The 60948-nt window shown below is 47.3% G+C and overlaps 3 protein-coding genes and 1 long non-coding RNA gene across 5 annotated transcripts; 2 read left to right on the top strand and 2 right to left on the bottom strand.

The window, feature by feature from the left end:
* Positions 1-728: 728 nt before the first annotated feature.
* On the bottom strand, positions 729-8494 carry NMD3 (NMD3 ribosome export adaptor). The gene is made up of 15 exons (XM_048314881.1): positions 8392-8494; positions 8154-8288; positions 7532-7628; positions 6951-7031; positions 6590-6718; positions 6002-6092; positions 5792-5870; positions 5397-5493; positions 5055-5172; positions 4385-4530; positions 3717-3829; positions 3004-3076; positions 2429-2535; positions 2060-2130; positions 729-1629 (listed from the first exon to the last, which is right to left on the bottom strand). Exons 1-15 carry the CDS (start codon positions 8433-8435, stop codon positions 1496-1498), a joined length of 1515 nt encoding a protein of 504 aa, XP_048170838.1. The 5' UTR covers positions 8436-8494; the 3' UTR covers positions 729-1495.
* Positions 8495-8516: 22 nt separating this feature from the next.
* On the top strand, positions 8517-9481 carry LOC125331032. Its single transcript, XR_007205822.1, has 2 exons — positions 8517-8629; positions 9252-9481. It is a non-coding gene; the product is annotated as an uncharacterized LOC125331032 (long non-coding RNA).
* A 9299-nt stretch (positions 9482-18780) lies between these two features.
* SPTSSB (serine palmitoyltransferase small subunit B) lies at positions 18781-28361 on the bottom strand. 2 transcript variants are annotated; one of them, XM_048314916.1, is made up of 2 exons: positions 28166-28361; positions 18781-20142 (listed from the first exon to the last, which is right to left on the bottom strand). In XM_048314916.1, the coding sequence occupies exon 2, from the start codon at positions 20112-20114 to the stop codon at positions 19878-19880; it is 237 nt and encodes a 78-aa protein (XP_048170873.1). In that variant the 5' UTR covers positions 20115-20142; positions 28166-28361; the 3' UTR covers positions 18781-19877. The 2 variants fall into 2 exon arrangements, with proteins under 2 accessions (XP_048170873.1, XP_048170874.1); XM_048314917.1 differs by lacking the exon at positions 28166-28361 and adding an exon at positions 27763-28074.
* An 8504-nt stretch (positions 28362-36865) lies between these two features.
* On the top strand, positions 36866-44531 carry OTOL1 (otolin 1). The gene is made up of 5 exons (XM_048314588.1): positions 36866-37029; positions 38287-38598; positions 40725-40814; positions 41617-41688; positions 41833-44531. The coding sequence occupies exons 2-5, from the start codon at positions 38295-38297 to the stop codon at positions 42726-42728; spliced, it is 1362 nt and encodes a 453-aa protein (XP_048170545.1). The 5' UTR covers positions 36866-37029; positions 38287-38294; the 3' UTR covers positions 42729-44531.
* The last annotated feature ends 16417 nt before the right edge of the window (positions 44532-60948 follow it).

Raw genomic sequence — 60948 nt, 5'->3', positions numbered from 1 at the left:
TCCTCCTCCTTTTCTGTGTATTTTCCCCCTCAGGTATCCAGTGTATCCAGCTTTTGTGCTGCATGGTCTGACCTACACAGCACATTTTCTTTCACCATTTTCCCCTGAGCAAAACTCAATTCCAAAGTTCTGCACAGCTTTTCCCATGACTTTTCCAACTTAAAATTCATCAGGATCTGGGTGGAAATGCATCATTAAGCAGCTCTGACTTAAAATCCTGAACAATTTCTGTTGTATAAAAGGATCTTTTTTTGGGTCAAGTCAGAGATTTTCAGGAAGAGCTGCAGGGCATGTAGCAGCTGTTATCCATGAGAATTAATGCCTTTTGTTAAATCCCTTATCCAGTGCCAGTGAGAATATTGGCAAATAATAAATTTGCTGGATACTCCCTAAACCTCTTTGAGCTCCCAAAGGGACACTGGGAACTTGAGCAGCTACAAAGAGACCCAGCTTTGGTTCTGGAGAGCTGCTCCAGCCAAACAAATCCCACAAAACCAAGCAACCCTTGGATTCATGGCTTGTTTGCCCAGCAGCACAAGATCTTCCCAGACTAAACTGCTGCTGAAAGATCCATGAAAGCTTTTCCAGGCTGGCAGCAGAGCATGGAAAGGGGGAAAGGAAGAGGGAGCTCTCCACAGACAAAGTGGATGAGACAACACAGCAAATATCCAACATTCCTGGGAGACTCCATGAAGGAAAACAGGGAGGAAAAGGATTGATCAAAACAGCACAGTTTAAACCCAGCCTTTATTACTGCCCCTTCACCTACCACCAACAGGGAGTTTATTATTCTGTCCTCTTTGGGCTTGCAGACTGAAATTTCATTTTAAAGTCAACTAAAAAATGATGGATCAAAATATCTGAACAGGTTTTTCATCGTTTATAGCTGATTTATTAATTAATTGCTGTGCATGGTGCTTTTAATCCACTGATACAGGCATGGGATATAGTACAATATTGATCACACTCCACAGCATTTTCCAATCTTTCTGATCAAGAGCTTTCCAGGGAAGTTTTTTTGTGTATAAGGGAACAGAAATTACAGTGTTGAGCTTCCCCAAAATATGAATGTATGGAATAATCCACCAATATCATAAAAGGCTTCAAACCATTGTGCCAAAAAAATGGGGAAAACCTTCCCCATGTAAGAGATTAAAGCTGTAACAGTAGGTAGGGACTCTACCTAAAATCCAGCAAACTGGAATAAAATCTTTCCCTCTGGACATCCTTCCTTATTTTCTCCAGTGCAGAAATTGCATGGAAAGATCCCTCAGGGATGGGAGGAACTTGTGGAATTCCTATTGCAATGCTTCCACCAGAAACTGAACTTTAATTGCTGATTCTCTGCGCTATCATCCATAAAATATGAATTCCAGGCCATTATTTTGGGGTGCAGTGGGACTTAAGTCACTTTTCCTGGCCTTGTGGTGGTTAATGATGGTTTGGGGAGTTTGTCCTCCCCAAGGGAATATTTATTGCATTGAAGGCACTGTCCTTACTCTGTCAGCATTTCTGCTCCCTCCCCTCCAGTGGCGTCCTGGGAAATGTGGAGATCCTCCAGCATTTCAGCCAGGCTGATCCGTGGAGCTCCATCATCATCTGTGTCACTCTCCACTGGAATATCTGCATCTAAAAACACACAGAAAAACCAGCTGAGCACAGAAAACAAACCCCAAAGCACCTGAGGAACCCCAAGGGAAAAATGGGGAAAAAATTCAAACCAACAACGCCAAAACAACCAACAAACCACAAAACCAACAAGCAAAAAATTCCTCCTAAAAACCCAACAGTCCCCTCATGGAAAAAAGTGAATTCTGTATCAAATCCTTCATCCAGCAGAGATCTGGGTGAAGGAGGAAAGTTCTTTTTCTCTCTCCTGTTAAAGGCAAGGAAACAAAACCCCTCAGGTGAAACACACCTGTGAAATACTTCACAGCTTTTCTCCAGGCATGGGTAGTTTGGAGAATGCAAATACAGAATTTCAGTGAAAATATCTTCCCTCACACATGATTTAAACACGATTTAATTACACCCAACAAAGGAGTTAAAAAGGCCTTACTTCTGTAAATGTTGACATTCTTCCTGATGGTCTCATCCTCTTCCAGATCTTCCAGGAAGTCCTGGTATTGTCTGTGAAAGATGTGGGATGTATTTACTCACTTTTCCTTTGGATTCATGGAAATTTATGGAACAAAGTAAAATCACAGAAACAAAGCCCATCAGACCTGAGAGCACTCCCCCACTTCCAACTCATTCTTGCTGCTGTTTTGTCCACACCTATGAATTCCCAACTCATTTAATTTCCCTGTGCTCATTTCTCTCTAATTTTCTCCTTTTTTCCACTCAGTTGGAGGTTATTTAGAAGCTGCTGCTGCTGGAGCAGCTTTGTCATTGAACAAACCCCTGCAAAGGGCAGCAGATACTGAACCTTTCATCATCTGTGTCCGTGGCTTCCCTGTCCCTTTCCAGCTCCTTCAGCTTCCAGTTCCTGCGGCGCTGCCGCTTGCTGCGGTCGTAGCTCTTCTTGATCAGCACCTGCAGGAAAAAGCAGCCCCTTTTTCCACCTCCCAGAATCCCAAATCAGCACCCAAATCCACACTTGGGCATCTCAAATCAGCTGGACTGGCACTCAGCAGTGTTATATTGAATTTGTAGGGAATTTGTCAGTTAAAATGTTTCCAAACACTTGGAAAATGTTCCTGAAGAGACAAGCACACGCCGGGGTTATAAAACAGTTTTTAACCACGCAGTGATTGGTAATTGGAACAAAACCAACAACAAATGTGTTATTTCACCATGGTAATTGGAAAACAACCCCAACAATAAATGTATTATGTAATCATCACTCAAATATTTAAGAAAATAATCCTTAAAAATCAGATGATCCTCAAATGTCACTGTTGATATCCTCTCTTCCTTCAGACACTGCTCATTATAAAATCATATTCCCTCCTAGCCCTGGGTAATGGAGAGAACTCTGTACAGAGAAAGGGATTTTCTTACCACATCAGGAATATGTTGGGGATTCATCTTGTTGGCAAATTCATCATTTAAGTTGCAGTTGGCCAAGTCAAACCTAAAATAAAAACAGGGGTTTTATTCTGCTTTATGAATAAAATTTCCTCAGTGTATCATGTTTGTATTAAAGGGCAGCACAGAGCAAGGTGCAGCTCCTAAGGAAGATAAATATTTCCAGATGAAGGCAAACAAATAAAAATCCACATGAATGTGCAGCTTTCATAAGTCTGAGCAGCTGTTGTTCCCAAATCCTGTTCTGTTGGCACTTCCCACCCTCTGGAATCCAAATTGCAACATCCACTGAGGTTCTGCTGGGCTCACAGCGTTCACGTTTAAGCCTTTTTAGGCATCACCTAATTTACCTAATCTTACAAAAACTTCACTTTTGTTTTCACTGTGTATGATATTCATTAGCAAACAAATAATTAATTGGTATTTTAAAAATCCTTCCCATCTATTTGTCCCTAAATTGTGATTCCAAGCTGCACTCTGAAGGCAATGCCTTGGCTCTCTTATTTCTCACAATTTTCACATGAAAACTCCTGCTAGAAAAGAGATTTCCTGGATTAGGCCCAGGATGATTCCACCCCTTTTGCTGCTTTCATTTTGAAATCACAACAGTTCAACACTTTCTTGATAACACATGAATTCAGTCATTAAATAATCATTTAACAGAGTTTCAGAAAAGAAGAACAGACCCCAAGACCAGGTCCCCAGGATTCAGGATGTGCCCCAGGTGAGTACAGCAGAAGTATTGGTGATCCGTGTCCAGCTCCGAGGTTTTCCTGACCCAGGCTTCAGCCAGAGTGTGCTTTGGGAATGGAAAAGAAAACATTCCTTAACCAAACCCAGCTTAACCTCAACACCTGCACTGATTTAAACTCCACTTGTCATTACACTTCTGTTGCTGCATCAAATATCCAATGTATTCCTTGCTACTCCTCATTTCTCATCTTTACAGAAGGAAGGAAAGGAAAATGCCAACTCCCAGGAATTTCCAAAGGCTGTTTCTGTGACTAGATGCCTGTTGTAGCTTTTAACTGAGAAGATTCATTAATTCTGATTAAAAAGCAATGCTTCTATACTTCAACAAAACCAATTCAGCAACTAGAGCTGCAAAGTTAACATCAAATATTTCAATAACCAGTAACAAGCAGAGTTTAAACTCTTCAAGAAGAATTTCTGGAAGTGGAATTCACATCCTGCCTGTGCCATTTCCAAACCAAATGGTCCACAGGGTCCCAAGAAAAGCTTTTTCCAGTGGCAAGATCCAGAACAGCCCAGTCTGACTGTGCCAGGCAGATCCAGATCATGAATTCGGCTGAGCAGAAGGCCCAAAATATGAATTAAACAGAGAAATTCTCACCTTGTTTGATCGAGCCCCTGCCCCAGCACCTTTTTTCTTCTCGTGGACCCTGTTGATATCCATGATGATGAATTCCTCCAGCTGCTTGGGGTGGAACAGGCTGTTGAAGGGGTGACGCCAGTAGGTGCTTCCATCAATTTCAGCAACTGGAAAGTGATCAGGGAGAGAATTTCTTAGGAAAAAAACCCCATTAACCAAAATAAAGGCAACTGCCAGACACATTTTGTTCATCACTGTATCACAGTTTTTTAGGACATGACCCATAAGAGCAGCAGATTTGTGACAGCCTTTACTCAAAGGAATTATTCCCTGGGTCCATCCTTTTAGAGGGATTCTGCTGGCCGAGCTCACCAGCGCACACACACCAGCACAGAACTTCTGGAAGTGGATAAAAACTTAATCCAGAAGCCATCTAATTTTAGAGGAATAAACCTGACACATGTAAATGCTTAGCAGAGACAGGAAACATCCAGGGACTCAGCACTGAGCCTGCCTGCTTTGCCCGGGATCCTATGGAAATCAAGCTTGGAGAATTATGTCTTAGTTCACCATTAAACTGTACAGTACATTAAACAACATTAAGGTCGAAAAATCCAAGATTTTGTGGAAACAAACAAACAATAATTGTGCCAGCAGAACGATCAGGTGCTGAGAAAAAGCCCAGACTTACTCTGCAGAGTTCTGGGGTCGATGAGGTGGATGGTGCTGGTCACTCTGATGCACACACAGATCTGGCTCATGTTCCCCAGACTCTGTGCCAGCTTTGGTGACAGACACACAACGTTGTCCTGCAAACCAACACAAAATAATTTGCATTCCTATTTCAAGAATTTTTAACCAAGTCTTTAGTAAAGTTTAGAAAATGTTAAACTTTGTATTTTTATTTTTGTAGCCCCAGTAACTCCTGCATTTCCCTCCCCACCCCCCAAACTCCACAATCTGGCCTCCATCTCCAAATCTCAACTCTTCCCACTTCCCACAACACCCTGAAGATGAAGCACAGGGAAGCTACCTTGCATATGGGAACAATTTCCACAGAGAAAGTGCTTTTGTAATTGTAGACATTACTGTGAATATCGTGGGAGATCAAACGTTGGGATGATTTGGATCTGTAAAACAAGAAAATAAGAGTTCTCAGGAAACAAGAGGGACATCAGTTGAAACAGGAGATCCTTGGAACAAAGTGCGTCTGTTACAAATGCAAATATTAAGGAAATTGTGGTAATAGAGGTAAATTTTACCATGGCTACAAGGAAAACATGGGATTTTTGTAGAAGGGATTTTGTCTGTTTTGACTAAAACACAGGTTCCTTACATTTTCACTTACAAAATTAGTTAAAAATGAAGGATAAAAGACATTTCCCCAAGTCTTCTGAGTACTCAAGGCAATAAACAGGAGTGCTGTACCTGGATGGAACTGTACACTGAAGGAAGTCCACCATCTTCTGGGCATGTTGCTTGGAAGAGTAATAAAAATCCAGGCCATCTGAAAAGAAAGGAAACAAATCCATTTCCAGCACTGTGGGTTTTTATCAAACATAATTCACAAGCTTTTCTCTACACAGCTAAATAAATCCAGGTTATTCTGCCTCCAGACCAACAAAGGCACCCACTCACCATGGATTTCTTTGATCCTTAGTGTGTTTTGATGGAGCCTGTGCTTTAAAATCAGCTGCTCCAAATAGTAAAAAGTCTTCTTGTGCACAGTCTAAAGCCAAACAAACACAAAAGCATCAAGGTTATTTAAGAACCATCAAGTGCAAAGCAGGATCTCTGAAGAATAACCATTTAGATGAAGAGATCATCTGGAGAAGGAGCACCCAAGTAAACAAAAAGATTTCAGAGTGCTCTACTTATACCAACTTATTTAAAGCTTCCATTTCTCATTTTTGTGTAACTGGTTGCTAGAGAGATCTGTTTCCTTTAAAGAAGATTTAAATATTTGTCTCACTGTTTCCAAACTACCTTAAAATAGAGGAGGGTATTTAGTTATCCACACAAGATCCTCCTGCCAGAACCATTTTAAAGAATGTTAATACTGGACAGCAGAAAGTTTTTCTAAACTGAGTAAGAAAAAAATCCCAACACTCTTGAACACAAACATATCCCTGTGGCAAAGTGTGAGTACATTTTTGTCTGAGAAATCCAGAAAAATCACCCAATTCTTTGCCTGCTTGTTCAAATAAAAATTCAGTTTGCCTCTACCTTTTGCCTGACTTGCACCACAGCTTTCCAGAAATCCTTGGCTTCAATCCTGTGACAGTCTTCACACATCTGAGACTGAACAACGTATTCCACCACAAACACCTGCTGCAGAACTGCCCCATTTATCACCTGCAAAACAAAGTGATGAAGGTTTCAGCTAGATTTGGGTCACAAATAACAGCAGGCTCTTCCCAGCTTTACTAGAACAGACAATAATTTTCTTCATTCTGATGAACAGCACTTTCATGACACAACTGAGGCAGGATGAAATCTAATAATAATAAGAATAATTTTAAAATCCTGTTGTTGTTTGCCATGAAAGATTTTTAAAAGCCACAGGGAGAATGTTGGGCTCCAGTACCTCTTTCTGAACAGTCAATTTGAGCTTGAGCCTCTTGGAATGTGGTTCTGTCCAAATGAATCCTGCATCAATCAGCCGGACCTGCCCGTGGGAAAAGACAAGAGCTCAGCAAACCCAGCTCTAACTCCACAAACAGAAACTTATGATTCAGTCCACAAACTTATGGTTCAGTAAACAAGTGAAGAAGGGAATAATCCTAATTAAAAATACATGTATTAATATCCCAAATCCAATTAATAATGCTTAGTTAGAACATGGAGGTTAATTGGTGCAAAATGAAGGTGATCAATCTCAGGTCTTTTCCTCTAATAACATTCTGAACCTAAGCAATGCTTTATTCAACTTCAACATGTGAATTTGATTTAGTCTGTATATAGACCTCTGCAACCCTTTTCCATATCATCATAAATCAGTGAGAACAAATACTGCATAAATAATTCCTAAAACGTGCAAAAAGAAAATTCTAACATTAAAGTACATTAAAAACACATCAGCTTCCCTCAGTTCATTCTGCTCAGCTCCCATCTCTACAGTAACAATTGTGAGCATGCTGTGAAATCCTGACAGGATGAGCTTCTCACCTTGCTCAGGGAAGCTTTGATTTTCTTCAGACACAAAGCCAGGAGCTCTCTCGATTCCAAAGCACACTGGATCCAGGTTCCTGGAGGCTGGAGATACCTGGGATACAGGGAGCATTTTACAGCACGTGGAAGACGCTTCAGCATCTTAAATTACTCGGAAGATGAGCAGCTATTTCCCAAGATTTCAGTTTAATAACAGCAATGCAGCTACAACTTTTAGAATTATAGAAAATCATGGAAAAGTGTCTAAGATGACTGAGTTCATTCCCTCAGCACTGCCAAGGCCACCACTAAACCACATCCCCAAATGCCATATCCCCAGGACTTTTAAATCCCTCCAGGGATGGGGACTTCACCAGTGCCCTGAGCAGCTGTGCCAGGGCTGGACAACCCTTTCCATGAAGAAGTTTTCCCAATATCCAAACTAACCCTTCCCCGGCTTCCCCCTTCTGTCAGGGACTTGTGCAGAGCCACAAGGCTCCCCCCGAGCCTCCTTTTCTCCAGGCTGAGCCCCTTTCCCAGCTCTTCACCAGACTTGTGCGCTTTTGCCCCACTAAACCCTGAGCCTGCTGCATTCCAAGAGCATTTTGCTGCCACCCCAAGCAATTTCGCGGCCCCTCACCTCTCGCACTGCTTGCAGAAGTGCACCGTGCCCTGCTTGGGGATGCCCTCAGTGATGTCCACCTGGGCCCGCAGGCAGCCCACGCACATGTTGGCCGGGTTGGGCGGGATGGGGACGCCGCACTGGCAGCACAAGCTGGGGCACAGGGACAGAGGGAAGCACAGTGAGTCACGGTCACGGTCACAGCCACCCCCAGCCCGCCGCCCTCGGGGACCCCCGTCCCGCCGCCACCGCTCACATGTGTCCCTGCGCCGGGGCCGCCGGGGCCGGCAGGTACTCCATGGCTGCGGAACACGCCGCGCTTTCCGGCCGCCAGAGGAAGGGGAGGAGACGGCGGGGCTGAGCCCGGTCCGGCCCGTGGGAGGGCGGAGCGAGGGGGACGCGGAGAGGCAGGCGCGGAGCGGGAAGGGCTTGTGGGGGGATTGTGAGCGAGCCCCGAAAGCGTCGTGAGGGGCCGTGGAGAGGCGGGGGAAGCGGTGAGGGAGCCCTGAGGGGATCGTGGGGGAACTGTGAGGGAACGTGGAAAGGGCTGTTAGGGGGCCATGGAGAGGCGGGCGGGAGCTGTGAGGGAGCCATGGAGGAACCGTGAGGGGGTCGTGGTGGAGCCGCCATGGAGAAGCGGGCGGGAACCGTGAGGGAGCCATGGGGGAACCGTGAGGGGGTCGTGGTGGAGCCGCCGTGGAGAAGCGGGCGGGAACCGTGAGGGAGCCATGGGGGAACCGTGAGGGGGTCGTGGTGGAGCCGCCATGGAGAAGCGGGCGGGAACCGTGAGGGAGCCATGGGGGAACCGTGAGGGGGTCGTGGTGGAGCCGGCATGGAGAAGCGGGCGGGAACCGTGAGGGAGCCATGGGGGAACCGTGAGGGGGTCGTGGTGGAGCCGCCGTGGAGAAGCGGGCGGGAACCGTGAGGGAGCCATGGGGGAACCGTGAGGGGGTCGTGGTGGAGCCGGCATGGAGAAGCGGGCGGGAACCGTGAGGGAGCCGTGAGGGAGCCCGGAAAGGGCCGTGAGGGAGCTGTGGAGAGGCGGGCGGAAATCGTGAGGGACCTACGCTGTTACAATTCATTAATTAAGAATTAAATGATACTTTGATTTGCAAGGAGGAGCTGGTACAACCCGTTCGGTTTATATTCCATTTGTGATGTATCACAACCGCCCTTTGGAAGAGAGGAACCGCCGTGGCAGGGGTCAGAATTAAATGACCTTTAACGTCGTTTCCAACCCAAACCATTGTGTGATTCGGTGATTCTGTGATAGCAAGGTTTGTTTGTGGATCAGCATTTGCTTCCTGCAGGTTATGCTGGAGAAAAATAAAGCTGAATTGCATCAACACGCTGTGTGGCCCTTTTTAATGTGGTAACATCCCGATGGAAAGGAAAAGTTCTTTCACTCAGGGACTGAAAATCACAGCCTGTCAAGCTGTCTGCCGTGTTTTTAATTCTTTGGCACATTTTTCTTTGGTGGGCTGCTTGTGTTCACACACTGTTCCTCACTTCTGCTCCTTTGAAATTAAGTTTCTTTGCAGACCTCTCTGGAGACTCACTGTGGACCACATTATTAAAAACAATGAAAGGAAAAAGCAAAATTTAAAAAATTGAGTTTCCCTGCACTGTAGTTTTGTTTCAGAACCTCTGCTACACAGTGGATGTTATATATTTTTTACTTCAAGCCCTGATGAATCACTCTATCTTTGATTTCTTTGATTTAGGAAATAAAACACTTCCAGGCTGGCATTTGGAGAGTCTAGCATTGGGAGAGGGGTAGGACAAAGCCTGTCCTTTATGGAAGCCACATCTTTGAAGTCACTGGGAGGAGAATTCCTGATAATGCTTGAAAAGTTTCCATTGCAGATTTATTTTCAACCGCAGGTGTTTCCACCTAATTTTGGTGCAAATATATCAAACCCCACCTCAGCTCAAGGCACAGCCTCAGTTAATATCAGAACTGGGTTCTTTGTAGTCACCAAGGTACTCTGTATTTCCTCTGCAGGCTCTGGTTGTCCTCTGGCTTCGTGGAAAATTTGTGTGTTTTAAATTGTGCAAAGATATAAAGAAATTTATATCTTTGCACAAAATAAACAAGGTAAAAAGCAAAGCAGCCTGAATCTCACCCCTAGTGAGACAATATCAGTTTGCACTGATTTCTTACGTGTTTTTCAGTGAATATTACATGGATTTTATATAGGAGTTTTCTGCCTCTACTGCCATATTCTTTCACAGCATTTAAAGGATCTGAGTGATAGGAAAGGACAGCAAGCACACCATTTAAATATAGGTTAAATTAAAAAAAGTTAACACTATTTAAAACCAGGTTTCAATATTGATTTGCTCTCAGGCTTGTTTGCAGGTGGCTGGGCCTTCAAGAAAGTACCTGTCGGTGTTTTTGGGAAAGCTCAAGTGCCAAGGCTAGAAATACCAGGAGAGTGTTTACCAGTGGTGACAGCTCCCAGTAGTTTCATTTCCAGTAGGAATGTCCATTAGAACAATAAAATGGGAAAGATTCCTGTGATTAATTTAACAGACACCTGAGGTCACTATTCCCTCACATAAACTGGATCCAGGAAAGGAGGTGCTGCAGCTGCTCGAGGAGCTCCTGGGACTTTTCCTCCAGTTGGAGCTGCTGTGACCTTCCCAAAGAGGGTTTGTTCTGGGCTGCTGTTTTCATTACCTGTGCTCATTTCAGTATAAAACTCCCAGGAATTTAAGAACAGGACCAAACACAGTGTTCTACACTTTTTTTTTACTATTCCCTCTCAAATAAATTTGGGATTCAGAGCAGTGTGCACAGCAGCTCCAAGGCACAAACAGTAAAAATACCCTTGTTTAACTGTAGGATTTTAGCAACAGCATCTGGATGGAAGCAGGGGAAGGGCTGTGCAATAACAATAAAACACCTTTATGATCTTTACTGGTGCCCAGTTTATAGGAGGATCCTGGTGACACCCAGTCTGTATTTTTAGCCGCTGAGGTCCTCAGCATTCACACATTCCTGACAATTTTGCTCCTCTTCCTATTGCACCAAGTCATGGTTTGGAGGAACGGAGCAGTTTCCATTCAGACAACAGAAGAGTCACCGGGATTCAGAGAGGGGAATTAAAAGCAGGGCTTTTAAAGGGAGCTGTTGTAGGCTCCAAGGTGGAGGCAGCAGCTCCCAGTGCCACCAGAGACATTCTTGGGCAGAACAGATTGTGCCTGGCCTGTGTGTGGGGTGGCAACTGCCAGATTCATTTCAGTTTTATTCCAGTATTCTAGCTCCCAGTTTGGTTGTAACCAGACATTCCCAAGTGGTCTATTCCTTTGAGAAAGCAGGGCTCTCCTTGCTTTTCATGCATGGCAGCTGGGAAGTTGCAAACTGATAATTTCAGCAAGGCAGCACACACAGAGCCGTGCCTCGGCTGCTGCTTCAGCTTGTCCTCTGTGTCTGAATGGGAGGAACACATGCCCTGATTCCACTGGGACATGGTACTTCCAGGGGCTGCTCGCCATGAGTTCACCTGCACTAAATTTACTGGGATAATGTTCCAATTATTTTCCAGTTCTTGCCTATTTCTTCAGTTCTAGTGAGGAATCCAATTAGCAATCCAATTTGTAGTGTGAGCCACGAGCATTATCACTGCTGAGCTTCAGAGGCAGGAACAAGGGAAGCTGGAACAACTCCTTTAAAATAGCTTTGTGATGGGGATCGGGATATTGTGACATTCCACTTTCAGCTGATGGAGATGAAACTGTGTTGCATCAGCAGCTTTAATGAGCGTTGTCACAGCACAAATACCTGTGGGTTGGCTTCCTTTTCATGTGTGTGTGAAACTTGCACGTAAAACATGTTGGATGCAGTGCAGGGATACCTCTGGAAGTGCTGCCCTGTGTCAGCAGAGGGGGATAATTCCCAGCCCTGCTGAAGCAGCTGGGAATAGCTGGATGCTCAGTGTGCCAGGGGCAGAGCTGCTGGGTTTGTGCACTCAGGGGAACAGTGGATGCACGCGGCAGTTTGGCACTGAAGGGCATCCTCTGCTTCCTAAATCCCTGGAACCTTTTAAAAACCACTGCTGTCACGGGCTTACAAACCGCGGAATTGTTCTTAGTAGCCTTTATAAACCAAAATAACCCAAACCATATTGAGCTGCTCAAACAAGGAGACATCCCAGATTAACGACATTAGATTTAGATTAGATGTGAGGGAGAAATTGTTCCCTGTGAGGCCCTGGCACAGGGTGCCCAGAGAAGTTGTGGCTGCCCCTGGATCCCTGGAAGTGTCCAAGGCCAGGCTGGGTGGGGCTTGGAGCAGCCTGGGATAGTGGGAGGTGTCCCTGCCCATGGCAGGGGTAGGATGGGATGGGACTTAATTTCCCTTCCAACCCAAACCATTCTGGGATTCTATGAAATTGGACCTTGTGGGTATTGCAAGGGAAAATCCTCCTGTGATAACTCAAACATCACAGCCTAATCTTCCTTGATAACCACGGACAGCCATGGCAAAGGTTTCACTTTAAGGAAAAGCATGGACAGGAGCCAGGAGGTGTTGTTTTAGTCCTGGTGTGTTTGTTACCAGGCTGCACTAGGCCTGAACCTCAGACTAAGAAATAATTGTTTTAAAAAGGTAAATATTTGCTCATCAGAACACGAGAAGGATCTGAGGATAATTGTACAGGAGCTGTTTGCTTTCCTCTTGCCTTTGGTAATCTTCGTGTCCCAGATAAAACATCTCGTCCCATTAAAGGAATCCTGGTGAGAGGGTGGGGTGAGCTGGGAGCTGCTGGGAGAGGGTCCACACCAGCGTTGAGTGTGGACATCAGGAGAGGTTCAGGTGGATATTGGGAAGAATTCCTTCACTGAAGGAGTGGTTGAGCTTTGGAATGGACTGCCCAGGGTAGTGGTGGGGTCACATCCCTGGAGTGTTCAAACAACACTGGATGTGGCACTTCGGGATATGGTTTAGTGGGTTGAACGTTGGACTTGATGATCTTGGAGATCTTTTCCAACCTCAGTGATTCTGTAATTCTGAGATCAGGAAAATGAGTGTATTTTTCACAGAATTTACATTTTCACTTTGAGTTCTCTGATGAGAGAGTGTGAGAAGAGCAAAATGCAGGTAAAAATATTGCACATCATGCCTGTTCAAAAGCTGTACATAGAAATTATGGGTAGAGTTGACATTTCCTAGACTTCACTTTCCTGACTTCCCTTGCCTCACTCTGGCTGGCTGGAGACAAAACCAGGGAAAATGCCAAAAATGCAGTTCAGCGAATGAAGATTGCTTAAACAGTCAGGGAAGGAAAACATGGAAAAAGGAGGAGTGGGAGGAGGATGAGGAGGACAGGGATACTCTGTCCACCCAGGGAGTCACCAGACCACTGGGACATTGCAGCATTAAGCATCTTCCCAGTGGTAACCTAGGATGTGCTGAAATAAATGGAATTTACTAAATGAAATGACAATTAACTCCTTCTTCTTAATTATTCACTGTTTTATTTTGCTTGCTCCAGTCCTCTCTGATGGCACTTGCATTTTACAATTATTCAGCGAGATAAGTTCCCAGGAGGAGATGTCACAATTGTCGTGGGATGGATCTCTCTTCCCACTGTTCCCACCTTGTTGGCACAGGCACACGGAGTGCTGACACATCCCTGGGAAAAGGTGCCTGTGCAGGTCTTGCTCAGCCAGAGCATTGCAAAACCAGGACTCACTGTATGGCCAAGGGAGTGGAAGCTTCCCAAGCTGATCCCAGTGCTGCAGCTCATTATTTATTTAGGAGTATCTGTGTTTGTAGGAAAGATGATCCCAGTGTTGCTCCTTTGGCAATGGAAGATTTCTTGGGGAAAAGAGGCCATGGAGCCAGGGCTGCTGCAAGGGGCTGTTTCAGTGCCCGAGTCCTGTATGGATGGATGGAGGGGATTGGAGAGGAATGGTTTGGGTTGGAACGGACCTTGAAAATCACCCAGTGCCGCCCCCTGCCATGGGGACACCTTCCATTATCCCAGAGTGCTCCAAGCCTCATCCAACCTGGCCTTGGACACTTGCAGGGATGGATCAACCACCGTTTCTCTGGGCAACCTGTGCCAGGGCCTCCCACCCTCCCAGGGAAGGATTTCTTCTAATATCCAATCCCAAATTAAAAAATGATACTGCACTGGGTGTGGGGCTCTGAGGTATTTTGGTGCCACTAAACTGCATCAGTGATAAGGAAGAGCTTTTGGATACCAAAATTAGCCAAAATTTGGATTCCAGTTAGCTCAGATTATTGGATAGCATAGGGAGGCACCTGTAGCCAGCTGTGGAAGGTTTGGGCACAGGCAGCAAACTGGATTTTTTTGATGCATCTCCACAGCAAGCCTGAGGCAGCACAGACAGCTGGGTGGAGGTACCCACACCTCAGTACCAGTCTGATTCCACTTGAGTTCACCTTCAACTCTCACGTGGGGAGAAATATTGGAAAGGGAAACCAAAAGTGTGTGGAGAAAACTTCTTGGGATGTATTATTTACCTGGAGTGAAATACCAGATGTGTCCCAAACTTTCCCTGAGCAAGGCATCATCGTGTCCAGAGCTGGATGTGTTGAGTTAGTTTGCAGCATCTTTTTTTGAGCTGTTCCTTCATAAATCACTCAATCTCTGTGCGTTTGGCAGATAATTAGTGCCTCAGTGAGGCTTCGCTCTTGTGCAACTGGTGGCTGTGGAAAACGCAAGGAACTGCTGGAAGCCCTTTCCTCTGCCAGCCTGATGGGCGAGGCTGCTGCTCCCCATCTTTAATTACAGTGCTGCAATCCCATCCCAACCCTTTCCATGTCGGGCTGCTTTATCCTGAGCCTGGCCTCACTTGTTCCGTGTCACATTCTCCATGATGAACATTTTACCTGCGCTTTCTCCTCCTGTTCATTTTTTTAGTACCTGCAGCTCCTAAAAATTCACAGAGTGTAACTCATCCGTGAGTATGACCTTGAAATAAAGAGGTATTTCTGATCCACTCCATGATTACAAAGCAAAGATAGGAGCTGCCAGGAAAAGTAACGGGACCAGCACCCTGGCTGACAATGGATCTGTTCCTGACCCTGCCACAATTTACCTTCATTTCCTCCCTCTTTGCTCAGTCATTGTAAGAAAAGCAAAATCTGGCTTTTTTTTGTATGGATTTGTCAAATTTACCCTATTTTCCATCGTGTGGATATTTCCCCTCTCCTCTTTGTCCTGGTTCCTGACTTTTTCCTCTTACCTGAGCACATTCCAGCACTGAGATCCTTATTTTGATGCAAAGGGTTTGTGTGCATGGTTTTAATTCCACTTTTAAACCCAGACTAATGCGTGCTGGCAATTGAGGGGGGCTATAATTTATATTAGGCCACAGAAAGCAATTTCCATAGCCTGTTTTGAGCTTGGAGCTCCTTAATCCAACAAAAAGGAGGCCTTGGTTATCCTGGCTGTACTGAAACCCCAGGATCAGCAGAGTTTATCAGCTCTTACCTGTCCTGATGGAGCAACTGCTGAAATAAGGGTGGGGCAGGCAGGGATGATGACAAGTGGGAATTCTTGGAGTTAATTCTTACCTCCACCCGTGAATCAGAGCCTTCCAGCCAGGGAGTTTCCATGGAAGTTGCCTGGAGATATTCTCAGGATTTGGGCTCCTCCAATTCAGGCAAAAGATTGCTTATTGGAAGGACTGTGAAGGACAAAGTCGATCATGCGTTGAACCAAGGGGCTTTGTTTAGTGCAGGCTGCGTTTTCCTTGCTGTGTGTAAGGACAGAGTGAAGAGGAGCCCATTTCCTCTTGTCTTTTCCTGGTGGTGTAGTGGGACAAGCTCAGATCCAGCCTCTGGAGCACCTCAGGAGGCATCAGACCTCCTCTGTCAGCTCACAAACACTGAATTTTCAGTTTCCTGGGTTTATTTTCCCAGAACATTTCACTAATTTCAGCTCCCTTGATTCCCTTGACTGCAACAAGTTTGCAGCAGGGCTGCTTTGGGTGGTTTGATGTGGCTGTAGGAGATGAGCATCTGCACTTTAGGAGGAGTCCAGCTTTGCTCCTGACTTCCCAGTTTTTCAGTTTGTGGTAGGATTTCAGGATACAGCTGTTGTTTGGTGTTTGAGGAAAAAATAATTGAAATTATTTGGGTAGGGGTGAGAGGACAGCGCTGCTTTTGTGGCAGTGCTGAATATTGATGATTCTGTATGATTAAGAGGAAGTTATTCCACGTTCAGTAATATTTCATTTGCAAATCAGCCTTTTCTGCTTTAATTTCAGTGCTCAGCCTGGCACGTGGCCACTTGTCCACGTCTGTGCCCTGGGGTGCAGCAATTCATCTGTGAGAATTGTCCCAATTTTGGCTCTCATTGGTGCTCCACAAGTGTAATTTGCTGTTCATGTGGTTCTGCTGACTCTTCTACACCTGCTGGGCTTCTTTTACCACGGCTTAAGTAGTTGTGTGGATTTTTTCCCCAACGTCCAAATAATTAGGGAATTAAATTTAGAAGTGGAGCATTCAAATGAAGAATTCTAAATTATGGCTGAATCACAACAATGAGAAAACCTTAAAAAGAAAAATGGACTTGTTTTAAGGTTCCAAACTTTCATAAGCACAGGAATTTTTCCTGGAACTCTGTGTAAATGGAACACTCAGACATGCAGGGGCACTGCTGGTGATCCTGATCCCTGTGTTCCCTGGGCAACAGCACAGAGGGAAAGGTCCTTGGGAAAGTGTTTTTAATAGTTTTGGGTAAAAGCTGCTGCAGGGGCCTCGGGAGGAAAGTTCTGGAGGTTCATGGTCTGGGCATGTGGATGTGTTGTGGCCCTCAGTAATGGATTTGGGAGGTGATCCATGAAATTGGCCAGGAAACCTTTATGGCAGGATAAATGCGAGCTCTGATTAGATGAAATTAAGAAAATGAGTTTTAAACAAGAGGTGTATGGTGCTGGCCAGCTGAGCCCCAACATTTCCTATCCCTTAAATTAATGGGGCATTTGTACTTTCAGGGTCAATGCAGCTGGAATTGGATCATCTCCTGTTCTGCTTTTGTTCCAGTTTTCACTGCTGGATTATTGGTTCTGTTTGCTCTGTTCATTTGGCTTCTTTTTGGTATGAAAACTTCCAGCTGCTGTGCTCAGCCTGCGCCACAATTAGCACAGTGGAGCAATTAACTACAATTAACATGGAGCAATAATGAAGCAGGAGAAAAGAGTGTTTTATAAAGAGCCTGACATCATATCCTTCACAACAGAGCTGTCACCCACATGCTGGGCATACTGGTGTTACTGGGAGCTCCAAAATTCCACCCTCGCACCTTAGTGTGCAGCTGTGACCCCATGGAAACCTCTTCCCTTTGTCCAGGAATGGTTTTGTCCCCAGGGAAAAGGAATTCAGAGCTGGAAGTTTCCTAAGCTGTGCTGTGGTCTCAAGCTGTCGAAAGTGTTATCTCACCTCCTCTCTCTTTTAGTTGGGGAAAAAAATGCTTCTGTTCCCTGCTGAGTGCCAAAAATCCTCTGAAGTCTCCTGCTGGAACCCACTGATTTGGAATATCAAGTAGGGAGAGTTATTCCAGTTTTTCTGGTAGCAAGGAGAAGTGAAAAGGGCTGGGAAAATCTCAAAAGGTTTTTAGCAGAGATTGTTTGCAGCTGTTTCTTTCCTTCCTAGTAAACACCTCTTGCCTAAAACCTTTAAAATTTAGTCAAGAAGCTGAAGAATTCACACAAAAAATTAGTTTCCACCCAATTAAGGCTGCAGGGACCCCCCCAAAAAGCACCTGCTGCTGTTTCTGCCCCTTCCTGCACCTCCCAAAGCCTAACACAGTGAACAGGCGCAATAAGGAAGAGAAGTGCTTTGCATGGATCCCACCATGGGAGGGCAATGGAAATCCTGAACAAAGCCCTCCCCGTGCTCTGTTTGCCAAATGAAATGTTTAAAGAGCAATATTCCATCGGGTGTGTGCTCCTGGAGATAGGAGCTCCAACCTTTGCATTCCTGTAAAAGCCTGCTTCTCCTTGAACTCCAAAAGTTGTGTTTGATGTCATGGGGAAGAAACCAACTTTTTAAGGAATTTAAAAATAATGGAAACAGGACTGATGAGGAAGTGCCCTGGCATTCACACCATCATACTGTCTAGATGAGCAGAATCTTTGGAGATAGAATTTATACCAGCTGGCCGAGTAAATAGTTTTTCACCTCCAGCATTGGGATTGTACCTTTTGGTCTATTTTACGGACCCTTTTCAGAGGATTTGTCACAGGTTTAGCCATTTTTCATCTCCTGCGATGCCCTGTTTGTGACTCGAAGTGTGATTACAGCTTGGCACCTCATATTTTCAGGTTCCCCACTCTGATAAACTGTCAGGACAGCTCCTGTTGGAGCCTAAACCTCTCAGCTGAGCCCCCAGCACACTCAGGTATTTATTTGTTAATGCCTTAATTTGAAGCAGATCAGAGGCTTTTTTCTCCCTCCAGAAATGGGAGAGGCCTTGGGCTGGAGCACCAGTGAGGATGAACGGCTCTGTTCACCCCTGGGTCCATTTAAAGGATGCTTAAACCTCACCCTGAAACATTCACCACAATATAATCCATCTGCCACAGTGCCAGCGTGGCCCACACACATCCAGAATATTTATGAATGACTGGAAAGCACAAGAGAGCTGAGTCATGGAGCCAGAGGTCATTTCTGAAGAATAAAACTTTATTTTTTTGCTGAAAAAACTGCATACACATGTTCAGATCTGTGCAACCTTCATCACATGTCTTCGTTTCCAAACAAACTTGTGCTTTGAAGCATGCAGGAGCCCACTGCAGCTTGAGAAAGAAGTTAAGAGGTTTTTATTTTTTGTAAATCTAGAACTGTGCAAACATCATTTGAAAGCTATTTACATTTTGCACCTCTCACTTCTACTAACAGGAGCATCAGCTGGTAAAGACGTGCAGTGTGCAGCTGTAATTTATGATTTGGCATCCACGTTTGATTTAGGTGTAAAGTGAAAACCAAACAAACCTCCCATTGTTCCAAAACCTCCCCACAGGCAATGGTAATAAATCTAATTTCTTCTTTGTAAAGGAGATCTCTTGAAGCACTCAGCCTTCCCTCCAGGTATTAAAATATTATTTCCACTCTGGATCTTCTTCCCCCGGTGCTGACTTTGCTGCCGTGGTGAGTGGGAGCAGCAAGAAAAGAACTTGATTTTCAGCAGAGCAGGCAGGAGGGCACTGAGACAAAGCAGGGCTGCTTCTTCCTGTCATCTTCACTGAACTGCAAGATGAGGTGGAGCATTTTTTTCAAAAAGAAAATATTTTAGACCATCTGAACTCAGATGCAGAAACTTAGGCATGAAAAAAGCTGGACTGAAGTTCATCCTCCTGTTGCTTTCTGTTCCAGTTTCCTCTCCCATCCATTAAAGCCTGGAAGTCAGTACCCAGCCAGATATGAACACTCAAATCCTGCTGGATATCCTCATTTTTTAATATCCCCTAACATGGCCACTGGACCGTGTCGATAGAACTTGGTGTGTGATGAGCCCCCAGAACAGTCTCTGCCAGAGTGGTTCAATGAGGCTGCTGGAAGCAGGAGCTGCTTGCATCCTGTGCCATTCCAGGCAGTGTGTCCCATTCCCAGAGTGTTTATGGAAGAGGGGCTGTGCTCAGCGCCCCGCTCTGCTCTCCAGCCCCGGTGGTGAAGCAAGCAGGGTTTTCCTAAGTGCCAAACTTCAGCATGAACACAATTTCACAAAGCTGCAAGAGCTGCTGGGCCCTGCTGCGGCCGGCTCAGTTCACCACGGTGCTCTCGGGCTGGGCCCTGAAAATCTGGGAGAAGAATTCCAAGGCCAGGCGGACGTGGATGGGCACGAAGACGTAGGCTGTGTACACCACCATGGCCACCACGGTGACGGTGATGGTGTGGAACATGGACTGCTCCCAGGGCTCCAGCACGTAGCTGCACGTCACCAGCTGGTACTGGTAGTACAGCCAGTAGAGGTAGTCCTTCACCCTCTTCACGTCCATCTTCAGCTCCAGGGGGGTTGGAGGAGACCTGGAATGACAGGGAAGTCGGGATTACAGCTGGGATATCCCATGGAACCACTATACAAACTCATTTTCCAAGGCATCAGTGCCAACCAGCTCCCTGGAGCAAAGGAAAGTGTTGAGTTCTGCAGCTGCTGCTTGGTTATTGGAGCTGCATGAGCTGGGCATTCCCAGTTCCCAGAAAAGCTGTGGCTGCTCCATCCCTGGAAGTGTCCAAGGCCAGCTTGGAGCAACCTGGGATAGTGGAAGATGTCCCAGCCCATGGCAGGGGTGGAACTGGATAATTAAACTCCCTTCCAACCCAAACCTTCCTGTGATTCTATCAACTGCCACATTGTGAGTGTGTTTTCCTATTCATTCCCTGTAGAAATCAGAGAAACAGGCATTTAAAAGGAAAGACTTTGGGCCAGCTTCCATAAATGTTCCATAAATTCCACGTATGCCCTGGAATAAAGATGAGATTAAACAACTGCTCTGTAACAACTCCTCTGCTTACTTTTGATAACCATTTTCATTGTTCTGCAGTTGCTGGGAATAAAGGAAAGACAAGTTATGAAAGAGAGAGGGAGAAAAAAGTAATCTCTGATTGCAGAAGGATTTTTTTCAGCTCATTCCAAAGAAATGAAAAACGTTACAGATTAAAAGAGCATTTAATGGAAACTACAAGTCTAGGGAAGATGTTCCTCTTGGATAATACCTTTATGCATTCATTGTTCCCAGCTCCACTTGGAAAGGAGAACGGCTGAGCAAGAATTAACGAGGAAATAGGTTTTGCTTCCACTGTTCATCAGTAAAATTGCTTTTTGGCGTTTTAAACAATCTTTAAATGCAGGCTAAAAACATCTATTTAGAGAAAACTGAACAATAAGAAACTGTACAAGGCTTTACAGAAGGATTCCTTTATTTTGGGGTTTAAGGGCATTCAAGCAGATCAGTCCACAGGGAATACAACAGATTTCCCTGCTGGAAAACCTTCCAATGTCCCATTTTGTTCTACACTTGTGCTGCCTAAAATGCCAGGAACAAAGAGGCTTGGACATATCCCATCCCTCCAGTCTGGTGTTCATAGTGAGTTTGGGCCAACAGAACTTTGCTGTCCCTCAAAGCAACAAATCCTAAAGTAGCACTGGGAAATTTACAGCCTGGGATTAACATAATGATGGCCCACTGATATTGGTCAGAAAGGTGACAATATTCAGTGGTTTCCTGCTCTGTTCTGGAGGGACGTGGGGATTTACAAAAGGGAAGGCAAGTTTTCCCCCTAATTCTCCCTAAGCATTTCCTTCACTTCTATCTCCCCATATTTCCTAGACCAAGAAAGTTCCTACAATTCTCTGGGGGACAGATGAACATTTTAAATCCAGCAGTGGCTGTCTCTGTGACCAACTTTCCTTGCAGGGGTTCAGGCTGGGGAGAAAGGCACTGCTGCTCTCTGGCCTGGCATGAATGGAAGCTGAACCCTTTCAGATCATTTATTTTAAGGCAGAACTCCAGAGAGAGGCTTTAAAGCCTTGTAAATACTGCAAAGCCTTCAACAGAAGTGGCCCAGCTGGCAAACTGGGACTCCCTGAGAGCCAAAAGTGACTCTGTTTAGACTTTCTGCAAAAAGAGCAGCATTTCCCACTGAGGTGGTGAAGCCCTTTCCTGTACAGGGGAAGGAGAAGGAGGAGGAGGAGGAGGAGGAGGAGAAGGAGAAGGAGAAGGAAAAGGAAAAGGAAAAGGAAAAGGAAAAGGAAAAGGAAAAGGAAAAGGGCCCTCTCACACTCTCCAGGGTTATGGGATTTACACTGGGGTTAGGGCTGTGCTGGTTAAACTCATCCCTTCTGTGGGTTAATCCCTGCTAATCCTGACCCCTGCATGGAAAAGGTGCAAGGCTGGAGCACTGCTGGGGGTGTTTAAGGCTCTGAGTGAGCAGAGGTACACAGACTCTTGTGCATCTCCATCCACAGCTGGTGTAAAGAGCAGCCAAAGGCAGGAAAAACATTCCCAAGGTTTATTTTACTGATATTCCAGCCTGGAGCCCCACCACCAGCACTTGGAGGGACACATGAATAAAGGATGAGGTAGTTAAAATGATGAGCAGCCCTTTGGGTTTAACCAAAGCCCTTTTCCCAGCCTGGGGATTGCATTTCCATGCAGCTCCAGGACAGCCTGGGTTGCTTTCATTCTCCCAGCTCCCAGTGCAAGGCAGTAATTCCATCCCCAGGCACTCAGACACTCTGGAACACCAGGAGGAACACGAGCTGCCTTGATGCTCTGTGGTCTCCTAATGAATGATGGAGGCTGGGATAAGTAAAAGGCAAACAGCAAATTACAGTCTGTGCCCTCACCACTGACACACTTCCCTTGCTTTTCATCCAGCCAGAGACTGCCTCCGTTAGCAGGGAGCTGGGAGGGATAACGCAACTCCAGCTGCATAATTTATAAAGGAAAACACAGGAGGGGAAGGGCAGAAAAGCCATTTTATAGCAGCTGCTGAGGCAGTGAGAGACAAGGCTCCCCCGGGTCACTGTGACACAGAGCCCTTGGGGAAGGGACAATTTGCATTTGGGCCCGGTGTGAGGAGTAAGGAATAGCCCCAAACCTCACAGCTCCAGAGGTCTGTGGCAGCTTTACCACCCCAATGAACTGTAGCAGCAATCAAAGGGAATAGCAGATCACTACACAAACTTTGGAGGCTAAAAATCTGTGTTTTAAGCAGGATTGGTCCTAGAGAGGCTTCACTTCCATTACTGTGTTTTATTCGATCGCTGCTGGCACTCCGAGTTGAAAGGGCCCTGAGTTACTCACTCCTCAGTTCCCACTACTCCAGAGCAGGAGACAAATTGTTCTTATGCAATTTTAACTCAACATTCATTTGTCTACAAATTTTTAAATTTAAATATTCAGCGGTGTGGGGAAAATGCCCTCCTGTTCAGAGGCCACGGGACTGTTACAGCCAGCTATGAGGGAAATGAAGAGAATTCAGCTCCTATTAAGCAATATTCAGATTATTTTCAGCAATTCCACTTCCAAGGGGAAAAAAAATGCAAGAAGAGAAACCTGTAAAGCAGCTTTTACTGTTTTAAGTGGCTGCCTGATTTTCTTGCTTGTTGACACATGTCTCTGATTAGGGCAGCTCAAAAGATAAAGCAGCATCCAAATATCAAGGTTTCATTTCAGAGCATGCCTAATCTCCCAAATTTCTTTAATAATGACCTTATTTTCTGGGGTCAGAGCTAGCTGGGAGCTGGAAGATGCCAGTGTTAGGTCCTTTACTCTGTAATTCCTGCTCTGAGCAGCTGGGATTTGGAGAATTTTGTTCCCATTATCAGTCTGCAACTCTGACCCATGGCCGGACAGCTCCTGCTGGGAAATTCCTGTGGGAAGAAACATTCTTGCAGGGGAACTGGGAGAGACTGGTTTCCAAAGAATGCTTGAAAAACACCTTATGCCCTCAGCAGGAAGGGTTGCTCGAGTTACACATACAGGGAAAAAGGATTTCCAACATATATTTGGGAAAAGTTTGTCTGGAGGGGAAAAACAAAGCCTGGAGCTGGAAATGGCCTCATGATCATTCAACAGGTGCTTTAAATGTAAAGGAAGGACGGGGTAAGAAATAAAAGCAGCAAACAAACAATCCATCCCCAAAATGCAAATATTTAATTGGCTAAAAATTGGCCCTTTGCTGAATAATGGCTGGGATAGCCCCGCAGCAAGAGTGGGTGGGGCTTGCAGCATCCTGAGGGAATCCTCTTGTGCTGGAGCTTAAATAACTTCCTCCCACGAGCCCCTGAGGGGGACTCAGTCCCACCACCCCTGAGCAGCCACATGTGGGCAGGTGCAACCAGGCAAAGTGCCAGAATTCATTTAAAGTTGTCTGATCTGTAAATAATTTGGGATGTTAAAAGCTAAATGGGTAATCACTCCCTTGGGATTGAAATAGAAACCCTGTCTGCAGGTTATTTATGTGGAGCTGTTCTTATTTGTAACTTCACTGTGTTAAATGGGTTTGTTCTGCTGAATATCCTGACTTATCCAGGGCACCAATCTTGTCCCTCCTAATGCTGGCATAATTCTGGGATGAGCCCAGTGGTTTCACGCAGGCCAAGTGCAAACAGAACCAGGAAGGGATTCCCATTCCCATTCCCAGCTCATCAGGCATTTCCTTTCATGTTTTATTCAGTGAGCACCAAGCACTGTGCACAAGGAATGAAATGCAGTGGATCAGCAGTTGGGCAGAAATTGAGATGAGGCAGCAGTTGGTGCAGGGAATCCAAATCCTGGCATTTCCTGGGAACTCCACCTCAGCCTGTTCCTCTGGTGCATCCCTGTGGCTCTGATCCCGCACGGAGCGTGGCCATGGAGCAGCAGCTCAGCCTGGAGAGCTGCCTTCCTCTCCTGGCAAGCAGGTTCCTGTAGCACTCCCACATGGATCTTTAAATGAACCCTCCAGCTTGTTCTCCCAGGGAGGAGATTCCAGACAGAATGGGAATGAGAAGAGCAGCAATAATCCCAGCACAGCTCCCACTGCACTCAAGGATGCACCTCAAAAACCATCTTGACTTGCAGATTTTCATAAATAACCACCCCTGGAATTCTGCAGTGCACAGCAGAGTGAGGCAATCCTGGTTTCCCTCCCTCAGCTCCCTGAATCAGTGCCTCAGCACCCTTGGCCATCCATTACAGAGCTCCAGGAAATGTCAATCCCATCCATATGCCCCGTGCAGCAGCAGGATGAAGGCCTGAGCTGGGGAAGTTTTACTGCTGTGTGTGACTCAGCCATTCCGCGTGTGGGTGAACGTGGTTCCACTGCGCCAGTGGGGTTTGCTGGAAAAAAAATCTTCCAGGAGTGGAAGGGGTAAGGCAGAAAGAGCAATGGTATTTTCAGCCCTGTTTCTGCTTTACCTCACACAGGAGAATGAACTCCAGCATCTTCCTAATCTTTAACACCGCCTTCCTTCCTGCTGGCCCCACTGGGAGCACACAGGGGCTATTTTGGTTCTTTCAAATGTTCCGTAATGCACACATGGCCCAGGACCTCTCCCTGTCCAGGAAGACTTCCTGTAGCCTCTGGTAACTTCAAACCCCTCCTCGAGTGGCAGGGCCACACCTGCACAAAGTCCAACCCAACTTCCTCATCTCCACCTGAGCTCAGATCCATGTGTGTGCTCCTCCTGCAGCAGTTCTGGGCTCCCAAACTGGGGTTTGGTGCTGTGATTCAGCTGCATCTCTGCCTGGAGCACGTGGATTCTGGAGCCCATGGATTCCTGTCACAGTGTGCCTCCCCAGCTGGATAGAAGAACAGCCTGAGGATTGCTGAATTTGCTCCTTCAGTTGGGTTAAGTACACAGATGGAGTTTATGATGGCCTAAAACGATGTGGAAAGTCCTTTTAAATGACATCCACAAGTTTTTGACCCTCAGGAAAGCAGAGCCTGATCTGCAGCACCCACAGGGATCTCATTTGGAGAGAGGCTTCTGACCATTCAATACCAGCACAGCAGTTGAAAGCAGTTGAAGTTCAGACTGATTTAATGCCTCTCCTGCCCCTGACAGCTGGAGGCTGCTCCCAGCAAAGCCACAGCTCTAAATAACTCAACTGTCCCTAACTTTGCAGCCTTGCTGACTTATCAGTGCCCAGTCTCATCCTTACTCAGGCACAGAGAAAGGAGAAGATGCAGCTTCTGTGTAACAACAGCATTCCTGGAGCAGCTCTGTCCCATTTTCTTCCAAGGCCAAATTAATTTTTCAACAATTTTCCTGTTCCTCCCTCCCCTGAAGTTTCCTCAGTCGTTTCCTTACATAACCAGCTGCTCCTTGCAGTTTATGTACAGATCCCTTCCTTTCCAGCTTTCCCTGGGCTGGGCATGGTTTGGGCTCTGGGTCCTTCCCCTGGGACAGGATTTGTACCTTGGAGCAGAACAGGTGAGCAGCTCTGCCAAGGAAGATGGGGAAAATGGCAAATTGGATCCCAGGGAAAGCTTTCCCTGTATTTTCAGTGTAAGGAACATGGTTTTGAACAGAACCATTCCCAACCAAAACCCCAGATTTGGGACTAGAGACCAGCACCAGGTTTAAATTGCAAACACCTAAAAACTGAGAGTTCCCCAAGAACTGTTCCAGGAGTATCTCAGACGGGTTTTGCCTTCGCTCCTGGTGGCCAACCTCAGTTCCTTGTGAGATTTGGGACATGATCTACATCCTTCGAAGCCTTTCCAGTTCAGGAGGTTGTGTAAACACATCAAGCTATAAACAAAATAACTGAGATGTCTGGGCTCTAAAAAAAGAGATTTACTTTCAGTTGTAGCCCTGATTTATTCAGACTGCTTTACTTTGCTCTGAGTCATTTCTGAGGCAGCTGAAGGTAACACCTTGGGTTGTGTGCAACATGAGAAGGTGAATATTGTCACAGCTATGACAGGTATTAGGGAAACACAGGGACCAAACCCTTGTGCAAGTGCATCTCCCCCGAGATCTCCTGGAAGGAAGCAGTGTTGCACCACTCCAGTCACTGCCCCAAAGGGGAAAATCAAAAATGGAGTGAGATTCTTGCAACAGATAAGAAACAAAAAGGGAAATGCACTTTTTTTCACAGATTTAACCCCATCTATGCAGCGAGGAACAGCTTCCTTTGCAGGCCATTTCCTCCCTGTGAGCAAACAGGTTTGGACACACAAAGCTGTTGATATCCATAAAACAAATTAAAAGCTCCATAAAATCTGGCTTGGCAGGACCCAGAGCGGAGCCCCGGCTGCTCCCCAGCCAGATGGAGCGCTGTGTCCTGGTGCTGTGCACTGCATCTCCTGTCCTGGATGCTTTTGGGGCACAGAGGGGAGGGACAGGCATTGCCATGGGCCCAAGCTGCTCCCCAGGCAGCGTTTCAGCATCTCCCATTCCAGCTGGAATAACATCCATGCTCCGTGCACAGCTTCCCTGCTTTTCTCCACTGAACCTGCAACATCCAGAAATCCCTCCAAGGACTCATGGGATTGCTCTCAAGACACAGTTATTTGCACCATACTCGTGATATTCGTGAGAGAAAGATAACCAAGCATCCCAATTCCTAAAGCATTAAAATCCACAGTCCTCAAAGTTCCTTGTGCTGAGTAAGCAGAGCCTAAGTGTTTATTGCAGGGATTCTCCTCCATATTATCCAAGCTTTATCCAACAGGGAAGGCAGGTCTTGCACCTGCTTCCCACTGAAGGCAGCCACCAGCAACTCTAAGAAAACCAAAGAGCAAAAATCCGCCAGCAATGAGAATTCCCAGCACAGTGGTGTGAGCAGCACAGTCACCTTCCCTCCTCCGTTACCCCCCACCTACTGCAACCTTTTCACTCCTGGGTGTTTGATGCGTTTTTAGGGAATCCCTAAGGTAAACCATCTTCCTGACACCTGGAAATCCCCGACTGCAGAGCTGCAGCAACAAGTCACAGGATCACGGAATGATCTGGCTTGGAAGGGACCTTAAAGCTCATCTCATTCCACCCCTTCCACGGGCACGGGCACCTTAAACCCAGAGAGCCCTCGCCGGAGGCTGCAGGTCCGGCTGGAACGCCACCAGCTCCCTTGAGGAAGGCACAGCACAGCAACCCCCGGAGGTTCTGCGGCTGCCAGCCCCGCTCCCGGCCTTCCCCCCGCTCCTTACCGAGCCGCCGGGGACCCGCCGTGGCAGCGGCCGCACTCGCCAAGGTCAGCGGCCCCTGCCTGGGGATGCTCCGGGACGCGCCTCCGCCGCGATGCCCTTGGGCGAGCCGAGCTGAGCGGGGAATGAGCGCCGGCACCGGGAGCACCGGGCTGCGGGAATGTCGGGGCTCGGCGGCACGGGCGCACCGGGCTGCGGGAACACCGGGATGCAGAGCACCGGGATGCAGCGCACCGGGATGCAGCGCACCGGGATGCAGCGCACCGCGGCCCCGCGCCTCCCTCACCTCCGCTCCCCGCACCGCAGCTCCCCAGCCCGGCGCTGCCCGCGCTTAAATCCCCACCTTTCTCCCTCCCTCCCTCCCTCCTTCCCTCCCTCCCTCCTTCCCTCCTCCCTCGCTCCTCACCTCCCGCCCGCTCGCTCCTGTGGCCGCGGCCCCGGGCCGGTCCCTCCGCCCCGCCCGCTGCCGCAGCCGCTGCGCTCGGGCTTGCGGCGCCGGGGCGCGGGGGAGGAGGAGCAGCGGAGCTGGGCTCGGGGAAACCCGTGGGATGGAGCCGGCTGGCACCTCCGGGACGCCAGCTGTTTCCCTGGAGCGCCGTGTTTCCCTGGCTTTTCCCGGCGCTGGCGTCATGCGCTCGGCGGCCGCGCTGCGGGATGCGGGGCTGCGCCAGAGCTGCCCCGCACGGAGCGGCTTCATATCGCACCCCTCCATCGCGACAGACACCCCTGCAGGGTTCTTATCCTGCCAAGGGTGCCGGCAGGTGCCTGCGAGCGTCCCGGCTCCAAGAGATGAGTGGGAAGGAGCTGAAGCTGCAGCGCGGTGTTCCAGCGGGAGGAGAGGGGATTGGGGATGATTTCACCATTTATCAGGAAGCCCCAGGTATCAGTTGAGGGGTTTCCAGAAAGGAGAGATAGGGATGGACCAGGACCTACCAGATTTTATCTGAAATCCTGTGAAATATAACATGACCCTGCCAATCATGAGGCTCAGGTTTCTGTAGTTTATTCTGTCCCAGAGAGAAAAAAGCTTAATTTAGTGTCCTGCTCGCTACCATACAGCTACTTTAGAACTAAACCTTGCAGTTTAAGTGAGAAATAGAAGTGTCAGAAACGCTTTTTCCTCTACTTCCCCCTGGGGCAGCAGGATTCCAGGCACAATCTCCCCCACTAAACAATGTCGCTGTTCTGGCACCCACCGGTGTCTTCCAGCCACAAAGGAACGCAAACTGTTTCGAGGGCCAGATGTAACAGCTGGTATTAAAGCTGCTCTTTTCCTGTTTGAACACATTGTAACGATGCTTTAAAACTGCTCTTTCCTCGGTGAACACCTTTAAAAGGTGCTTGCACAAACAGAGCTGCGCAGGTGACAAAAGGGCGATCAGGATGTGATGCTTTCATTCCCAGCCCAACAGTGCCTCTTTCTGCCGCTGCTATTTTTATGGGTGTTGACTGAGGAACTGATGCTTGCTTAGCCTTTGATCCTAAAATATTCGCATGGAAAGGCTTTGTTTTAAATGTACAGATCGTTGTGTCCCTTTCTAGCTCGGAGCAGAGCTCCGGCCCGTCCTGCAGTTCTGTGTTGGGTCTGGGCATGACTCGGGATGGTGAAATCCTTGAGTGGGCACAGGTTGAAATGGTCTGAGTGGTTTTGCCAGGGATCAGCAGTGGGTGGGTGTCACCCCAAATTCCCTAAAAATACTGGCAAAAGCATTTTGGGTTATCAGGGCTCCACACAACAGCTCCATTTGGGGTTTTCCAGGGGGCTGCTCTGTACTGAGAGGAGGTTACAAATAACTGTCCCAAGTCTCGTCAGCACCCTGATGAGCTGCTACTGCCTTGCTTCTGATGGGCACAGAATCATTGAATCTTAGAATCATTTAGGTTGGAAAAGACCACCAAGATCATCGAGTCCAGATGTTCCCAAAGCCACCACTAAACCATGTTCTAAAGTGCCACATCCCCACAGCTTTTAAATCCCTCCAGGGATGGGCACTCCAGCAGTGGCTTGGGCAGCTGTGCCAGTGCTGGACAGCCCTTTCCAGGAACGAATTGTTCTCAAAATCCAAACTGAACCTCCCCTGGCACAACTTGAGACTGTTCCTTCATCCTGGGAGCAGAGCCCGACCCCCCCGGCTGCCCCCTCCTGTCAGGGACTTGTGCAGAGCCACAAGGTCCCCCCGGAGCCTCCTTTACTCCAGGCTGAGCCCCTTCCCCAGCTCCCTCAGCCGCTCCTGGGGCTCCAGAGCCTTCACCCCCCACGTGTACTCAGCACTGATGCAGAGGAAGGTTCAGTGTGTGTTTAAACCCCTCACACTTGCCTCTGACACACTCTGGCTTATCAAACGGAGAAGGATTTGCCTCACAATGGATTTCAGATTTCCCTCACAATGAATTTCAGATTTGCTGATAATCAAGTCTTGTTTGCCTTGAGACAAGACAGGGCTGCAGGGGCCCTGCCAAGCCCTGCTGGTGTTTCCAGAGGGAAGAACCTCCCCAAGTCAGAAGCGATGGAATTCAGGATTAACAGTTCTTTTATGAGAAGTAGGACAGGGTTTAATCTCAAGGAGGCTGTGGTTTGATTTATCAGGCACTGCTGCTGAGGGAGGCAAGGCTCTGCTTCCCCCTGAGCCTCCTGCTCCTGCTGCTTCCTTCCCTGACTCAGGAGAAGCCTCTGGCTTGTCCCTTGGAAGGAATGAAAAGGAAATTAATGAAACAGGAACAAAAAGTGAACCAAAAAAAAAAAAAAAAAAGGAAATAAAGAATTAACTTTTCAATCAGACCAGGGTTTGAAAGGAGAGACTTCATGTGGTCAAATAAATCCATTTATAAACACAACCTTTGCATTTACCAGCTGCAGGATGACCCTTCTTCACAAAGAAAGGAGCCCCAAAACCTCCCAATGCCTTCAAACCAGGCCTATAAAATAAAGGATGAGGAATACAACTACATTTAGTAGCCAGCTTCCTCAAGGTTACCATCCTCCTGCTCTACACCTGCTTGAACCTCAGCCTTCCCTAAAAGCCCTGTGCCTGTCATGGTGAAAATCAGACCTGGATAAAGGAAAATTACCTGGATAAAGTAGATAAAAAAACGGGAGTTTGTTTCCTCATCTCCCCAGGGGCTGCTGCTCTGGAAGATCTGCTCCCTTCCTGGTTTGGCCCCTGGGGATTTGTGTTAATGATTGCTGGGGATTCCAGCCTTGGCTTTGGCTCCTGCAGGAAACGAGACAGGAATAAAATCCCTCACCTGCCAGAAAGGCCGACACGGCATTTATAGAGTCTGGGAATATTTCCTGGGCCTTTGGGCTCTGTCACACCCCTGCAGGAATTCTTTACATCAGGCCAGGCTCTTCCCAGCCCGGATCACCAGAGGGTTTCCCAAAAGATCCAGTTTCATAGAATCCCAGAATTCCAGAATGGTTTGAGTTGAAAGGGAAATGAAATCCTATCCCATTCTTCCCTCTGCCATGGGCAGGGACACCTCCCACTGTCCCAGGGTGCTCCAAGTCCCAATGTCCAGCCTGGCCTTGGGCACTGCCAGGGATCCAGGGGCAGCCCCAGCTGCTCTGGGCACCCTGTGCCACCCTCACAGGGATGAATTTCTCCCTAAAATCTAATCTAAACCTCCTACCTGAACAGACTTGAGGATGTTCCTACAAACCCAACAAAGCAACAGCCTGAACTCTTTTCATTTTCCAGCAGCGAGAGATCTGGATGTGTTTTTTCAGATCTTGTCTGGCTGATGAGGCTGTCTTGATTAATGGAAAGGAAACTTCCAGGGTGAGCACGGAATTTGTCGGAGTTTGCAGAATATTCTGGGCAGGGGTGATGCTCTGGCTAAACCTGAGATTATTGGGTCGCTAATTGTGTTCCCAGCTCATTTGGTGTGTGGTGATCCTGTTGCCAGTCACCCTCTCCTGCCAAAAGTGCACTTAACCTGACAAATTAGAGAAGAAGCCTTTTATCTAATGACAGGGCAGGCTGGACAAAGCCATCAGCGCTGTGGGGTGTGGGTGACAACCCTTTGTGGGTGATTATCTCTCCACTTGCTTTAGGTGCCACCAGCAGCTGCTGCTTTGGGGATTGGTGGCACTGCAGAGAGGCAGGAGAGGCTCCGTGGGACACTGCTGGCAGCAGTGACCGGGTCTGATCCTCCCTTGTGCTGGGATTTCCTTTGGAATTTTGTGCCAAATAAGTTCCACGGCCCCTTCTGAGAAAGGGGTTTATAGGAAATCGTGGTTTATAGGAATCTGTTTATATGTGGCACAGAGTGGATCTGGGATTATATATCACCAGTCTTATCCTCCTAAATATCAATATCAATATTAATTAATGTTCTGGGTTAACTGGCCTGCACCCGGCTGGGGGAGGGGCTGGGTGGAATTCTGGGATCAGGGACAAGTAATTAGAAGGTGAAGGAATAATCAGCTTGGAGAACAAGGGCTGGGCAGGATCTCCAGTCCTGGGTGAGTCACGTTTTCACATCTCTCTGCTTCCTGCTGTTTCCCCTGGCCAATATTAAATTGCTGCAGCCACGCTGGGCTCTGGATAAGCAAAGATCTCCTGGGATAATGGGGATGATTGGGATTTCTTATTGACCTGCAGATCCCAGCACATCCATACTCCCACCTTCACTGGGCTATCAGGTGGGAATCCCCTTCCCACGGCTGGGAGTGCCTGGGTTGCTCCCATCACTGCTTCCAAAATGTTCCAGAGGAAAATCAAGTGGCTTTGGCAGGTTGAAGTTTCCCTCTGGAGAAGGCAGCTGCGTTTTGGGATGCTCTGGGAGGAGTCACCCATGGAACAGATCCCACCCTCTTGCTGGAGGAGATTTTCACCCGGAGAAGGCCCAGCCTCGAGATCAATCCTACTCATTCCAATACCAGTTCTCCATGGGAAATTTCCTTTAAACGAGGAATTCTTCCCATATCTGGGTTTTTTTTTTTTTTGGTTTGTTTCCCCCCATGTAGGTTACTGCTTCCAGTGCAAACAGCTTTGAACAGCGTAGGTCTCTCAGACATTGATTTTTGTGTTCAAAAAATTCCATTTTGGGAAGTTATCCCGGGAAAATGTTTGGTTTAGATCGTTGTGCTTGTCCTGGGTGGACCAGGGTCGGTGGGGTCATTAATTCTTGGGGCTGGGATGTTTGGAAAACACCCTCAGGCACAGGGTGGGATCGCTGGGGTGTTCCCTCCAGGAACTGGACTGGATGATCCCTGTGGGGCCATTCCAGCTGGGATATTCCCTGATTTTTGTGCTTCCGCTGCAAATCCCTCCCTGGCAGAGCTGTTGGGAGCTCCTGGAGCTCCCTCTTGTGCTGAGCCTCACCTGGAGCAGCACTTTCCGTGTTTCCCGAAAGCTCCTGTGTTTTGCTTCTCCATCCCACTCCCGCCCTCCCATCCCTGCTCCTTCCAGCTCCACCTGCCTGCGTGGAACCCCCCTGGCTGTCCCCCATTCCAGCACGAGGTGACATCTGGCACAGCTGTCGCCGCATTTGGAGTCCCTGGCACCTCCACGGAACCGCAGGAGTCCTTCCCACCTCAGCACATTTTGCTCTTTCTCCCTTTCCAAGGGGAAAATGAGAGATGGAAGCAAAAGATGAGAGATGGAAATGAAGCCACTCTGCTCCTGCCCTAATCTTGGTGGGATTCCTGGTAGGATTCCTGGGGCTGTCCTGTACAGAGCCAGGAGCTTTAATGATCCTGGTGGATCCATTCCACCTCAGGATATTCCATGATTTGAGCCAAGAGATTTAAAAAATACAATGTATTTTACCATTTATTTATAATATATTATTAATCTTATTATTATGCATTCCTCTTGGTTTATTTTTGGAGATACTTCGCTGCTTCTGCTGCTTTTGGGTGAGTTTCAGAGGAGGTGGAGAGTTTTAGGCATCTCTTCCAAAGACATCAGTGGGAATCTTCCCTCTGGTTTTAGTGCTGATCCAAAGCCTCTTGCAGCGAGTTTGCACATCAGAAAAAATAAAATTTTCTCGCTTTCCTTTCCTTTTTAATTTCCTAAATTCCATAAACTCCCCAAGTTCTTGGAGTCCAGCACATACAGACAGTTTTATTCCCAGATTTTTGCTTCCTGCTGTGATTTGGAGGTACTGCAGCACTCTGTGACCTGTGCTGGAGCCCTAGATTTTATGACACAGCCTGGATTTGCCAGAGCCGAGAAGAATTTGGGTGAAAGGAAACCAGAGCTTTCCATTTCCTTATTTCCAGGGAGTGTTGCAACACCTGCCGAGGTGAAATCTCCTGCAAAGGGATTCCGTGCCACAGGAGCAGGGCAGGATCCTCTCTGGAATGAAATCTCCCAGCCCTTTGTCGCATAAAATGCTCATTAACGCGGGGAGTTGGATGCTGAATGGATTTGCTGGGGTTGAAACAATGATTCCAGTGGCTTTGCTGGGGCTGGGGGAGGGAATGACAGCCCTGCCCCAAGGAATGAGCCGCTCTCACCTTCCAGCCTGGAATTCCAGCCCCCCTCAGCCACGATCACCTTCCCTGAAATCTGGCACTGCGGACAAGGAGGGAAACGATCCCAAAGAGCAAAGCCAGGGCTCTTGAGGACAGTTTTGTTTCCCAAACACACAAGGAAAACAACATTCCTCAGGAGAAAAGGGTGTCCATGACATCCCGGAGCCGGCTCACAAAGGGAGACCCCGCTGGAAAAGGGGAGCCAGGTAATTTTATCCCTTCTCCTTTTGGCTGTCTCGAGTTCTCAGAGGAGACAATGGGCGCGTTTCTTAGCCCAGGCCTCCCGACAAAGGAAATCCTGGAGCGGGGTTTGCGATAACACCTGGGGGAATATGTTCTACACTCAATTTCTGTGTCCATGAACTGCTGAAGACACAAAGATTTTTAACTTCAGTTTGAAACCTGGAGTTCCAGTGTTAAAAATGGTCATTGATTTCAAAAAAGGACAGCTGGAATTCCAGATCCAGCTGCTTCCAGCAGTACCAACGAGTGCTGGAGCAGGTTCCACCACAGGAGCTGAGCCAAGCCTGTGTCCCACTCAGGGTTAGAGCATCTCCCTGCGAGACTCCTGATTAATTTATTGGGAATAACCTGGAAAGCTGAATTAATCCAGCCTGGGATGTTTAGTAATAGACTTTCCTTAATCAACTTTTTACTGCTGAATGCTGGAGACTCTTGTGGAGGAAAGGAGGGATTGCAAATAAATCAGGGAGGATTAGGATTCTCTCCACCTAAACTAAAGGAGAACTGATTATTTTCTTGCCTGGAACCAGCAGCTTTCCTTGTCTGGCTGCTGAGCTTGGAGGGTGCTGGGATGTAGGGAATTCAGCCTGGAGAAGTGAAGGGGTTTCCTTGCTTGGGTTTGCCCAGGACAAGGCAGCCTCACATCCCTGGGTTTGGTACTGAGCTCTGAGCCAGGCTGGGAAACCTCAGAACAAACAGAATTTCAGAGCCACCGGGCAAGGAAACTGTTCCTGAGGACAGGGAGAATGGCCTCAAGTGCAGGAGGGCAGGGTTGGATGGGATATTGGGAAGGAATTCCTGGCTGTGAGGGTGGGCAGGCCCTGGCACAGGGTGCCCAGAGCAGCTGGGGCTGCCCCTGGATCCCTGGCAGTGTCTAAAGCCAGGCTGGAGCAGCCTGGGACAGTGGAAGGTGTCCCTGCCCACGGCAGGGAGTGGCACTGGATGGGGTTTAAGGTCCCTTCCATCCCAATCCACTCTGGAATTCTGTGATTCCCTTTCCATGTGTTGCTTTCATGATCCCACAGAACCCTTCCCACACTCCCAGCTTGGGGAGGGGAGTGTGATGCCAAATCTGCACTTTAAATACTGAGAGGGAAACCCAGACCTTGCAGGAACAAATGGACAAATTCCTTCTCCTTTGGGTCCTCGCTGTCCAGACAAATTCCTGCTGAGTCCGGTGGTAGCCGGTGAGACGAAAGAGGAGCATCCCTAAATCCCTAAAAACTGGTGCTGGGGGAAGAGCCAAAACACCCCAGCAGCACCCCAGGCTGAGGGAAGGGTTGGATTTCCTGGGATTTCAGTGTCACTTTGCCAATCCCCCCTTGTCTCCCATGCAGGCTCTCATTGGCCACGGGAGCAGCTGGGACAAAATAAAACTGATTCTCTCCCAAAATGCGATTTCCTTTTTCCAGGTGCCGTGGAGGGGGGGTCCTCCTGGGAGCAGGAGCCGTTCTAAGGTAGGAGAGAGTGGTAGAATTGAAGACATAGTGGCAATAGGATTTGTCTCCAGAAAAATTCCTCTCTGTAATCAATGTGTAACTGCATGAGGATTAGGGTTTGGTTTTCCCCTCACACATCTAAGAACTAGAGATAATTCAACGAGATAAAGTGCAGTCGTCTCCCTGATATTTAAAACTGGTGGATTGGGGTTCAATTCCTGTTGTGAACTGGAATATTTAAATCCCATAATTTTAGGGAGCACACAACAGAACAAGTGAATTATTGCCATGTTATTATGGGAAATATGTTAATAATTAGGAGATGTTTAGCTCCAATTAAATATAGATTAATTCTATGAATTATATGGCCCTGCAGCAAAGTTTAATTCTTCCTATTTTGTGTCCACTGTGAATTATAATTTTAGTGGGGGGAATGCAATGAATGATTTTATATTCAGTGGTGGTGAATTAATGTCATAATAAAGCCCAAAATTTCAGTTTTATTCAAGTGCTTTTATTTAGAATCACAGACTGGCTTGGGTTGGAAGAGACCTCAAAGATCATCTTGTTCCAACCCCCTGGCATGTAAAAAAATTCCTAAAATAATTATTTAAGAATAACTAATATAGGAACAATCTTACCCATTAACATAAAAATCTGTTTAGTGATTCCTTGCTCTGAGCACTTCATTTTTTCAGGCTGCTGAGGTTAAATTATGTTTTTCCAGTGTTTGACAGCAATCCATCAATCCGGCTGCAGAACTGGAGGGTGGCTGGGTTTAGGGCTTGTAGTGCATGACAGGAAAACTCAGGAATGGTTTGGATGGGAGACCGGATTTAGAACTTCCCCATAAAGTTACTAAATCCCTAAAATCTCTGGGTTTTTTTGGTGTGGAAATGATGGCTTTATTTACTTATCTCCAGCTGTTACAGGACACTCCCGCATGAGGATACTGTTCAAAAGGAGAATTTTAGGGTTTTTCCCTCTCCCCAGGCAGCAGATGATCCTTTTCCTTCGTTGCTGCAGCTGCAGGCTCTGGCTGCTCCCTGCCTGCCTGTGCTGAGCATCTCCCTCCACACCAACTTCCCGGGAAAACCCTTCATGGTAAGGCTGGCAGGGGCTGCTCGGAAAAAAAATCCCAGCCTTGGACAAAAATCTGTGCATGGAATTCCATCCCAATTCAACACTCATGGAGGAGGGATAATTGTGGATTGAATGGTCCCAATGGGCGGCAGTGACCACTGGGGATTTTATGTGGGGAATCAATTTGCCATTAAATGATTTTATTTTGTTTGAAAATGGGGAGGGAAAAAAAAAAAAAAATCACTCTTTCCCCTACAACGGAATTGTTAAAGATGGAAAGGTTCTAATCCAAATGCCTGGTTGGAGCCAGGTCTGCTTTTGCCCTCTGGATGACAGGGATTGGGGGGGGTCTCCCCTGGAGGTTTTCCCATGCAGTGGAATGCTGTGGCTCCTGAGGAAGGTTGGGTTTCAGCTTCAGCAAGAAAGGGACTCTGTTCCATTTGCATTTACAGGTGGGGACCCTGCTTTAAAAAAGGAACAAAGGTGCTTTTTGTGATGAGTCACCTGAGAGGCAGCACCTGTCCTATAGGAGAACTGGGGCCTTCTGACTTTGTCCTTTCTTGCTGGGTCAGCTGAATCAACACCTCAAAAATAAAAAGAGCATATGCGAAAGTTTACACTAAAAAATATCCAGAAAATCAGGCAGAAACAAGGAAAAAAATCAAGATAAAAATTCTGGAATACTTGACATTGATGCCAAAGTACCTGGGTTTGGAAAACTTGATGTTCCATTTTGTTTCCACTTATTCTTTTACAGCAAAGCTTTTTATTGTGTGCAGTTGGACTCTGAAAACATTATGGAATTCTCTCCATATCCTTCCAGGACCTAATGGGGGTTACAAGAGAGCTGGAGAAAAACTTTTCCCAAGGGCACGGAGTGACAGGACAATGGGAATGGCCTTGAGCTGAAGAAGGGCAGGGCTGGATGGGATATTGGGAAGGAATTGTTCCCTGGGAGGGTGGGGAGGAGCTGGGATGGAATTCCCAGAGCAGCTGTGGCTGCCCCTGGATCCCTGGCAGTGCCCAAGGCCAGGCTGGACATTGGGGCTGGGAGCAGCCTGGGACAGTGGAAGGTGTGGAAGGCATGGAATGGGATGGGATTTAAGCTCCCTCCCAAAACAACCCGGCCTTGAGCATTTCCTGGCACGGGGCAGCCACAACTTCTCTGGGAAAGCAGTGCCAGCGCCTCCCCACCCTGAGGTGCTTGTCCTTCTGGCTTTAGGGAAGAGCCGAAGGCTGTTGAGCAGGGATTTACTGTCTGTGTGTGTTTTCCCACAGCAGCTGCCATGTGGGGCTCCCCGGGGCCCATCCCGCTGCTCCTGCTGCTCGCTGCGCTCCCCGTGCTCGCGGCACTGAAGGTGACCCCAGCCGTGCACTACACCAAGCCCAAACCTTCCCAGCTGGCGGCCTCCGCCGCCTCTGTCCCGGGGAAAGCCCCATTCCCAGCAGCGCCGGGCAGAGCCGAGCTCCCCACGCTCTTCCCCTGGGAGAATTCCACGCTGGACTCGGCCGAGTTCTTCTTCAACTGCTGCGACTGCTGCCCGCCCGCCGCGGGGCCGCGGGGCCGGCCGGGCCCACAGGGCCCCCCAGGTGCGCTGAGCCCGCTCTGCGGGGCACACACACCGCAGCCAGGGGCTTTTCCCTCGGCACACACACCGCAGCCAGGGGCTTTTCCCTCGGCACAGACACCGCAGCCAGGGGCTTTTCCCTCGGCACACACACCGCAGCCAGGGGCTTTTCCCTCGGCACACACACCGCAGCCAGGGGCTTTTCCCTCGGCACACACACCGCAGCCAGGGGCTTTTCCCTCGGCACGCACACCGCAGCCAGGGGCTTTTCCCTCGGCACACACACCGCAGCCAGGGGCTTTTCCCTCGGCACAGACACCGCAGCCAGGGGCTTTTCCCTCGGCACAGACACCGCAGCCAGGGGCTTTTCCCTCGGCACACACACCGCAGCCAGGGGCTTTTCCCTCGGCACACACACCGCAGCCAGGGGCTTTTCCCTCGGCACACACACCGCAGCCAGGGGCTTTTCCCTCGGCACGCACACCGCAGCCAGGGGCTTTTCCCTCGGCACGCACACCGCAGCCAGGGGCTTTTCCCTCGGCACACACACCGCAGCCAGGGGCTATTCCCTCAGGAGAGCACTGGGCAGGGCCTGTGCAGTGTGTGAGGGGAGATCTCAGCAATCTGCAGCTCTTCCCGAGGGGCAGCCCCGATCTGTGCTCCCTGTGACCGGGACAGGACGCAGGGAGCGGCTGGAGCTGTGCCGGGCGCGGTTAGGTTGGATGTTAGGATTTTTGGACAAGGTTCTTCCCTCAGAGGGTGCTGGGCACTGCCCAGGCTCCCCAGGGAATGGTCCCGGCCCCGAGGCTGCCAGAGCTGCAGGAGCTGCCTGGGATGTGCAGGGTGGGATTTGGGATGTCAGTGCAGGGCCAGGAGTGGGGCTGGATCATCCATGTGAGTCCCCTCCAGCTCAGGATATTCCCTGATTCCGTAATTCTACGGAATGTGGAATGTGATCCTGCCTTGTGTAATCCAGAGCAGAAAAGTGCATGGCAGCCGCATCCTGGAAGTTACAAACCACCAGTGTGGGTGGGAATTCCCCAAAAAGGAATTCTCTGCCTGTGGCACTGTCCTTGGGACCACAGTGGGGTGGGACTATCCCAAATGCCTGCTGGCAGGAGGCTGTGCTCCTCAATTCTCTATCCCTGCCCTGATCCGCTTGGATTCACAGATTTTATTCCACATTCACTTCAACCATGGCCCAAAAATATCTTCAAGCAGTTTTGCATCTTTACTGAAGGTTTCTTTTCTTTTTTTTTCATCTTTTTTTTCTATTGGAAAAGAGGAAATTAAAAAAAAAAAAAGGGTTCAATTTTAAAAATAAATAAATAAAGCACAAGAAGCAGCCCTTTATAAAGTACCTAAATATTTCCTAAAATACACTTTGTCTCTTCTTTCTGCTGCTAAAATGCACATCCACAGAGCACCTCATTCTGCTCCTGCTCTAATGAATAGTGCATTAGTCTGCAAATGTTCACTTTAATAGCACTAATGTTGGAGATAGGAACTGTTCATCTGAGGAAAGGTGGGAAAATCATGAAATAAGTCTCCTTTAATCCAATGTACTCCAGGGATTTTCACTTCCCGTGGTTTGGGAAGGGTTGGCTCATGGAAATTGTAGTGGCTGCAAAGGAAGTTTGGTCTCACATTTGTTGATAGAAAAGTCCTTGTGCTGATTGAAGGTGTCATGAACCCAGACAGGCACTGGGAATCTCTGGATTCCCAAGGGGGTGGAAAAGTGAAAGGATTTCAACCCCTCCTTTCTGCAGCAAGGAGCTCTCAGCCAGGTTCCACTTCTGTACTTGCAGAATTAATTCTCCTTAAGGAAAGGGACAGTTCCAAAGCTGTGGCGGCTCCTTGGATGTGCTCAGATATTCAAGACAGATTATTTCTGGTGTTTTATGAACCTTGGAGCTCCTGTGGCTCTGAGGCAGCTCAAAGTTGGTTTTAAAAAGTCTTTAACTACAGCGCAGAGTGAAATGCAAAGCTGTGAGATTTGATGATGTCAAATAAAACAAGCAGCTCTTCCCAAGGTGATGGAATCACCTTATACACACTCCTCAATGCCTTTTTCCTTAGCTATTACTGAAAATGTTATTTACAGAGTTAAACCTTGGAGTTACTGAGATAATTTTGTTGCTTTTACAGGTCCCAAGGGGGAGAAGGGAGATGCTGGGCTGCCAGGGCTGCCGGGAACTCCTGGTCCTCAAGGTCCAAAAGGATCTAAAGGAGAAAAAGGTAAACCAGACTGATGGGAAATGCTGTTGTCTTCATTTTTCAAAGCAAAAATACTGCTAGGGATTGAGGCCTGGAGAGGTTTAGCTGGCATTAGTGCAGGGACAGGAACTCAGGTGGTGGCACTGTTTGTTCAGGTGGAATAGGAGCAGCTGCTCATAAAGATCTCACTCCAAACTTCTTGTTCTGAACAGGAGTTCAAAATCTGAGTTCAGTTTGCTTTGGCTTAGGGACAGAAATAGGAGAAAACCACCCCAGAAATTGTGTGCAGGTGTAAAATCTGCATTTCAATTTAAATATCTCAGGCAAAATCACTTCCGTTGAGATGCTGAGCAATCATTATCCATCAGAATTCCTGAAAGGAAACCCTTCCCTTCATACGGGGCTTGGAGAAGCTTTGTCCTGGCAGGATCCTGCTGCTGCCTCTGGAGAATCACCCCCGGTCCCAGCAGCAGAGCGAGGTACTCTTCAGTCACTGCAGCCCCTTAGGCAGTGATTTACTCCTGGAAAAAGGCTTTTGGCCACTCCGGAATGAGGAATGCAGAGCTGTCATCATCTCCATCTTCCATGAAACAGCAGCAAGTGCCTCCCAGAGGGGCAGAAATCTTGGAGTGAGGTGGTGCTCAGGGCTGTGGGATCCAGCTGAGGCTCCTGAAGGTGTTTCCTTAAAACCCTCATTGCTCATGTCTGGTTTATTAATGAAGTGAGGGACACACGCAGATGGTCCCAGTGGGGTGTGATGTTTGCTGTGCTGCACACACCAGCACCAATTAATTAATTAATAATTCATGCTGGGATGTCCTAGGAGGAAAAGGGGAGCAAGGGGAGCGAGGAGTGAGTGGAAACCCCGGTTATCCAGGGAAACCTGGGCCGCAAGGTAGGTCTGGGAAGCCAGGATTGCACTGACCTTTCCCTCTGCTCCGGGTTTTACAACAGCATGGAAGGACCAACTGCTCTGGATGGTCCTTCCATCTCCAGAGCAATCCAATTTTATTATTTGGAATTTTCTTTCCCCCCCCAGGTGAAGCCGGAGCCAAAGGCAATAAGGGCAGCTACGGCTTCCCTGGACTGAAGGGACAAAAGGGGGCTAAAGGGGACACCTGTGACAACGGGACCAAAGGAGACAAAGGGGACAGGGGGGATCCTGGAGAGCCGGGAGCGGGCGGGGAACAGGGAGACAAGGGGGAAAAGGGGGACACGGGGGAAAAGGGATACTGTGGGGAGCCAGGTGGGAGAGGGGCCAAGGGAGACAGAGGGGAAGGGGGCACCAAGGGGGAAAAGGGCAGCAAAGGGGACACGGGCACTGAGGGCATCCGGGGGGCGGATGGCAGACAGGGAGAGAAGGGCGAGCAGGGCTGCAAGGGTGACAAAGGGGACCTGGGCCCCGTGGGCACGGCGGGCCCCAGCGGGCCCAAGGGCGACCCTGGCACCAAGGGCGACCGCGGCGGCCCGGGCAGGAAAGGCTCCCGCGGGGCCAAGGGTGCCCGTGGGGACGTCCCCAAGCCCCCGCGCTCGGCCTTCAGCGCCGGCCTGTCCAGGCCCTTCCCTCCTCCCAACGTGCCCATCAGGTTTGACCGCGTGTGGTTCAACGAGCGCGACGATTACAACCCCGCCACGGGCAAGTTCAACTGCAGCGTGCCCGGCGCCTACGTCTTCTCCTACCACGTCACCGTGCGCGGCCGCCCCGCACGCCTCAGCCTCGTGGCCAGCAGCAGGAGGGTAGCCAAGGCCAGGGACACCCTCTACGGGCAGGACATCGACCAGGCCTCCTTCCTGACCATCCTCAAGCTGAGGGTGGGGGACCAAGTGTGGCTGGAGGTTGGGAAGGACTGGAACGGGCTCTACGCCGGCGCGGAGGACGACAGCGTCTTCACGGGGTTCCTGCTGTACCCTGATGGTTTTGAGGTTGTGCTATAAGTTTATAGCGTGAAGATAATACTGAGGAACATCTTTTCCCTCTGCTGTGAGAGGAGAAAAGGGTAGCACGTTGGTTTAGCTGTTATTTCCGTGATATTTGAACAAAAATGTTTCTATTTGCAAGGTATGGATTAGTTTGAAGAAGTCGCACGTCCTTTGTTCGTTGTCCAAACAGCAGCAGGACAAGCACGGGGAGGGCATTTCCCATCACAGTTTGTAATAAGCATATTCATGTCATGGAATGGAACTCCCTTCCCAGCTCCTGCAGTCCTTGCATGGTCCAAACCCCTCTAGGAATCAGTTGTGATCACCTCTGATTTCACTAAAAATGCTACAGTTTGATTTATAGAGCTCAGCCAGATGGGAACATGAGCAGTAGGTTCCTTGAAATCACCTGAAAAGATTTAAAGTTCTTCTCTCATTGAATCAGTATTATTTAGTGCTTTAGTCTTGGTCATGAATTGTATAAAAATTTGTCTAAAAGAGTATTAGATCAGTGTAAAAACCCTCCTAACTGTTGGTCTTAAAAATAAATCTGAAACTTTCAAAAGTAGCTGAGAGATGAATATTTTACCTTATTGGCCTACTCACACCTCCAGTTTCTGAGCCTCTGATGCTGTGGGATCATCCTTGGGCAGCCAGGAACAGATTTTGGAACCCACTCGAGGTTTTGTGATGGCCCAGAGGGTCTGAGGGCACATTAAAAAAGCCTCACGGAGACCATTTCACCAGAAAACCTTAATCCAAGCTGTTTTCCACCTTAAAAATGTTGAAGTGTAAAAAAAAACCCCTCATTTTGATCTGGTTTTCCTCATTTTTCACGCCGTGGCAGAATGACAATGGATTGATTGAGGATGTGCTTTGTCTCATTATGGAGCCCTGCTAAAAAAAAAATGGCAAAATATTTGTTCCCTTTCACTTCTGCTTCTATTAGCAGGGATTTGTGTGGTAAAACTGTCTCCTCTTCAGGCTGCAGTGAAGCATTTTGACACTGGTGGAAGAAAATAAATGCTCAGGGTTCTAATCAGGCGAGCAGCTCTTGTCAATTATTATGAAAAATTATTCCAAGCTGACACAAGGCCATAAAAACACCCCTTTTCTGGTGTGTTCCATGGTTTTTAATCAAATATTCCACAGATTAACACTTAATTCCATGATTTTAGTGGCAGGACTGGGTTTTTTAACCAGAGGAACAGCAGCAGCAGCAGCAGCAGCACTTTGCTTCTCCCTGTGCTTCCTGCCCTGGCTTTGGGGCTTTCTAGGTGCTCTGTGTTGCCAAGCCACTGTTCCCATCAGGAATCTCCCCAGCTGAGCTGTGTTTGCCCCGGAACGAAGCAACACGATAATCCAAATTTCTGCATTTCAGCTGAAATAGGCCTTGGTTTTTTTGGGAATTCTGTAGCTTTACTTGCAGCTGCTTGGCTGCTGAAAGGTTTTCCTTTTTGAAAGGAGGGAAAACACCTTTTGATTGGAGTTAAAGGGGATTATGGTGTGAGCACTGCCGGTTTTCCAGTGGTTTGTAAAATGCTGGAGCTGCTTAATAGGGAATATTTATGGTGGTGTTCTCTAGGTAGAGCCACTGGTGTTCATTCCCAGGAAAAGCTCTGCCACAGTTCTGTGTGCCCTGTCTGAAAGCTGCAGTTTCACCAATATTCCTTGAAAAACTTTCAGGCTGGAAGTGTCTGCACCAGGAAAAGATTCAATGTGGAAACAAGAAGGGTTTGCTGCTGGGTGGTTTTCTATTAATATCATCTGTTAGATTCCTAAACTTAGATGTGGATATTAAAAGTTTCCAAGTCTATTTTGGGGTAAATTTGAATCACTTGGCTCATTTTAATGACTTCTTTGAATTGCTCTTTTTTTTTTTTTTTTTTTTTTTTGTAAATAAATCCTCTTTCAAGCAGAGATTTTTCCATTTTCTGGGTGAAACTCTTCTTGCTGCAGCCAGAACTTCCACACTTTTCTCCTTTAATGGGAAATATTTTATTTCATTAAGATAAAGTTGTGGATGGACTGAAAATGCGCTGGCTTTGTTTCAGCTCATCTTTCTCAGTTTAATCTTTGGTTTGCAGCCTCTAAACCAATCTGGTTTTAGTCTGAGCTTCTCCAGACTTTGCCTTATTTAAAAAGGGGAAAAAAGAGGAATAAGTCATCCTAAAACTCAGATATCTCTAAATTATATTTTTATTCGTGGTTAAAGTGTTTGATGGGAGATGGGTCATTTGAAAAGAGAATTTATTTTAACTTTTTTTTTTTTGTGAAGGGAGAGGAGAGAAAGAAAAAGCAGCTCTGGGTGGTTCTCTCCTGTTTTTTTCTGGTAAAAGATCAATGTAAATATAAATGTGTCTTTTCTGCACAATAAAACATTGATTTACTCCTCTCTTTGAAGCAGCTCTGGGGCAGTGGGGGAATTTCTGGTGCACTTTTCTCCCTGCCAGCGGAAACATCCTTTTTTTTTTAATTGCTAAATTCTCTAGAGCTGCCTCTTGCCCACCTTTCTCTCTGCACTTTCTATCCCTTAAACTTCAGCCTGTTGCTGCCTAATGAGAAATCAATGCTCATCAAGGAAAAATTCCATCTGTGGAGTGCTGAGGGCTGGAAAACTGGGAGGATAAAGTCAAAGCACCGGGACTTTATTTGAGGAGAGTGGGATTCCAAGGAGTGATTATTTTATAGGTCCTGTGTCACATTATCCTCACACTTCCCATTATCCAAGGGAACTTTTATTGCTCTGTAACCATTTATCAAGCTTCAGGATATTCCTAAATATGTGCTTAATATGCTGCTGCATCAGTTTGGGATTGAAAGGGCACCAACCCAGTCAATAAAATCACCTGGGCTCAGTGTCTTCCCTTTGAAGGAGTGGATAAAATGCCAGGATAATCCCACGGTTTTATGGGAGCTAAAGTGTTATTTTTTCGCTTTGACTCTTGCCCTTTTTCTTTTGGTATTCAGCTGGGTAACACTGGGAGCTAAATTGGCTTGAAAGGTGGGAGATTGGGGTTAGAGAGGAAAGCTTTATAAACACCAAGTCCAATAATTTAGATTCAAAGCCTTCAGGATGCTGCTGAACAGCTTTTGCTGGGTAAAACTGTTACCAGAATATTTTCTCTTTAGTGAGGGAAGCAGTGTGGAGCTGTGGGAAGGAAGGGTGAAACTACAGGAGATCTTGGGAATGGGAAAAAAATGGAGAAATAAACTTTACATGTTTCCAAGTCCTTCATAAGCTTTTTGATATAGAATTTCTGGGCAGGTGGGAAGCAGTGGGATCAGGAGGTGCCCCTGCTGTGCCTGGGTTGTTCCTGGCTGTGGTGTTCTGTGTCACCTGGAATGCACCCCAATGAGATCACCCACGCCATCCTTGCCTTGGCAGGGCTGCTTCCTCTGGAATATTTCTAAGGAATTACTCCAGGAAAGCTCTTTGTTGCCTCAGAGACCCTGCTCTGGGAGCTCCCACCCACAATCATTTTAATCCTAAATCCTGAACTGGAATATATCCTGAATATCCAATCCCAGGCAGCTGCTGGGAGCTCGGCAGCCTCAGTTTTTCTCTGCAGCATTGGGGCCAGGAAATATTAAAATATTGGGGAAAACACAAATACATGGCCCTGTATGTAACAGAGCCAAATCGACTCACTGCTTTGAAAGCCTCAGTCCTTATTTCCTTGTGCTACAAATGCAGCCACACCAGAAAGGAGCATCTAGCAGAATTGTCTGTGCTTTGTGTGGCGCTTTTCTCTTTATATTCACTTTATTTCTCCCCTCTGCAAACTCACAGCCTTTCTTTTGCTTAAGGTTTTATTTTAGCTCCATCGCTATCCAGATTTTTCATCTCCCCAGGGCATATCTATTTGTTTGGATGACTAACTTGCTTTTCCTGTGGAAATGTGAATTTCTAAGTTGCTGATCCAAGTCTCTCCACTGATAAGTCATTGTCCATCTGTCTGCTCCCTCCTGAGCTTGTGCTGGGAGCTGCAGAGAGGATTAATGTGTGTGGAGCAGGCTGCAAGTTAGGCCTGGATTAGCAAGAACAGCCCCATGCCTTGTTTTCCCCGTGTTCCTGTTGGTGTTCCTGGCTTCTGAGGGAGGAATCCCCTGGTTAGATTGATTTAGATTGAATTTTTTTTTTTCACTTTCCATGCCCAAGGGACTTGGTGAAAAAAAAATTCCTCTAAAATCTCACCATCATTAAGAGCCAGGTTCCAGCTGGTTTCATCTCACTTTAAACCTGGATTTGATGGCCATTTCTGCAGGTTCTTCAGGAAAAACTCCATGCAGGAGCATGGCCAGGCTGTGGGGGGTTTGCAGAAGGAGGTGGCTGGGCTGTGCTTGCAGGGTAAATCTGCTGCTGAGAACGTGGTGTAGCAGCTCAGGAGCCAGTGAAAGAATCGTGTTGGATGCTTGGCTGGTAAAACAAGATGTTAGGAGCTGCAGGGATGTGATTTATTGTGGAGGGACTGAACTGCTGGAGTAGAAAAAGCTGTTTGAGCAGCGCTGCAGCTGTGCACACCTCACCTGGTGTGCCAGGATTAATTCCTGGACTGTTTTTTGTGCCTCTGCATCCGACTGAGTCCTTGCAAGGTTTGTGGGGCAAGGATTTGGGAGGGTGAGGGGGTACAGGGGCCTCTCTGCCAGAATCTTCCCTTGTGTCCCATGGAGTCTGTGCTGGATCCAGGATGGACCTGCTGTTGGACCAGGCTGAGTGTCTGGGACAGAGGCTTTAGGAATTCGGGGGGGGAAAAGTGTGCAGCTGGAGGGAGAATTTGTGGGGGCAGCAGCCCCAAGGTCAGTGCAGAAGGAGGGGCAGGGGCTGAGATTCCCTGGGAATCCAGTCCGTGGGGGAGCACAAATCCCTCTGCAGCCCAGGGAGGATCCCACAGTGGAGCAGGGGATGTCCGAAGGAGGCTGTGATCCCATGGGAAGCCCACGCTGGATCAGCTCTCTGTGATCCCATGGGAAGACTGAGGAGTCCTGCCCTCGAGGAGGAAGGAGGGAAAACGTGATGAGCTACCTGCAGCCCCCATTCCCTGCTCCCTCTGTTGGGAGTGATGCTGAGCCCGGGAAGAAGGGAGGGATGGGGTGAAGATGTTTTTAAGATTTGGGTTTATTTCTCGTCGCCCTACTCTGGTGATAAATTAACTTCCCCACGCGGACTCTGCTCTGCTGTGACAGCGATGGCTGAGGGACCTCTCCCTGTCCTTTCCTCACCCCAAACCATTCCTGGGTTTTCTCTCCCATCCCGGCTGGGCAGGGAGCGCTGGAGCAGCTCAGGTGGCCCCGGGGTGACCCCACGGCACCCGCTCATCTCTCGGAGTTCTTGGCTCATTCATGAAAACGCTCGAAGCCCTTTGCAAGGTGACGGCTCGGGGAGCTGTTGGCGTTCGGAGCGGCTCGGCGCCGCCTGGGATCCGTTCCCCGCGGATTTTGGGATCCGTTCCCCGCGGATTTTGGGATGCTGCGGGAGAGGCAGGGACAGCAGATGGCAGTGTGGCGCTGCGAACCGACCGAGAACACGGGAATTCTGGACGGGCCGCTAAATTCTTTGGAAAATCAAGACGAGCGCTGCTGTGGGGGTCCTGCCTTAGGCTCTGGGCACAGGATTTGGGGCCGTGTGATGGGTTTGCCATAGGATGGGATGGATGGATTGGGAACCCGCTCAGGAGTCGCTTTGTCTCCCATCCTCGGGCTCTTTGTCCCTCCGAGCTGGCACTGCTGGACAGTGCTGGGCTCGGGGATGTTGGGATGGGGACACTCCCAGCCTGTCCCTTCCTCTTGGGGAAGGTCCATTTATGATTTTATGCCCTAGAAAGCTCGGGCCCACAATGGGGCGGTTCGTGTTTATTGGAGGCTCTCTGTGTATTTTGATTTAAATGTTATTTTACCTCTGAGGATCCGTGTCCACAGTGACAGCTCTGGATGCAGAGTGTTGGAGCACAAACCTCAGTTCGGGATATGTGAATTATTCCCCAACTTCAAGAATCCCAAGAAGTCTGTGACCACATGGGGGACTCCCTTTGCTGTTTTTGATACACGGCTTGTGATAAAACCAACCAAAATCTAAAATTCCCACATTTCTGGGGCCCCTGCATGTGGAAAATCAGGAGGCAGAGAAGCTGTAAATGCAACATAAGCTTGGCTATCTCCCTGATTCATGGGACTCATCAATTAATTAGGCAGCCAAATGGTTTTATCTCCACCTGCAATTGATTTTTGGCTGGCAAATTAGTGGGACACAATTAGAGGTGTTCCTTAAGAAAAAGAATAAGGTTCATTGGGCTTTCTGGATCCCAAATCCTCAGTAAATCCAGTGGGTTTGCAGGGAGAGAGGCTCCTGCTTCCCCTTTAATGCCTGGAGAAGAAGGCAAAGATGTTCCTTTGCAGGTGCTGGTGCTTCCCAGGTGCCTCGTTTGCTCTAGAGCTCCTTTTGGATAGAAAAGCTGGGAGAAAATGGGAGATTTGGGAGTCATTGGGAAGAGCAGGGTTGTGGTTACTGAGCAAACCAAGTCAGAGCTCTCAAATCCATTTTACAGCACTGAGGGGCTGAACTGGGGGGGGGGGTCTCTGCTCCATAGCTGGGTATCCAGGTTATTTGCTTTTTGGGAACTCTTTTGGGCAAATTAATATGCAAATTGTTAATGATAAAATTGCTATTAAGATATAAATTTGTCACATTTCCTCAATATTTCTATATCTAAGTTCCTTCCATGTCTTGTGCCGGTTCCCAGCTGAGAAGCTGCAGGAATAACAACCTGTTGCAAACACTGTAAAATCTGGATTTTGGGCTGGGTTGTGACCCCCCAAGAGCTCTAAATTGTGAGTTTAACTCCTCATACTTAAGTATAAAATAATATTTATTTTAAAAATCCCTCTTGTCCAGGCTTTTTTTCTCATTAGGCTGCAATGCAAAAGCTCCTTAAACACTGCCAGTACTTCTCACACCAGTCCCAGCCATTTCAGAATAGCAATAATTACTTTTTCCACCAGGAATCTCCAGTTAATGCTCTCTGGAATGTCCTGAGGTGGTGGTTTGATAGAATCTAATCCCTATCTCTCAAAGGCTGGGTGATTTTAAGGGAGAGAGGGAGTTGGTGTCACTTAAACCCTTAAAAACTGAGTCTTTATGATGAACTGAAGCTCTGCTCTCTCTGCTCTTTCTCTTCAACAGCACAAATTGAATTTTCTGGCAAATGAGGGATTCCTGTACTGGTGAGAGCCCCCCAAAGCTCCATCCCCAATTTATTTGAGGAGGAATGGTGGGCTGGGGGAGCTGCTGCAAGGCTTTGCTGCTAGATTGGCAACTTGGGTTTACGGAGAATTGATTTCTAAACACCCCCTCCCATGGCAAAATATGGAAATAATGTTGAATTGTGAGAGGGGAATGGGAATAAAAATATTTGTGGGATCACCTGGATGTTTTCAGCCAGAGCAATGAAGCTTTGGAGCTGAAATTGCAGCTCTGTGGTGTTGAGGGATGGGTTTGGTGTTCCACCTCCAGCTGTGGATACAAAACTCCCACAAAAACTGTGCAGAAAGTCACAATGTTCAGGGATTTTAAGCTCCTTAAAGAAAATTCCTCTTGTTTGGTCACTGAGGAGTGAATGAACCAGGAATCCCTCCTGTGCCAAGCCTTCTGAGGTGGTGGTCAAGATCGGATTTGGAATTTATGCTTCCAGAAGACACTGGAAGATCAGGTAAACAGGCTTTGCACTGAGAAGGGAAGTGGGATGGACTTTTTTCCTGGGAGAATCTGCTGTGCATCTCGATCCGGGTCTGGATGTGTCTCCACAGGCCTCTGGAGTGGGATTTTTGGCAGTGGGATGAGGGCAGGAGGCCTAGACAGCTCTTTGGAAGGGAGCAGGGAGCGGATTTGGGATGATGCCCTTGGGATTAGGTTGTGATCCTGTGTTTGTTCTGCAGATGTGCAGCTTCTCCTCTGTGCCTGGTGGGATTTATGGCTCCAGAGGGGCCTTTCCTGGCTTGCACACTGATTTTTTCCAGGCTCCAGGCACACTTGGGGAGGAGGAATTTGCCTCTGGATCCAGCCCAGTGCTGCAGGCGGGAGGACACCTCTGGAATCCCCCAAGGCTCGGGATCACCAAATCCTGACTCTCATCCCTGGATTTGACTTTAGAGGCTGGAAGTGGGCACAACTTCCTGCTGAGTAACAATAATGGGGAAGAACTGCAGGCTCTCAGAGTAGTAATCAGAGTTATAAACAGCTGTGGCACAGCTTTTTCCAAATAGATCTTCCCATTCCTTAGTCACTGCTGTTATCCCTGTTTACCTCCAATGGAAATCTTTCCACTCAATTGTTTGTAATTGACTCAGTCACTTTAAGGAAAATAACTTGGAAAAAAAGAGGGCCTAAATATATATATTTTTTTCCTCATAAAACCTTCCTAAAACTAAAAAAAAGATAAATCCAAATTACGAGCTGCTCTTCCCAATGGAGCCCAAATTCGTCTGCGACATAATTGGAATTACAGCATCTCTTGGCAGCCCAAGAGAGTAATCAAGGAGAAAAACTAAACCCATCCCGGGCCCTGGAAAGTTATTTTAAAACTAAAGTGGGCAAAAAAAAGTGACTGAAAATAAAACCAGTTTTAGTGATGGATGGTTATAGCCACATCTCTGGTTTATCCTGACTAAACAAGAGGTAATTGAAAATACAGGCATATCAACAACTCCAGGACTGAAGTGACCCCACAAGCAGCAATAGCTGGAATTCTATGAATTGGATTCCAACTCCATCTGCCCCCTCTTGTTTATAAAGCAAGGTTTTCAAGTTTTAGCTTTGTTCCCAGTTAATCACCTGATTATTGATTTCCTGGAGTTCCAGGAGCACTCTGTGCTGCTCCAGATGTGCCTCCACCCTGGCTGGGATCCTGGCAGAGCCTTCCTTTGCTGGGGAGTTGGTTAATACCCTGGGCAGGGCTATGAGGACCAGAGAAAATATTTTCTGTGGTGCCATTTCTGCTTTAAGAGGACCTGTAATGGATACAGGAACATTGGCTAAGGAAATGTCCCTCTCTGTTCTGTTTGCATGGGAAAACAGTGATTTTTGGGCTGCTTTTTAGAGAAAAGCCAAATATGCATCAGGCAAAGTGCGGTGTGAAATATCCTGAATGTACAGGAGGATCTGCTCAGTGCTGGGGCAGGGTGGAATCCTGGAATTGTTTAGGCTGGAAAAGCCCTCTAAAGGCACTGAATTCCTCCAGCACAGCCAAGGCCATCCCTAATCCATGTCCCCAAGTGCCAAGGAAAACAAAAACCCTGGAGAACTTTACCCAGTGAGCTGCTGTGGGCAGGAGCTGTTCACTACTCCATGGTTAATTTAAGCAGAGAAATATTTGCTCCTTGGAGTAGCTCATCCTCCCAGGAGCACTCTGGGGGCTCCCAGGCCTGCTCTCAGAGGGCTCATCACCAAAAAATCCCAAACCACTTCCATCCTGAAGGAGAAGATCTTTCCCATTGGTCAGGAGTGATCCTCTGCCAGTGGGATTTTCCAGCTGAAGATGCTTCCCAGTGCTGTCTCCCAGAGCAATCCAAATAAATCAGCACTGCTGAAAACATTCAAAGCTTGAGTGGGGCTGCAAGAATTTATACTTTGGGGAAGTGATGGGGTTTTTTTATTTCTGTGCTGCTTTGCTGGAGCCTGGGGGAGATGTGAGTGGAATTGGGGTGCTGGAGCCACTGCTGGGCATTCCCAAGGTGGTATTATCAGCCAGGGGGTGCTGGGATTTATGGGAATCGCTTTTCCTCAAGATTTGACTTCAAATCTGCCTGAGATTTCACAGCCTCCGAGCAGGGGAGCTTTGGGGATTTGCAGTGTTTTCAAATTTGCAAATGCTAGAAATGCCATTATCTGAGCAGGTCTTTATTAATCCCAGTAAATAAAGGCATTTTTCCTCTGCAGCAGACAGGCTCCAGAAATCCTGGGAGTGTGTGGTAAGGCAGGAATCTGCAGCTCCACACCTTGGCTGATCAGGAGTTCTTTGCAGCCAGACCGAGCCTGTTTTTTAGAGCCTCTCCACATGTGTAATGCTGAAGCCTTGGGAGTTGGAAAGGAAGTTGGGATGTAGAAGGAAAACTGGGTTTGCCCTTGGATGGCAGGGGGTGGAACTGGATGAGCTTTGAGATCCCTTCCACCCCAAACCATCCTGTGCTTCCATGGGTTTGGTTTAAGACAGTTTATTGTTCCTTTTGAGGTAGCTGGTGATCCCTGAAATTGTGTGAGATAAATATTGTCTGTGGTGACCTCCCCTGGACTGAATCAGTGTTGGGGATTATTTACTCAGAGCTGGCCTCAGGCCTGTGGTATCTGCCCTGGGACACAGAAAAAGTTACCAACAAATTAATTTCTTGCTCTTGGGGGAAACAATAGAAAAGTGAGAGCAGTTGGGTTCCTCTTTTTATTTTTGGGGGTGTGTGTTGGCTTTTTCTCAAAAGTGGCAACTGCAGTGAAATGGAGCTTAGAACAAAGGAAAGGGGATTCAGATCTGGTATTAATTTTAGCCCAAACCTGCCAGGTCGTGTTTTTCCTTCCAGCAGTGGTTTTCAAACTTTACCTGCCCTCCTTCACACTCTGAGCACGAGTGAAGCCTCTGCTGTGTGGAAATTGTTTTTGTTTTCCCTTTCCACTGCTGCCTCTCCCCAAATATTCCACCTTTAATTTGTGCTTTATCTCTGTCAAAGCCCTTCTCAACCTGCCACTCTTCTTCCTGAGCTCTCAGTGTTCTCTCTCAGGGGCCTTTTATTGCTTTGCAGCAGGAACTTTCCATGTTTTCCTGCTCCTCCTGATTATTTTCCTTCCCAGCCCTGACAGCCCTTGAAGGGGCTGTGAATGGAGGTGTCTTTGTGCCATTTGCTTCCTCTCAAGCACAGTCAGGTTTTTAATACCAGCACAGTCTGAGGGGAAACAAAATGCAAAGAATGACATTTGTGAAGAGGGGAAGATTTCCGTGGTGTCACTTCTCCCATTCAGTGGAATGGCAGGGCTGGGATGCTGCAATGATTGATTTCCTTACACTCCTGAGGAGGCCTCCCAGAACTCCAGCTGGGGCCACCTGCAAATAAAACTTTTGGTTGCTTATCCCATGCCAAAAAGTGATTAAAAAGTAGTAAAACTCCAGCTCTCTGTAAACTCAGCCTAAAGCCAGAGCATCTCCTAGTGCTCTGTTTTGTTTTTTAAGGGATGTAAATGCTTCACACTTCAGTATTCAAATGTCATTTTCCTTTTTTTTTCTCGTTTTTTTTTCTAGAATTCCCATTTCCTTGCTTTGCTTTTGCTACCTCTTTTCCCCACTTGTTGCCCAAATTTCCTCCTTTAACATCTGCCATTTTAACAACTGCAGACTCTCCTGCCAGGTACTTCATTCTCCTTGGGATGGTCACCTGCCCTGTCCTCCAATCCCTTATTGTCCCCAGGTTTTGTTCCTGCTGGAAATGCCATAATTGGCATTCAGTGCCTCAAAACTTCAGGGAAATGAGAGACAGGGTTACAGAACTAGATTTTTCAGGAGCTCATTTGGAAGTCAGTGTCAGCTTTGAAAACATTCTGCAAATGCATCCTCGCCCATGGATTTCTCGTGGACAGTTTGTGTTTGAAATCCAGGGAATGCCTCCTCCTTTAACCCCCAGGATGGATTTACCCCTGAGCTCTGCTTGGGGCATCACCCAAAGCCAGCTGTAACTGGTGAGGGTTCATCCAATAATCCATGAATCACTGGAAAATTGAGGAATGCTAAAGATCTGACTTGACTTTTGCTTTTCAATCCCACTGGTTTGAACAGGATTTCAAAGCCTTCAGAGAGAGAGGAACTTAAAATGCTTCTTGCTTTGGACTCATCATTTGTAGCTTATTAAAGCCCAGCTCTAGGTTTTTATTAGATAATCAATAAATCTAATCAAGTTTTATAGGAAGGGTGGTTTTATTTTATGCTGTCATAAATTCTCCTCATTTTGCCTATCAACGTTTACAAGGGATTTGAAAAGCACTTTGAGCAAGAAACTCCATTCTGTCCCTCACATCCAGTTCATCAACAGGACTCTTAAATTTCTGTCCATGTCACATTAAAAGCAGAACTGAAGAAGTTTGAGAACCACTTATTAAATCTGTGCCCCTAAATCACCAACAGATGGAACTTCTCATCCTCATAAGCAGCTTTAGGCACAAGGTATGGATAGGGATGAATCACTGACATGAATTCTGATAGGTATTAAAAACCCCCAAATATTGTAGTATTAACTCAGCTCTTCACACCTTTGTAGCTGTTCTGGCACTAAATAGCACTGGGATGGTGCCTTTGGAATGTGCCAGGGAAGTGGGAGCTGTCTCAGCCAGGAAATGGGAATGAGTTGTTCACCCCAGCCCTCTGTCTTGGGTGGTCCCTGCTTTGTTTTTGGACCCTAGAGTAGGGTCAGGGATGGTTTGTGTGGAGCAAGGAAAGAGAAGGGATGTCCCTCCTTTCCACTGGGCTGAGATTCCAAGGGAATTCAGGCTCAAAACCACCACCCTCCTGAGCAAAGTGCTTATGAGGGACAGTGTTCCTTTACAGTCAGACTCAATGCAGATGAATTATTCTAGAAAAAAAAAAAAAATTAACAGTTTTTAAGTAGTGGAATCTGTCAGTGTTTCCTCTGAGGAGAATATTTAATATAAAAATGACTGCAATGTGTGATTTAATCCGTGGTGTAAATGTGCTGTTCCAAGCTGTTATTCCTCTGAATTTTTTACCAAATATTGAGTTGGGTTTGGCCTTGACATTAGAATGACTTCAAATTAATACTGGGGAGAGGCAGAGTAAGAATGGGAGGACTCAGGAGCTGAGGTTGCACCTGTAGTAAATGTAACCTTTTAGCTAACACCAGGTGTGGGGGTCTGAGTATTTGGGAAGGCTGAGGAACCCCACTGAGCTTTAAACGTGATCTTTGTTGAAGAACAGCCTCAGTCTGAGCCTGGGAGCAGCACAGCCTGACCTCAAGGATGAGATTTCTCTCCCTGGATGAGTTTTACCCCCGTAAGGCCCTGCTAGTGAGGATCAGGGCAGGATGAATGACCCCCAAAAGGCTGCTGGTTCTTCGTGCAGATCATTTCTGTGCTGGGGCTGCCTGGGAGGGCAGGATGAGTTTTCTGGGAGCACAGAACCATTGGAATATTCACCCAGAGCTCTCCCGTGGCACTGCTTTAAGCAGGCAGGCTCCCCAGGGCATTTTCTCATTCCCACTTTTTACTTTTCTTTTTTTGTTAGGGAGGATTTTCTTCTGTGTCCATGTTGCTCCTGTTTTTATCTCCTGATCCAAGCCCTTCTTTCTCCCGTGTGCGCCTGGGAATGTTTGCTGGGAACCCCCTGATGCTGCCCTGCTCCCTGGCTCTCCATCCTCTGCTCCCATGTGCCAGTTAGGTGGGATCAGCCCTGGGAATGCCAGATTGCTGGAATGCCTTTTTAAAGCTCTTGTTCAACGTGGAATTTGCTCAAAACGGGAAATGTGCGGACAGTGCTCGAGGGAGAGATTTCTGATCTTGGGCAGAAAGTGTCCATGGCCCGACTTAAAAAATCATGGAATTGCTGAGGTTGGAAAAGCCCTCGGAGATCAACCATTCCAACCCTTCCCAGCACTGCCAAGGCCACCACTGAGCCCTGTCCCCAAGTGCCACATCCACGGGGCTGTTCAATCCCTGCCGGGATGGGGACTCCACCCCTGCCCTGGGCAGCCCTTTCCATGAAGGAATTTTCCCAATATCCCACATCTATTTAGCACTGATTTAGTTCAAGGACAGGCTCAGCAAGGGTTGCCAAGGGATTTCAGGTGCCCTTCTGTTGTGCAATATTGTGTCCTATTTTCCCAGCCCTCAGTGTTTGAAGACACCTCGGATTCAACAACCACTGCATATTTTAATTTATTTTTTTCTGCTGTAATTTATTCGTGGCCAAGAAGACATGGCTGGGTTATTAATACTCTCTTAATTGCTCTGTTTTCTGGGAATAATTTGCCTTTTGTGGCTGAGCAGGAGGTGACGGTGGCAGCCAGGCTGTGACCTGGAATGATGTGACTGCTTTGATCCTGACCTTAAAACCAGGGCAGGAGGCCTTTATTCATATTAATACTTTTCCCTACTAAAGCAACTCTAATTTTAGAAGAAATTGGACTTATTCATAAGTTTTGATGATGTATTTTTATGGCACAAGGGTTTGGAAAGGTCCTGGCTCTGCAGCTGCTCCTGATGTGTTACAGGGAGCGGGGCCTGGGGGTCACCTCCGAGGTCAGGAGGAGCCTGGGCTTTGGTGCTTTGGCCTTTGGGGGCAGAACCCATGGAGCACCCTCACAAAATATCCATTATTTTGGAGTCTAAATATAAAACAAGTCAACATTTAATAGGGAAAGAGAAAACAGCAGGAATCTGGTGAATGCTGCAGATCTTCCTGGGGACCTTCAGTTCTTGTGTCCCCTCCGTGCTCGACCATTAGGGAACCCTGTACTTGATGCCCAACCTCAAACAGAGATCACCTAAAACTGAGGGGTTTTGCCTTTTTTTTCCCCCTCCACCCCCATTTCCTCCCCTTTCCTACTCCTCCCTCAGTCCTTGCTGGGCACACGTTGATTTCCAGACTGTTCCTGGCCAGCAGGAGTTCCTGATATTAATGATGGGGTGACGTTCAAAAGATTCTGGATTTTAAAAGATTTTAAAGCAACTTTGCAGGCAGTTTCCTTTAAACTCTCCTGAAAACTTGTACCATGGTAATTTGTTTCAACACAAATAATTAAAACCTTGCTTCTGTATGATCTTGTAGTTATCTTCTCTTAACTTTTGGAGTTTTCCTGGTAATTTAGATTTGGATTTGTTTTTGGGCCAGAGGTGGACTGTTATTATATTAATTTAAATATCCTGGGGTAGGTTTCTAATAGGGCTTCATGCAATTAAATGGTGACCTTGAGAGGAGGCTTGAGCCTGCTTTATCTCCTGTTCCAAGAGGAATTAACCTGTTACTCCCTTCTCCTTGGCCACTTGTCTGATCAAAGCCAAGGGATGGGGGAAATTCTGCTTCCCCTTTACTCAGTAACAAAACTCTTGTTGGAATTAGATCCAGATTGCAGCAAAGCAATTTTTGAAACAATTAAGAAGGTGCTTGATGGGCCCTTGGTCCCTCAGCTCATTTGCAGGCTGAGGAACGGAGCTGCTCCTGTTGGAGAGGCACACAGGGAATCTGGGAGTGGAAATGAGGGTGTTCCTTGTGTCCTCTGTGCTGGGCTGGTGGATGCAGAGCTTGGCACTGGATCTGATCCATGCTGTGGGATCAAACCTGTTGTTTTGTGTCGCATCTCCCCCCTCACGGGGGTTTTGGGGGCTGAGGTTCATAGGACAGACTTGCTGCTTGTTTTTTATTGACTTTCTGATTTTTCTGCTGGAGATCCACACCAAAACTGGCAGCTTTTGGTTCCCACCAGTTTAACGGTGCTCTGAAGCTATTCCTTTGGGATAACCTGGATATCCTGCTGGACATCCTGCAGCTCTGCCCTGTGGATGCTCTGGGTTAGGGTTGATCAGTACAGACCTGCAGAGCTGGTGATCAGCTGGGCACCTCGGGCATTTTGCCTTTGATCCATGGGCAATCCTGGCTGGAGGCACCCATTGGATTGGGGAGGTTCTGGCAGCCTCATGTCCAGCTGTGTTCCTTCATTTCCATCCTGGTTTGGAGGCCAGGCTGGAAAAGCTGCAGCAATCCACATCTGGTTCAAAAGGCTTGGAAAACTCCGTATTTCCTTCATACCTTCCTCAGCCTTTTATCCAAGAATTTCTGCTGGTCCCTTGCTAGGTAGGAGGTAAAAAAGGAATAAGGAATGAAACCTGACAGGCTGAAAACTTTGGGTTTTGTTGGCTTTCCCCTTGCAAAAAGGAGCCAAGAAACCTGGGAATCAAAGTCCTCCAGGATCCAGGTGTGATCTGACCCCTCCTGGGGCCACCCACGCCACCAATTCCTCTTTTGTTTTCTGTCCTGTGAAATGTTGTAGCTCAGGTGCCCCTCTCTGGATAGGAGGAACTACCTAATCCTGCTTTGCCTTTCCAAGAAATTATTATTTGCTTGTGGGCATCTCTCTTCTCTGCTTTATGTGGGTTCAAATCTAATAAATTTAGCTTGAAAATCGATGATGTTGCCCTTACAAAGTCAATATTTCAGAACAGCTGCAAGAGGGGAAAATTTAGAGAATACCACCATCCAGAGCGGTGCATTTTTAATCCTTTATCTTTAATTTGGGTCAACTATTGTGGAATAATCTTGTTATCCATAACAACCTGGCTGGGCAGGATGACATTCCCTCAGTTTGTCTCCAGTCTCCAGCTCATCTCCATCCTCATCTGTGTCCCTGGATGGGGAAAGATAACATGCAAAATGTGGAATATTTTTAGATATCCCTTAGTAAAAGCCATGAATTCCCAGTTAATGGAGCTCGAGTGTCAGGGAGAGTCATTTCAATTCTACTTCTGACAAAAATAATACTTCAGAACACACGGAGAGCTGGGAGGAATAATTGTACTTTCCTTATTTATGTGGCAACTAATAATGGAAAAGAGTTTTTTCTCTCACAATGTATTTTAGTCTCATGAACCAGTGATTTGCTTCATTTTTACTGGGGAGAGTGCTTCTGGCTGCTGCTCTCTTGAGATGGGAACAAGGGATTTTTTTTTTTTTTCTGGATGTCAATTGCTTCACCAGCCACCTGAACTCAGGGATGTGGCTTTAATTTTAGCCACATCTCTGAATATTCTGCTCGGAAGGATGCTGTTTGACAGATAAGGGATCATTTACAGCAAGAATTACTAAAAATATGGAATAAAAACTGCTTTTGTGACACATTCTGAGGCATTTGGGGGCTGTCTGGTGGCAGGGATTGAATGTCTTGGACTGGAGAGCCTGGGCCTGGTTGCAGTTGTTGCTGCCTTCATCCCAGCAGATAAAAGGGGAAGAGGATTCCCTTTAAAACCTTTTATTTTGATGGACAGAGCAGAGTGAGAATTCTGATGAACACAAAGCTTTTCTGGCTCTGTTGAGAATATTCCTGCAGTTTATCACTGGGGATAAACTGGGAGTTGGTAACACCTCGTCCATGAAAATCCCGTCGTGCTGTTTGATGCTTCATCAAAACCTTCATGGGGGAAAAGATTGGCTTTCTCTTTTCTTTTGAATGTTAGCACTGAAAATATGAACTCTGAGAAGCTCTGAAGTTGAGATTTATTTGTGATGTTTCAGGTATAAAAAAATTTAGCACTTAAATCAACTTTCTTTGCATCTCAGCCATGGTATCAGTGGCTCCTGCTGGAGAACTTGTCTGATGAGGAATAAATAAATAACAAAAATAAAAAAAAAGAGACGAAGTTTTATTGTAAATTTATTAAATTAAGACCAGAAAAGTTGGTTGTGATAAATAGAAATGCTTTATATGAATTGTTCTATATAAACTGCCCTGGGAGGCTGGTGAGAGCCTGGCTCAGGCTGCCCAGAGAAGCTGAGAAATTTGAACAGCAGAGCCCTTCTCAGCTAATGTTAATTGAGAGTTTGGCGGTATTTTTGAACGAATTGAGGCATAGATTTCATGTGTAAATAACAAAGATGTTATTTGAACTATCTTGGAGTTTTTAAGTGCTGGGTTTCTCCCAAGCAGCCAAAAAGCCCCTCCCTTGCTCACTTGCACCGGTGCTTTTACAGAAACTGCTGCAATTAAACCACAAACCCAGACCAATAAATACATTTTTCTGCTGCCAAAATCTTGCCTGGGGCTGATCTCTCCTCACCTGCCCTTGCCCCAGGTTGCCCAAACCAGTGACTTGTTCCATTTTTCTGTCATTTATCCCATTTGGACAAACATTCCCTTCTTTGCCAGCTCCCCCAACCCGGGGCTGCCACGAAAATTCCCAAAATGCTCCTTTTGGGATCCTTTGAATCCTTTTTTTCCTCAAACTCATTTTCAGAACACTCCAGCTTTTGCTGTAATATCACTTTCCCAGCTCCTGAAGCTTAAAAGAGCAGCAGAGCTTGGCTTTACATCTTGCTGGATGCTTCACAAGTGATTTCCATTAAGGTGCTTAAATGAATCTATTTTCAGGAAAACACTGGCTTTTCATGGGTGAATAAAACCTAATTCTGCCTGACGAAAACATGGCTATAAATAAGAGCTGATGCCACTGCATTAAGAAGCAGCAATTATAATTAATGGGCAGAAA

This window comes from Corvus hawaiiensis, chromosome 10, assembly GCF_020740725.1.
Source record: "Corvus hawaiiensis isolate bCorHaw1 chromosome 10, bCorHaw1.pri.cur, whole genome shotgun sequence".
Lineage (NCBI taxonomy): Eukaryota > Metazoa > Chordata > Aves > Passeriformes > Corvidae > Corvus > Corvus hawaiiensis.
The sequence above is the reverse complement of the archived record's forward strand: the minus strand, read 5'-3'. Positions and strand labels throughout refer to the sequence as shown.

Coding starts and splice junctions, on each gene's coding strand:
- OTOL1 (XM_048314588.1), top strand. CDS start 38,295: ATGTGGGGCTCCCCGGGGCCCATCCCGCTGCTCCTGCTGCTCGCTGCG. Junction 38,599..40,724: donor GGGCCCACAGGGCCCCCCAG/GTGCGCTGAGCC, acceptor TTGCTTTTACAG/GTCCCAAGGGGGAGAAGGGA. Junction 41,689..41,832: donor AGGGAAACCTGGGCCGCAAG/GTAGGTCTGGGA, acceptor TTCCCCCCCCAG/GTGAAGCCGGAGCCAAAGGC.
- SPTSSB (XM_048314916.1), bottom strand. CDS start 20,114: ATGGACGTGAAGAGGGTGAAGGACTACCTCTACTGGCTGTACTACCAG.
- NMD3 (XM_048314881.1), bottom strand. CDS start 8,435: ATGGAGTACCTGCCGGCCCCGGCGGCCCCGGCGCAGGGACACAT. Junction 7,032..7,531: donor TCAAAGCTTCCCTGAGCAAG/GTGAGAAGCTCA, acceptor TCCCACGGGCAG/GTCCGGCTGATTGATGCAGG. Junction 6,719..6,950: donor AATTGACTGTTCAGAAAGAG/GTACTGGAGCCC, acceptor TTTGTTTTGCAG/GTGATAAATGGGGCAGTTCT.